This window comes from Vanessa cardui, chromosome 14 (assembly GCF_905220365.1).
Source record: "Vanessa cardui chromosome 14, ilVanCard2.1, whole genome shotgun sequence".
Classification (NCBI taxonomy): domain Eukaryota; kingdom Metazoa; phylum Arthropoda; class Insecta; order Lepidoptera; family Nymphalidae; genus Vanessa; species Vanessa cardui.
This window is the reverse complement of record NC_061136.1, coordinates 2,701,134-2,773,222: the sequence shown is the minus strand read 5'-3', so window position 1 is coordinate 2,773,222 and position 72,089 is coordinate 2,701,134. Positions and strand designations below refer to the sequence as shown.

The following is a 72,089-nucleotide window of genomic DNA, read 5'->3' as shown; positions in this document are numbered from 1 at the left end:
TTCTTGGTCTCTCTGCTTCTTTTATGATTGACCTGTATTTCGCTTTAGAAGGAAGGACACAGGCCAATACTTTGAGAGAAAATTATCACCTTTAAGTCTACCAAATACATCTATTAGACGTAGTAGATGATTTAAACATTAAACACACGTTGAAAATTACAATATCTAGACTTAAGATGTGAAATAAACAAATAAGTGGAACTCACCCGCCACGGCCGTAGATCATCTGGGTCATCCGACGTTCACGCGCACGCAATATTTCCTCTTTCTTCTTCTTGTCTGAAGGGGGTTTCGCCAGCGACACCTCCAAACGAGCGCCGCCCATATCTTTTCCGTATAATTCTTCCATCGCCTGATATTAACGAGTATTATCAATTAACAGTTATTAGTAAATAGTAGTCGCCCGAGGCAACGCTCGCGTATTAGGGTATTGGTGGCCATAGGTCAGGCAAAAAGTAGCCTATGTCCTTTTTGGAGTTCAAGCTTTATACCAATTTTCATCAAATTCGGTTCAGCGTTTTGGTCGTGAAAGACAGATAGACAGACAGATACTTCCACATTTATAATAAATATTAATATAGATTTCTTAGATGACGTTTATCGGTGATCTCATCTATGATCTAAGCTGCGTGTCTCCACAAGAGGAAAATTGGCAATAATTATAATGTCAAGACTCATCGATGACAAGTTTCTCTATAATAATATAAAATGATGTGTGCGAATTTTTTCCATCAAAAATCATTAGAATGTAATGTAAAATTGTTGGACTTTCCAAAAAATTGCGAATTTTAGTGTAAACACAACTTGACCCTTGTAAGGTGTTACGATGACGGATGCAGATGTCGAAATTTGTTGTTACCATCTATCATGACTAATCTATATTGCTAGGTAAACCTTTTTTGAAAAAATGGAGCAACGGGAACTAAGTTTTTCAAATCCAATCAAAGTTATTATCTCAACCTAAAATACATGTATTTTATCATCTATATTTGCAAGATCAATTTAAAACAGCTATTGCGTATAGCTCGGAAGGCAACTAATAATAATGTCCAAACCTTGCTACAAAAATAATACAGTTATATATAAGTACCTTAACAGCACAATCTCGGTCTTCAAAATGGACGAAAGCATAATCCTTTATCTTCTTGACGCGTTCGACGGTCCCGTAACGTTCAAATTCTTCTTTCAGCGCCTCTTCCGTTATTTCTTGGGTCAGGTTTCGGACGTATAACACCTTAACCTGTTCAAACAATTTCATTTAGACATTTCCTTGTTGACGTTTTCTGTTTGGGTATTTATCAAACAAACGACGATCGACTCACTTTACTCATAGTTTGCTCGTCGGGCTCTTCTTGAGGATCAGCCCAATCCACTATAATATCACAGCCCCATACCTGCGAAGGATCATTCGACTATTAGAAAACAAAAACACTGATTTGCAAACGGCACTTCGCGGCAGACTCGTGTCGTACTAGAGGTAAACAGCTCACCTTTATTCTACCAGTTCCCAGTCTGCGCTTAGCTAACGACGCGGCTTTGTGAGACTCGTATTCCAAAAAACAAAATCCTCTATTTTTCTTCTTATCATCGGGCGAACTATATATAATTACTTCTACGAGTCCGGCTGCAATCATACAACTCAAATAAAACGCCACGAAGGGGCCACAGGCGTGAAAATTATAATATAAAGCTCCCTCCAACCCTCGCTTAAATTCAATTTCAACGCTACAAAATATGAAGCAAATCAAACGATATTCCAGGAGAACATATACGGTACTGAAGAAGTCTAGAGAACAACAGCAAGATTCTCCAGTCATTACCAGTGAGCATTCTCGAGGCGGAGGCCAATCGTCAGGTTAACACTTCGTTTGCAATCTACTTCGCGAGAGGCCGCGAGGCGGCGCGAGGCGCGAGGCGCGATCGCGAGGCGAGGCGAGGCGCGAGGCCGCCCGGGCCCACCTCGCGCCTGGCGCCGGCTCGCGGGCCCTCGCCAACTGAATAGCATTTATTATGAATTCGACAAGGACTTACGTGCGTGCCTAGTAAGCTCCTCAAACAAATCGTCCCGATCTCGATTCTTAGGGATATTTCCCACGAATAAACGATGATTGTTAAAGGAAACCGTTACGCCAATCTTTTTCCCCTTTCGAATTTCATAATCATTCAGCTGCAAGAACAATTCGAGGGAGAATAGCCAATGGCCCGGGCCGGAGCGGCCGCGGCCGCCCGGCCCATGACTGGAGAGGGACGCGGGACGGGCGGCGGGCGGCGCGGGACGCGCGGGACAAGCGGGACGCAAGCGGGGCACCCTCAGCGGTCCACACCAAGCCCCACGCACTCAACCCAACAACTATCAACTCTTTAAGTCATTCGATTGAAACTTTACCTGTTAATTTACCAAACTCTTCCAGTATCTCCTCTTTGCCTTTAGACTTGGGAATGTTGCCGACGAAAAGTCGCAGATTCGGAACGCTAATCTTAATTCTCAGAGTCTTCCCCGGTTTTATTTCGTGATTATCGAGCTGTGGGAAAAATAATAAGGGAAAAATTTTGAAAAATGGGTTTCGTTTCGGATTCGTTCTGACCGAACTGCGATCGCGGTCGGTTCCGATATCGGCCGAGCCGGCGCCGGTTCCGGCGCGTGATGCATTTAGCACAGGTCTGCGACCGCGGACGCGACAGGCGTGAGCGATGATGTCGGTTAGAGCCAATTGTGATGAGTTAACTGTACTTTGGATGATAAGCCGAAAGTGTTTTACGGAGCAAAGAGGAGAGCCTGAGATATATTAAATTCTCAGCCGGAGAACTTTTTGAAGCCAATTGAAAGTTAACCCTGTAAGTGGACCGTTTGATGAAGTGAAAATAAAAAAAGCGAGTACAAAGTGTGGTGGTAACAAAAAAAAAATGAAAGCAACTTAAAATTGAACGAGGTGCACAGTAAAGAACGGGATGATATCTCAGGAAAAGCGAGGCTAGATCAGATTACAGGTGTTATGTTTGCACATTTAAACAAATTCAGTGATTACATTTATATGGGAGGTGGCCGTATACATCGTTGGAGAACAATCTCGACGCAAAACTAAGTTACACACTTGAGACGCAATAGCAATGCTCCATATTCGTCGAGAGAGCAATGTATAGGACCACCGCCACGGGAATATTAATGACATGCTCTTTAAATGATAAAAGCTTAATATCTATATATCCCAAGTGTGACTGTGAATACGTATATTCATCAGGCAAAGGATAGCGTCTTGCAAAAGTACCGACGAGTGATTTCACTACAGTAGTTTTGCAAGTGACGCCACAATTTGAAGACTTCGTTCGAGGGGATGGAATCATCATTCGTAAACTAATTACAATTACTGATTAAAAATAGCAAATTCTCAATACTGAAAATTATGTCTATTTACAAGATTTTTGTTTTTTTTTATGTATATATTTTTTTAAATAAAGATTGAATAAAGGCTTTTGAAGTCCGATTTCAATGGACTTAACAATAATATTTATGAGCGAGATAAGGGCACATCAAGTAAAATATTATAGCAATTTTTGTATCACCCGCAATTGATTCAATATTGGGGTCAAAAGATATTATTGATGATTTCATCGAACTATATTTAGACTATACAAATGTTCGAAGTCGCCAAATTGCGGTCAGCTAACGTGCTGTGATTCAGTTATTTTTCAAGGATTATACTTAAACATTCGGCGAGTCACCTGGAAAGTAGATGTCAAATTAGAATTTAGTTTCACTTTGATTCTTCACCAATTAAACAGATGTAGGACATATCATTCAGTTTAGACACAATTTAGTGTTACCAATTAAGTTATAAAATGTTTCATGTTCTGCGATAACACTGTGCAAGATATGCGTATCGGTACAGATGTGCTTCAACATCCATATTGTTACGAAGGTTTGTGGCAACAAATTTATACTCATAAATATAAAGTTACTAAATACATCCCGAGTTTCCCGACTCGCAACATTTCAGGACCATCTAACGATTCCAACGAAATGTCTAATATTATTATTTTAGTTAGGATTAAATTCATTTATAATTTATCAATCGATACAATATGTCTTCAAGGCTAGATAAAACAGTGTACTTATCAAGATGCAACACTGACATCGAAAGCGGAACAAAATGAACGAAAATGCAGGCAAAAAGTAACAAAAAAAATTGATATTTAAAGCCTAGTACAGTTATTACAGCGCGTTGTTGCCACCAACCTTATTTCCTCTTAGCGCTTGAACCTCACGTTGAAGCGCTAAGCGGATGCGAAAGTGGTAATCATTGGACAACTTGGAGGACGAATCTGTTCGCTAACAATGATATTAATCATTCATCTAAAAGTAATTATTACCACTTTCTAGATACAAAAATTACAACACCCATATAAATATATACCCAGTAGTCTGAACTTATTTTTTTGTCTCAAACGAGCGGACGAGTCGCAAAAGAACAAGTTCAGCGCGGGCGGCGGTACCCACCTCGTGCACGGCGCGCTGCGTGGCGTCCCGCGTCGTGAACGTCACGAAGGCGTACCCGCGGTTGGTGCCCGTCATGGGGTCCATCATGAGGCGCAGGTCCCATATGGTGCCGCAGCGCTCGAACAGCGGGATTAGCTCGTCCTCGTACATGTCCTTGGGGATCTTCCCGCAGAACACCTCGCAGCCGGCGCCGGGCGTGCCGCCCTCCCAGCCCGGCGGCGGCCCGCCGTATTTGCGCTGACCTGCGGGCACGCTTTGCTCACTCTCGTCCGTGCGACGGACTTCTCATACGATATACGAGGAGCGCCGACGCTTATTAATAGGAAATTGAGCCAGCCCTTTATACTTTCACCTATTGTAGATTCACATCTCAATCAGAAAAGATGTTTTGATCATATCGCAATATCTATAAATGCTGCTAATGAAGTGATCGGATAAATAATGCTGTCTTCATATATTATATATAACAGATAGAATGAAATCTGTATTTACCTAAGTCATGTTAATGATCTTTTATTTTAAAATGTTACGTTTTTTGCACTCGCAAATAATGTTTCAATTTAAAATGTTTATAATCGTAATGGTAATCAATTAAATCGAGTACTAAAGTCAGAATGCAACATTTTTCAACGCGTGTCACGCAACGGTTAATTACTGTTGATGTGTTGCGCTTATATTATTAATGAAATCAGTTCTCCCGCCTAATTAATTCGCTCAAACAAAATACGCAAACACCGCGTGATTCATGAGCCGTTTCCTTTTCACTCGATAAGACTGATTTTGCCAAACAAATTTCAAAACTATTTTTAAACATTTATACGAAAAAAAAAGGCTAAAACGCATGCTATTCAAATTTAATTGTTGACGACAGAAAGCACTCCTCTTTAGTGTTACATATAGAAAACGTTGCACTCATATATACGCCTTGAAATTCTGCAAGTATCATATGTTGAAGATAATTTAATTAAAAAAATCGGTGTTTTATTATTATATTACACTTAATACTTATTAGAATATTATTAGAATATTAGAAATCTTATATGACATTTCCAGAACCATTAACAAATTTTAATCGAATCAATTTTTAATTTTGCACCAGAGTTTGGCAGTACTACTATATATTGAATTTCCTAATTTTCATAATAAATACTTTGGCTAACGACGATTAAGGTTCAAGTTTTAATATTGCTGTATATTCCAGTAATCGTAAAGGTGGTCAAGACGTCGCAGGCACGCGATCTAGTTTATGCAATCCGGTGCATGCATCTGAACTGGTTTAGAAATCAAGCCGATATTATGTTACGCTTGTATCGGATTTAAATATATATAATATAACTGTCACATCGTCCGTGTGAATGCATCAAAACATTTTCAAACTTGAAAACCAAGAAGCTTTTCCAGTAAAATTCAACTCATCCAATCGTGTAAGCCTTTTTGACATAAAACAATTTGGCAAAAGGTAAAAAAAAATTAAAAATTTAAGCTTAAGAGTAAGTAGCCGAAAAAGACCACAGCGGCGCGCACTTGGAGAGGCCTATGTCTAGCAGTGGTCAAAAACGGGCTGATGATGATGATATTATATATTTTAGACACCAATTTTTCAAGTCAAACTGTATAAGACGTGATTACAATTGATTTTGAGTGCAACATTTCAAACGTAACGTATGAGTGAAACAAAAGTTTCACTTCTGTACCTACTGTATCCCGAGCTACCGACTTCAATTCAACAATGATATAAGCTATTACTCAAGCCGAGTATCGGAGAGTTCGTTAAAAATAAAAGTGGTTCCGCGTGATGCGCGCACATCTATCAAACATACACAGTAATTTATTTCGTCGGTTCTGTGATATTAATACCGCTGTGTAACAATGACAGCTGATTAGAGTCCAATGTTTTTATTGTATACTCAGGCAGACGTCAATATTAATCATTGCTCATAACACAAACGCATCAAACTTTGAAAACTGCACGACCCTTGTGCATTTAGTTCCATTGGCTCACTCGCTGTTTAAACCCTATCAACGATATCAAGTATGCCTTTGTCGGTGCAATATATGTGGTGGTATTACGGTTACAGCATAGCAACTGTTGCTATCGAACATTTGTTGTGTATTTGTAATGTTGGAGTATATATTTATATTTTTAATATGAGACAACAACACATACACACATTACTCTGATCCCAATGTAAGTAGCTGAAGCACTTGTGCTATGGAAATCAGAAGTTATGACGTTACCACAAACGCCTAGACCCAAGACAACATAGAAAACTAATGGTAATCTACATCGACTCGGCCGGGAATCGAACCCGGGACCAGAGTGGCGTACCCATTTGATTTGATTTGTTATCAATCTGCGGTTGCTATGTTATAACCATTATAGCACCAATGGACAGAGGCTTTTCTGTTTTATGACATTTGAATTTATAAGCGTTATCTATGAACGCTTAAGGAGTGATCAGTTAAACAATAGTATGTTTTCAAACACACAACAAACCTATACAAACGCTAAGCATCACCGTTTTAGTGTGACTATTACGATTGTTTTATAATACTTTTAAAATTACTCAACGCTATACGTTAAAACAAGACTATTCATTTTAAATCATAACACCGACACCTCGTTTACGGTTACCTATATTATTTTCATACGAGGTCCCAATTCTCAGAATTGGCCCGATAAGATTGGACCTAATGTGACCATTATTTTTATTTCTTAAAAAAATATTTCTCAAGCTATTCCAATCTTTAATCAACGTGTTTCAAATTAAGTCACAAAAATAATCAGAGCGTTTATATCGCGATATCGATAATCCAATGCTTATGAAAATAATTAATTGGACATCTCGAAGATAGCTTACATAACACGCGTTAAGTAATAATTGCAGAGATAATATTTGCAACATATTATCAAAGTACATTTTACTACTTGCTAATCAAACATTATCCAAATGTATCATAAATATCGTACGTTCATGCAAAACAGATTTAAAGGTAGTTTACATCATTGTCCACAAACCCGCATTGGAACAGGGTCGTGGAATATGTTCCAAACCCTCTCCTTAATGGAAGAGGCCTTATCCCAACAGTGGGAAATTTAATGGCTGTTACTTTACTTTACATCATTGATACTTTATTAGATCTGCAATTTAATTTTGTAATTTTACATCATTCCTTTTAAATGTTTGTTTTAAACTACATATAATAAGAGCCAGTCGTTCCGATAATATCTATGAGCTGCATACATCCTCAACTTCGTCGGGGTGAATCAAGAATTTCATTCACTCCTTGAATACAGCGTCATCAACTAGGTCCATAAAACCTATCCAACCAAACTCAAAAACACACACAAATAAAATCACCTAAGTCGATCTAACCGCTTAGGTAAGTTAACCTACCTGCTAAGCGGTTATATATGTACATATATGTGTTATGTGTATATGATGTGTATGTAGCCTACCTGTCGTCACGTCTAACGTGTAACCGGTCCTCTCCAAGATCTGTTTGATCTTCTCTTCGTCGGGTCCTTTGACCTGGACAGTGGACGACAGCGCGGGCGCGCCCTGCACTCCCGCTCTGCTTTTCTGTCTGGAATATCGATACGTACACGTTATGTACATATTATATACATATATATACTAATACACACAAATAAATAATCTTATTAGAATTCAAATCAATGTTTATTGAGAACTTCCCCCAATTTTCATAAAATTCATTGTATTGTATTTTAAATTTAAAGTATTTATTTTTAGTTATTGCCTATATAAGGCAGATACATATATGATAAATACTTGTCTTGACTTATGTAAATGAAATTTCTTAACAAATCTCAAAGATGATATGACGCAAACTTTGAAAGGAAAATAGAAATGAAAGTCTGAAAATATTAACGCTAAATTATGAAACTAACACTCGCGCCCGAGGCTCGACACTCGGCCCTCGCGTCACACTCGCTAACCCCTTGGGACACGCGTTCACTAATTGGGAAACACTGACTCAGTACTTATGTTTGTCTATGAAGAATGCATACGCAACATACCATGAAATACATCAGAATGACATTCTTCGCCAAATACTTATACATAAAACTGATAAAGATGTTTAAGGCAATTTAAAAAATATTTAGAAAAAACTAAGAATTTGTTCTAATTTTAAAATTTATAATAAATAGATAGATGAGGAAAAGAACCATTTGATGGTAAGTGGACAGCCATAAACACAGGTTAAAATAAATAAACGAAATAAGTGCGCCGTCACTCATGGGACCTGAGATATTATCTCTAGTGCGTGTCATTACACAGGCTCAGTCACCCTACCAAACGGGGGGCTAGACAAAGTGTAGTCGACAATAAGTGATTTCGAACTTCACTTTCATCTAAATTATTCAATTCAACACGTCAATTGTTCATCACATTCATATTTGTCATTTCCATACATTACTGATATATTTGGTGAGTGATTATAACCCGACACGATAAAAGAGCAATATCATTTCCTCATATTAGTTCAGATATCGTGAACAACACAATCTGACACCATTATCGAATTCTAATAAGACTAAGAAACTCATTTGAAAATCGAATTCGAATACGTTCGAAATTTGAAACAAATAAAAAATATATAAAAGTAGGTTAGATATTATATCAAAAATAGCAGTACGTCAGGGAAAATAATTCGCTATCGAATTTATAAAATATGAGTAATGCTTCAATGGAATTTTTTGTTTGCTTTGTCATTCCTTGTGGCTCTTCGTACAAGGTTGCGTTAAAACTTATAGGAGCTTGCAAATATGCGTCACACGCCGCCAAGAGGATAACGACCACATGTAATCTAATCTTGCACTGTATGAATCGTCGCAAAGTATTACAATTCAATATTCATACTGCATTTGAATGCTAATAAAAATACGTTTTATTAAGGAATCGAGTGCGTTGCCTGAGTTAAATACATATACACATATATATGCCTGTCCTAAATGTTACTGGGTTATGAAGTCTCATAATTCCACAAACGACTGTCATATTGCAGATTTTCGAAATTATCAACTCGTCGGAGAGTCATCGACGATGCCGCAGTATGATCACGGGATGCAATGCGGCAAGTAATCTGCAATTCAACTAGATGGCAGCACTCGTTCATAAAAATCATCATTTCAATTCAAACTGCTGCAGTCCGCAACACGGCCGATAAGTGTCAAATCAATTTTTCGAGATGACCCAGATACTGATCGGACAATTTGGCCATCATCCAATATTTTAGGTAGGGCTGACAATTGCAAAAAAAAAAAAAATAAAAAAAACAAATACCGTACTCACCTATAGGTTTTCATGACTCCACATAAATAAGCACTTTTATTAGATACATGTTCGAGATTTGAATCTAAAAATTGTCCAAGAACACTTAAAGCACCGTCGGATGGAAATTCTTTTAAGGCATCTAACGCACGCTCGTCCAACTCTGCGTGCGCTAGCTTTCCAGTCTTATAAATATCGTCGAGCTTGCTTGCTACCTGGAAAATACAATAAACATCGCTTTATTCTACATCAGAGGTTCAACGGCCAAAAGAGTTATTCAGATCTCTAAAGACTTCAAGTCGCAAGTTCGAACCTTCTAAACTCGATAAGTGCGAAATCGACGCCGATAAGAAATGAGACGTGAGTGTGAGAACGTGTCTTCAGATAATAACGATTGAGAGCGTCCTCAATAAAGTTCATAATTAGTCATCAAAGCCTCATTGATAGTGTGTTCAGAGCTTTATCTGACCACGGAACTACCGCGCAAAGTTATATTACAAACTAGATGTATCTTATAAACAACACAAATAGAGCTTAAACGTTACGATTCTGAAGTTCTATTTTCAAAATCATTACCTACTTTTTTTTTTTTATTCAAACTCATCAAATGCAGAGACGCGAGTAAGAGTGAGATGGCGAATATGTAAAGACAACATAAATATAGTCAACGGCGACAGGCTTAAATTTTTTAACATTACAGGAAGCAGGCGTGAGTGAAGGTGAACCACTTGCAAGATTTAATACCAGTTAACCAAACAAGCTTCAGTTATAGGCCAGGAGTGATGGTGTTTCATCACTTTAATTATAGTAATTACAGGGCTAAATGTAGGATCTTTAAAGTCTCCTTCAACAAATACAAGTCTTATTATTAAGGCCATAAGGATGTCAATGGAACAACTGCATTTATTAAATTTGTAATTATGATTCCAGAAAAATATAATAAAACCTTTTTTAAATTGTACATGTAACTATTTAAGTCATTACAACCTAATGTCTTTGCCCTTGCTTGTTATTATAACTTTTGTATACATACATATATGTTAATCTATTCAACTGCTATGGCAACAATGTCCAATTTAAAATCCTTATGAAGAGAGATAATTTCATATCAAGGGTCAATATAGCTAGAGAAAGAGTAAATCCATTTCAAGATTATCCAAGTCAGGTAGGTCAATTTGTAATAATATTTATGATACAAGTCAAAACATTGTTGATAATTTCAGGTGTGGCAGCACATTAAGTCTAAAATATAATCCCATAAATATTTCTAGCTATGCGTCACATTTGATAAAATAATTCCAAAAATTTGCCACCTTCATCCTTCATAAAAAATCATTTTTATTTATAACTACTATTAAATACAAAGAAAAACAATTCCACCAACATATCCTTATCTTTTAATTTAAAAAATTATATATTAAAAATGTTCTTATTTGAATCTTATTGGAATTCAAAAATATGTTTTGATTTATTTAATTTATAAGTTGGCAACATTGTAAAAACTTATATGAATTACTTTCATAAAAGACTCTTACATGAAATATTAACATTAAGATTAAATTGGAATTAAAAATTTGTATGGGAGGCGGCTACTTCATGCAGTTAAAGTTTGCAAATTATTAAATTGCAACAGTTTAAAAGATAAATTTTACTATTTTAAAGTAGAATAATTATAGCTGTTAATATATTTTACTATAAATAATTTAAATGATATTATATATGTCAGGTTTTGGTATGTATTCAAGTTGATGAACAGCGGAGAAAAACTTGTAATGGCAAAATGAACATGAATCATGTGAAAAAGAAATTATAAATGTATCTTAATAAACTGTTTTATAAATGAGTTCAAATATTAAATACTTTATTGCCTTCTCAGATACTTTTAATGTAAATTTAATTTTTTTTTCAGTGCAACTCGCTGCATTATGAAATTTGCAAAAATTGGACCTATGCTTAAAATTACTACTAAAGTATATTAGTCTAAAAGCTTAATTATATAATATAGTCATGTTTAACTATAAAATTGCTCACCTTTGTGTCCAAGCCATATTCTATAAGTTTGTGGTAATCTGGTGTCCGGCCAACATCAGAGTCCTTCCCGGGGACCTCTTCTAGGGATATTTCTCCATTACCCTCCGCCATTCTGCACAATTATTAACTTTTTGAACACGCACTACACTCTTGCACAGCTACGCACCGACTTCAAAACTTTCAAATTAACTTTATAATAACCAGCTTGTTCTAGGTTGAGCTCTCAGAGAGCTTACTACAGAATGCAAATGATGTCATATCGAGAGGGCAACGAATACGAAACAATGCTACACATACATCACCAAATTATTATCTTAATTTGATGACTTATAAACAACTAAATAATTATGGGAGAACAATATTTACCTTATTTTACAATTTTTTGTAATTTTGGAAGAAAATGACAACTCTCTAATTGTCCGAAAAACAAAAAAACAAATGATGTTCAAACATAAGAAACTGTGAAACAATAGGATAGTGCACTCCTCATTCCATCCGGGTAAGGCGTAATTTCAAAAAGCGAATGCGCGGGTCATCGCATTCTTCTAGTGATGTGAAACAAATTTTTGAGCCTAAAATAAAAATTGAAATTATAACATAGAAGTTAACAACTACACTTAACATAAAGGATGCGAAATCCGGCGGTCAATGACCGAAATAACACAGAGTATATTCGAAGAGAACTTTTAAATTGTTAAACACAACACTTTTTAACGAATAATCACTGTAAAAACACTTTTACAATCCTTCGGTATCAAAATACAAACACAAGTAACTTTCCGCGCATAAAACTTTGGCAAATGCGAAACTGCAATAAGTTGAGAGTGCAACTGCATTGCACTCGATAAGAACCGGCCGGCGCGCGCCTGAATTTCCAAGAAGATTCCAATTAGAATAAGCACATTCGATGCCAGAAGATAGAAAACACTATAACACACAATCACTTTGCAATATAATTAACCTGGAACACTGTACACAAATATAATTACCTATTAATTTTGCTAGTTGGTGGCCGAGACAGATATGGCGGCACCGCGCGACGTCAACGTGACCGCCAGTACGGGGTTCTCATAACGACGCGCGCGGGACATGCAACGAGGAGTGCATTCAAACTTTGAAAGACAAGTAATGTGTTCAAAAAGTTGTAAAGATCTCTCTCTGTTTTCAGAATTAATGCGACCGCAGCGAGTAATGGGATATTTTTATTGCACAGAGAGTTTTTGCAATGATTGCGAATAATTTTGAATGTGAAAGAGCGCGGCGCGTCGCGCAAGGCTGCCGGCCGCGAGGTGAGACAGGCTAGCGGCAAGACGGCGGCGAGTGAGAAGCCGAGAGCGAAGGGGGGAGGGTGTTGCAACCGGCGGTGCAGGCGTGCAGCAGCGACGACGCCGCACCGAGCTCGCTTGCATACTTGCATATACACTCACACTTGCAAACCCTCTGACCTTCGTTACTTGTAAGTCGTAATCGATTCACTGTAAGAGTTTTGCCTTTGTTACATATAGTTTCTCCGAGAAACTTTAAGTAAAACATTAAAAGTTGATACCTAACTTTCAACAACTACATTGCCACTTATTAAAAAACACAAAGTTTTTTGATGTGACATCAAACAAACTTTAATTAAAACAATTATCAGTATTGCCGGTTTTATCCAGTAAGATTCTCATAAATGCAAAAATAAATAAATAAATAAATAAATACCTAATTAGAAATAGAAATTAGAAATTGACGACTCATAAAACTTACTTTAAATAAAAAAAATACTAATAGCCTTCTATCCAATATCTATTTTTTTATTGTTCTTTTTAGATATTCTATTGTACAAATCACATAACAAATGACTCAAAAAATCACACGGTTACTAATCGACAACGTCCAATAGTGGAACAAGGTTCATTACTCTTTGATATGGAAACGAAGGGATAAAAGAGTTAATCGCAATAACCCCCTTGCTTTAGTTCGCTTCACCTGCTGATTATTGAAGCCGTATGTATTCGCGACACATACACAAAACTGGCCTTCGTACTTTGCGTGTATGTGTAAGAAACTTGGATCTGTATCCGCCGCATAATGCATATGTGGGTAGATACTTAGATAGAGCGGCTACTGCGGGTGCCTCGCTTTGTGCGGACAGAGTTCCAAAGCGGCCCTTTCACCGCGAATATGAATCTTACACGAGGCCTATGTCGCGTCGAGAATCGCTCAGTACTTAAGACAGACTCGCTTCACAAAGAAGTCGTGCGTAGTATGTATGGTGTAGCGGCACGACAGACACACTTCCTTTCTCACATTTTCTTGATATCAATAGCGTTAAAATACAAGCTGTAAAACGAACTCTCCCCGAGTTTCCGGCGGGTTAAGTCTTCTTGAGAAAGGTTTCGCTCACCTCACACGTCTGTTTTATTCATATCTGATGAATAGTATGGCCCATTGTTCGGTCATACTTCAGCTTGGCACTAAAAAAAAATTAAAATATTAAGAATTTGCAAAACGGCACATCACTATCTTCGAAATTTGACAGATTGACAATTATTATTTTTAATTTTGTTAAAAGACCTATCTTTGGCATAAATAAAGATTAAAAATAATCTAGATCAAATAAAAACTTTTCTACAAACATGTTGTAACAATCATACTATTGATAAAAGTCAAATTATTATATTAAATTTGTAATAATAAAATTTACAGTGCTTATAAGCTTATAGTTCACTAGAACGAGGAATTCTTACTCACCGATTCTCGTAAGGACCTTAGAAATAGCGCGAATCATCCGTCACGGACGTCTATAAATATCCATTTTGCAAATATACATAGCTTCGCAAGACCGCGCTGGCCGCGCGGCGTACTACATTAGCGATAAGGCACTTAGTGCGTATTTTAAATACGTCAACAGTTCGTTGACCCGCGCCGTTTCGCACCGTACGTTGTCGAATTTATTGTGTCTGTAGATTTGTGGGTCGACCTCGACGTCGTCTCACTGCACTACCTGACGTCAAATGGAGGGCCCAGATGATGATGACGTCATCTCACCGAATCCAACTAGCCGGTGCTTCTAGTTCTAGTTAATATAATACGGTATTCACAAAACGCGTACTATGAATTATAATACTTGCCCTAATCTAACCTGTCGTTATGAATAGTAAAGTAGTGTTACTGTAGTGGTTCTAATCGCGAAACACATGTGTGTCGAGGTCATTGCTATTTGTTTTTTTTTTTTTAATTCAAGGGTAAAGATGTTTAGTAGACATGTTTCAAATGATGTTTTAATTAAAACTTAATAATCAAACTTATATAAATGAATCAAGTTTTAAACTATTATGAGTTCTTGAAATACGTATACGTATATTACTCGACAATTTATTTTATATAGATAAAATGAACATCTTCAATTTCTAGCAATAATTGAAGATAATTGTAAAATCAATCACATTAGTGATGTAGTAATAATAAAATGCTATTTGTACATATTTTTCGGGACACAAAACGTGACATAATATGTATATTTGAATACAGAATGACTATTTATTAAGTATATAAATTTAGGTTATATACCTATTAAATATTATAGTGCTCATCTTTATACGCATACATATACTTTATCTAACATAGGCATTCTTTTCATGAGTTATACAAACTTTTTAAAGCGCAATTAAGTCGTGGAGTCATCTCATCCCATTGTCATCGAGGTTCTCGACCTTTGCGCGCCGCATATTCAATTCGCGTTAGATTTTTTTTGCGTCTGCGCGTGTCATAGGCTAAATGCTGACTGAATGGTGAATTGATGATTGGTTTTCTACTCGTGATTTGAAAGACAGTAATGATAATGACAAATATTTCTTATTGTCTATGGTTTTTTTTTTAATTTTCTCGTTCACTTAATTATATTGTTTTCATTACTTCTATTAGAATTGCCAACATTTAAAATATATCAAAGTTGACTGTTCTCGTTTGTACTAATTAAGTGGTCACATAGTGGGATTATTACCTATTTTCTAACTATTGAACATAGATTCTTTATAAACTTTTTATTATAATAGTCGCTGCTAGAATTACATTTTGATGAGAGATAATTAGCTAATACATAGATATTTATAAATACAAAAATTGTAATTATAGGTGTGTCATAACTAGTAGGTTAGAGGAGCTGTGACTTTCTATTTTTAAAGACAATAATTTCCTTGAAAATATGGTAAACATAAAGAATAAAAATACATTTAAATAGTAAACCACTTCGCCTTTTTGCAGATTGGCGTACCGGAACGGCCTCAACTCGGTTTTTTTTTGTAAATAAATAAAGTGTATCACTCGTGTATACATATAAGCCTCAGTTTGAGATAAACTTATACGTTAACATAATAATGAAAAGTTAATGCTAAGTAATTCAAAAGAAATCTTGATGACAAGTAACATGGGCACAAATAGGATTTTAAATAAACAAGTGCCTAAGTATGATGTATTATGTTGTATTTTCTAAACTAAAATAATGGCATAGATATATTTACAGTAGCAAAGACAAATCCACAATTTTTTAATATTGATATTTGCAAATTGGCACTGTTCCCTACTAGTTTCCCTAAGAAGATAATCAATGAATGACTTAATTTGTTGTTTGTTATCGAATATTTTTTTTGATATTAGCATGATCAAAAAAGACGTGTTAATTAAAAGTCGTACTTTCAAGATGTCTAATAATGAGTAAGTTCCTGTAGACGTACCATATGGCGGGAGCATTTGTTCGCCCACGGAAACAGGAAGGTACATTATTTTTATAATGAGTAAATAAAATTTTATTTATGTTGGCCATACAAAGGAAGTTAGCTTAGTACATCAAATCAAATTTGATACTATTATCGATTAGGTATCATTTTGTAGTCTCGTCGTAGTCGATGGATCCTCAAAATACCTCAAAAGAACTTCAAGAAACCTTATATCCAATGATAATATGTGTCCGTCATAGCGTATTGGCTCAAGCTGGTGGAATTATCTCCCAAACCTTCGACTAAAAAGGAACGCTACGTATGAACAGCTCTTAAATGATTCACTGGAGTAAATCATTTAAGAGCTGTTTATACTCATTAAATGCATTTTTTACTATTATTTTATACAACAAACTTTTTTATGTTCGAAAAATGATACCCTTCTTCTAGTATCAGTATATCTCGAAATGTTGGTGCGAACATTCGCTCAAATGCTATTTGAATGTTACCTATCTAGATCAATAAGGGATGTAAACTAAATAGATGGATTTGATTTGCCGTAAGCTATTCTAAAGTGCATTTCTAAGTACTTGAGCAAATAAGTATTTTTATTCAAATATCAATTAATAATTTCTTGTTTATGGGCTATTACGACGCCTAAATTTCAGTGGCGAAAGCTGTGACTATCTTGTATTTAAGGGTGTGTTCCTGTATATTCATTAATATTACAAATTAGAAAGTAACTCTGTCTGTCTGTTGGTCTTTCACGACCAAACCGCTGAACCGAATTTGATGAAATTTGGTAATAAACAAAATTGAATTGCAAGAAAGGACATAGGCTAAGGCTTTCCTAAAACATGACAACCAACACCGTAAAACGTGAATGAAGCCGTGGGCGACTACTAGTATTCAATAAATATTTCAATGACATTGGTAATTTACTTTAGTTTGATTAGGTATCTTTTTAATCTATAAAAAAATTGTGTCACATAATTTTTTTTCTACTAATACTTATAGCTTTACTTTTTGTACAAATAGGAATATTAAATTAGCCATTGTTCAAAATGACCACGTGGTATGATGGCACGTTTGCCAGAAGCATTTTTCATTTGAATTTCGACAATGCAATTCCGTTTCTATGACCTCAATGTCGATCGGTCCTGATATAAGGATAAGGTGATAAAAATTTATTTAGAAGATTTTTGCACTATTACTTCAAATGTTTATTGCACTTGAAACAGTTCCAAGTGTTAAAGATTTGACTTAGTGATATGTTCGAATATTTGGGCCGATTATGATACTGCTAAGGCCTTCAACTTTGTTACCCTGACATGAGACAGGGATGGGCTATGTGTTAAAATAAATGCCCGTGTTTGTTAATAAGATTTTTCTTAATCATCCCGAAAAACCAGATCTAACCATTTTCCGTATTTACAAATTAATCGCTAAATATAAGATACATTTTAATTCACTCTAACGACTTTTAATTAACACGTCGTATTTGATCATGTTAGAATCAATATGTTAATAAAAAAATCGATAACAACGAACTAATTAAGTCATTAATTGATCACCGTGAGGGAAACTAGTAATAATGTCAATTGGCAAATATAAATATTAAAAAATTGTGGATTTGTTTTTAGTACGCCAAATACATCTATGCCATTATTTGTTTCAGAAAACTCCGGAACGAACATCTTATTATATCAAGTACCTATACTTGTTCATTTAAAAGTCCTATCTGTTCCCTTGTTACTCGTCGTTTATTTTTTTATTAAATAGGTTGGCGGACATACATACGGGCCACCTGATGGTAAGTGGTCACCATCACCCATAGACAATAACGCTGTAAAAAATATTAACTATTCCTTACATCGTCAATGTGCCACCAACATTGGGAACTAAGATGTTATGTCCCTTGTGCCGGTAGTTACACTGGCTCACTCACCCTTCAAACTGGAACACAACAATACTGAGTACTGTTGTTTGGCGGTAGAATAACTGATGAGATGTATGTCATTTTCCTTGTTGTCCATGTCCATGTCCTTACGTTATCATATAACTAATCACTTGATATTACATTTCTGCGTTATGTGCCCAAATGTATCAACTATTTATTTAATAGGGAATTAGTGCTCTCTTACAACTGTCGGCTTTTAGTTATACATCAAAGGATTGAAAGTTCGCTCAGTGAAACTGCTACCAATCTTACGTTCACTGTTTTATGATTAAACCAATAAATTGTCATATTAAAGTTATTTGCGAGTCCAGCCTATGTATGTACAAATAAAGCGATATCGTTACACGACAAGTCGAGTTATGTGCCGCCACCGAGCCGGCATAATATGATATAATATATTATAGTATATAGTGAAAGTCGAGAGGTATAATAAATTACTTTCCACGATTAGCGTTCGTCGATATATCTTTTTGCTCGATACCGTTGGTATATTAATGTTTAATCATTCCTTAAATTTACTTTAATTCCTGACCTAAAATATTTTCGTCGGGCAACCCAGGTGGTCGTTTATGATATTCATGTCGTGGGTGTAAGTCGTGATCATAAAGTTAGTTTGGCATTTTTTTATTTGGTAAACGTTGTCTATAAGTTATGACGCCCTAGTATATGTATCCTCAGTTAAACTAGAAACTATGGTATCAGTTTCTCATAAGAAGACTAAAAGGGAAACCTTTTCAGTGTCCATAATTTGCGTTTATCCTTGTTCGTGTATGTAGGTACTGTCTTTACTTAATAATAGACTGCATTGTTTCAAATATATATAAAATTATGTAAGTACTGATAAACTTCTCGTCCAGGTCACTATGACATATGTATTTTATAAGCGTGTATTATGAAGACAATGTACTGGCTGTGTGATTGCCTTACACTGAAAAATGTTCGTTCTTTTTTTAAAGATATGAATGTGAATCATTGACATGTCAAAATATGGACAACTATCTTACCTATGCACGTTAAGGCTAATTAAAAAAAGAGGGAGGAAAGAACGGAATAAAAAAATGAATAGGCTTTAACCAACTACGAAAGTTTCTACTTCGATTGGTAACAGTCTACATTTAGAAGTTTTCATACCGATGCGTTCAGTATTATGTGATTGATGCACCAATAAAAAATAATATATATAAAGATTAGTTAGAAAATTATTTTGTATTATTGTTGTGTAAGGTAAATTACATTAAATATTTCATAGTTTTTGTTTGTAAAATAAAAAAGTACTGATCAGACATTACTTCCAATAGTTTAATATTATTTTACTTTACATATTACACATATTATTATATGATGTAAAATAGCGTACAATTTAAATAATAACACCTTATAATTATAATGTTATCCCACCCATGAAAAAGCAATGTATCTGCGAAATAAGTTCGACATAGATTAAATTTATGTAACTTTTTTATTAAAATAAGTTCAAAAGCTATACTGTTAACTAAGATATATATAGATAACTTCTCTGGCCAACATTTGACAACCTCCCATTCCCCTTCCATCACACGCGCGCCAAGTGGCGAACAGAAATCAATTAACAATATGTAACTATTTTATATTTTTTATACTTATAGCTGAAATACTCCATAGACTAAATAAAGGATTTAACGGTACTTCGATGTATGGACAGAAACCTTAAGAGCTCTTTCACACCTGCGGTTTACCGCGTATACAAATAACACCGAGGTTCATCCTGATTCCTGCACTTGTAAAATTCAATTGAATTACGTCCTCGATTACAAGGAACATTTTAGCCTTTTGGGGGGCAACGTGTAAATTATCAGAAACACTATGTATTGCTATAGAATACATACTCGTGGTAAGCCGCCTCTTATTAAGTGTCAGAGATCGCGTTCCGGGTGGGGCCTGAATCGTTTTACTATTGGAATGCTCTTTAAATGAATATAACCTTTACGATATACTTCGCAATTCAATGAATTTATAACGTCATGAGTTGAGGTCTACAAGTATGGAGTATTTCATGACTTATTCCGAATGGTGTAATGTAATGCTGACGAAATTAATGCGAACCTTAAAACATTATACGTTTAAGTTAAAATATATGTATTAAGATCTTAAATGATTAAACGAATTAAAAAAAAATCTTTTACCATTACATATATGTTAAAGACAATAAATATGATTGCTTAGCGATAAAACATTATTGCGATTTACGAAAGATTATACAAAAACATGAGGAAAATTAAAATTCAGTCTCTGTGTAATAAAAATTGGCTTAGCTGGTCTTATGATTTTATAGTCGATAGTACTCGATACGCAATATAGACGTTGGCGAACAGACAATCTAATTTACATAATCGCCATTTGAGGATACAATTTTTATCGTACAAAAATCTATAAGTTTTCTAACAATATTTATTCTTAAGATTATACACATTTATGTTATAATATATTCAATAAAACTGAAAGCATGAGTACATTTGTCGCATTATCAAATACAATAAAAAAAATAAACGACTTAAAAAGACGTCATTGTTCCCCTATCTAACTGGCCAGTTATAATATTAATGACATAATCATAAAAATTAAACATGAACACGATAACGTTAAATAAAAATTTACAATTCAAAATTGGAATCGGATCGTGGAATCGTGACCCTATTTAACCTCAAAAATCGGGGTCTCGTGAAAAATAAAAAGAACAAGAATTGTCACTGGCCGTAAAAGATTATTCTCGGCTATCGCAATTTCTCCTATTGTCCGGACATCCATTAATTTTTTTCTTCACACAGCAGCAACGGGTTTGCCTGCCCTCGATGCACAAAGGACGAATGAAAAGGTGGTATGGTTATTCATAAGACGGGTCGTCTGTGTCTACAGGCGAAGAAAGGTGAAACCGTAGTTTAAAGGTCGAGAGGTAATTGATGGTGTCACACCATTGAGTGATATTATGACTTTGTCTAGTGATTGGTTTAGTTGAATGAGCAATTTGAATGGTACATTTAGATTAACTCCTCGTTTCGTTGCTAAGCAAATAAGTTCATTGTATAAAAATTAAACGTTGCATTAAATTTAATATTATGTTTTTGTTAGATACAGGCGTTGGTTAAAATATTTTTTGAATAGGTACGTAATTTTTAGCTAGTTTTTCTTAGTAAATGGGTTCTGTCATTATATTTTCTTTATTTGTATGATTCCAAGCAATTGAAAATGTTTTTAATGACCAGGTGGACTATATATATGATTTTTAATGGATTTTTTTTTTGGATAAAAAATGTAAATATTTTTTTTCTATACTAGGTACAGATTTTTATTATAATAATGATAAATTTGTTTATAAGAAACATGTTATTGTAAGAGTTGTTTCAATATTAAGTATTTATATTTTTGTTCACATGTGTTGGTACAGTCATAATGTTTAATCGAAATATAAATTTACTTGATAAGTGAACGACATTCATTAATTGGAATGAAAAGATAATAAAAACAAATTGTATTATTAAATGATCTTAAACTTTAATTTTCGTAACCAATTTTTTAGTTTAGATTTTTTTCAAAGTGCATTCAAAATCATGATTTTAATATGCTGTGGCTTAATATACTGTGAAGACCGTTTATTTTTTTGTGTCATCTGTCATTAGGAATGCTACAACTATCAATCCTCCAGTGATCGATAAGAACGTTGAATATCTTGGAAATTATCGAAAGATCTGAATCCTTATTTGGTCATCATTGATTTAGAGGTTTGCTAACGAGCTTGTACAAAATAACGCTAGCTTTTGTGTCCATGTTTGGACAAAAGCGATTTAGTCGCATCTGTCCAATTTAAATCCTGATATTCCACAAGAACTCGATAGAAAATGATATATAATTAAAACAATATTCTGTTAAGGAATAAGTAATTAATAATACTTTTCTTTACATTTTATGTTTTCGATTACGAATAATTAAATGATTTAATTTTTATATTTAAATTATCTGTGGCCCACAGGTTCATTGGCGTTTAATTTGTATTACCTGCACAATATACATATCTGTTTAATACATATGATGAGTACTTTAGCATACGATTGGTTAACGTTTATGGTAGCTCCGCTCTTTACGGTTACGTGAATTTATATAGTCTGTATAACCTATATAACCTTCCTCAATAAACGGACTATCTGACGCAGATAATGTCTCCAATCGGACTCGTAGTTCCAGCAATTATACTAGATTAAATCTATAATAGTAAACGTATGTAATTTGCATACAATTGCAAATATTAGTTTAAATTTAATTGTAAATCAATAACCAATAATTGTATTAAAATAATTGGGACAATGATAAGTACGGACCTTCAAATCTCTGTCCGATTAAATTAGATCGGTGATAAGATACGATATTATCAGTAACAAAAGGTTGTAAATATACACCTTAAAGACTTATCCAACCCTCTTTAACAATTAACAAAGGGTTGAAATTTGAATGCGGGAACAAATGTCTAACGCCGTGCCAAATTGAAGATGACGAAGCGGAAACTCTGAAACAAAGACGTGGACCAAAATAACACAAAAGATGGGAAGTTGTTAAGAACTATATTAAAAAAAGGTATTTTTTTATTTTATTTTGAATTTTAATTTAATAAACAAATAAAGGAATTAATCTTATCGAATATAAGATTTAAATGACAAAGTAAATAACAAACAAATGATTGTAGAATTAGGAGATGACGTTTGCGAGTTTTACAGAAAAATCATATCAATGTACCGCCAACCGTGCGATGGGATCAGAATTCTAAGAAGAAAATTAAACCCTCCAGCGCATTGTGTAAATGCACTCGACATTCGAACGCAGATAAGGAGATTGTTCGTTACCGTAGTGTCTGCGGCCGATATATGACGCTCGGTCCGACTGGTGCTATGGTGCTCCCATGAAAGCTAGTCTTAGAAATAAAAGCTAATAAGTCCAAACACATTTGAAAGCTCTATTCAGTTAGCGTAGTACCACCCTACCATTAAGAAAATCCAGTTGCGTCGCAAGTCGGCATGGGAATGTTCGGGGGGTCAACGTCATTCGGTCCGTACTTGTCCCGGGTAAGCAGTGCGTATTATTATTTCGATAGATGTTTTTATTTTAGGGTCTCGGATCCGGTCTGAGCGCCCCCTCGCTCGCTCCTCGCGGCCGGCTGTCGGCCGCGGGTCGTTCTCGCATCGCACTCGCTGCATCTTGATCTTACGTAACTTGTCAATGTTGTCGCAATTCTTAAAACATTTTCGCAAACTGTTTTTGCATTTATCTCGATTCGTTTTGTCTATTTCTTTCAATCCTGATTTATACAAAACGATTGGCCCATAGTTGATTGACATTTTTGCTAGCAACTAATCACACAAAATGTTTTTAATGATATATTGATAATCTTATAAGAATTAAAATATTTTTTGAATCAATTATATGCATATACAAGTTTAATATTACTTTTTAATCCATGTGCTATAAATTCATTTGTCAGTTAATAATTTAAACATATTTGTCGACCCCAGAAAATAATATGTTTCTCAAATAAAGAGCGCGTAGCAGAATCCCACCGCCTCGCGACCGGTTCTCTCGATCAATCTCGACCATTGAAATCGCGAAAGCGATGGCCGGTGCGAATTTCACACCAGTCTAGTCTAGACTTCAATAATGTCGCAATAGGCAGCCTAGGTCTCTTTCAATGCCTAGAACGGTGAGAACAAATAACGGGCACGTAACGCATGATTGAATTCACTCTAGTCGTTTTATTGTATAAGCTGGTTGCAATTAGTATTATACTTTTGGTAAAAGCCAGATCTTTCCACCCTATGATTTACTTATCTATAGATAATATTACTTATTTGAATCCTAGGTATTGAATAAGTAGACAATCCTGTTTTGAAATGTTATTTGAACAAATATTTAAACGTCAAATAATTGCAATTGTCACGCATCAAACTCTTGTCTGAAACTTATGCCATGAAAAGTATTATCGAAACAAATAATAAGATGTTTATTATATCCTATTGTTCTTTTACACAACAAACGCTCATAATAAATAAAAAATGTATTTAGAATTGCTGCTTAAGCTAAGCCTACTCACCGGAACAAAAGAGTAATTAAATCTTACGTAAGATTTTCGCAGGGGAGCTAATTTATTCTAAAGAAATGTTCCGGTAAAGACAAAAGGAGGTTTTTAATGAAAACGTTAGAAAAATATTTGTATGTAATACCGTAATTAATAAAGCAACATTTATTTCAACATTTTTATAACATATACTCACAATACAAGTATAAAATGCTTACCTTTATAAAAACTTTCATTTAGCTGAAATATTATCAAATATCATAAGTGTGTCTGATGTAAAAATACATTGGCATAGGTCCGGGTTTCTTTAGCTTATATATGTCATTTATGATATGAATACTGGGATTGATAAATTAAAAAAAATTTTAAGTTTCAAATAATTTTTTAGATATATAAATCCTCTAAATAGCAATTTTCCCGCCAATTAAATGACATACGTACGTCACCCTTGTCATTTGTTATGGGATTTAATAGTGTTGGACATAATATTCTGTGCCTTTTTGGCACAAATAAAAGCCACAAAAAAAAGTGTTGGACATACATACCTCATCTAATTCAAACTTTAAGCACTGTTAAAAATTATAGCAGTAAATAATAGCTTTATTTATTGTTTACAAAATTATGCTCGGAACATATAAGATTATATTTTAAATATGTTCGCTCTCCTTATTAATATACAATAGTGTTCAGTATAACTTTATTTAAATTGTTCAAATAAAAACAAAATCCCCGCAATAATACAAGAAAATGAGTATAACGGATACGAAGACTATGACCGCATAGTTCTGATACTTTATATTATGTATCCCTCGGTTGAAAGTTGAGTCTGCGGTTGTCATGTGGTTAATTAAATACCATTTCAAATACCTACCATTATTAAACATATTCGTTGCCCATTTATTGTGAGATATTCTGACGTATATATAAGTTTTTATTGCTCTCACATTTTTACATACAAATTCTTTTACGTATTATAAAAAGTGAATGCAGCTATTAGTTACGTACCTAATAGCATTTCATAAAGAAACAATTGAATAGTACCTACTAGTTTTTTTATGCAAAAATAGGTCATAATAACAAAGTAATAAATGTGAGTGGATGGAAATTTATACATGTATATAATTTAAACTAGTAGTCGCCAGTGGCCTCGCACGCGTTTTAGCCTATGTCCTTTCTTAGAGTTCGAGTTTGCTTCATACGTTTAGTGGTTTCGTCGTGAAAGAACGACTGATAGACAGAGTTACTTTTACACTTATATTAATGTATATATATAGATTGGTGCTTACGCATGTGTATGAACCTGCTTCCCGACTTCGACCAGTGCACTTCCAACCGCAACGCCATCTACCGGGTCCAATCTAAACTATCTAAACACCCCAAAAATATGATCGAAATCGGTCAAACCGCTTTACATTTACACGTCCATTCATAAATAAAATAACGATTTTTTTCATATATAAGAAAATGTAGTTATTTGTTAACAGAAATTCTGAATTATCTATGTTATTAATAAAAGCGCTATAAACTAATTGTTTTCTACAAAATATTGCGAAAACAAAAGAAGCAGCGACTTTATTGCAAGTATAACTTAGTACAAGCAATGGTTGTCGGAAAAGTTAGTAGGTACAAGTCGTTGAACTAAGAATTATCGCGGACCATGTTGAATTTGCTGTCTCGTTGGTTTAGCAGCTTATTAAGCCGAATGTCTCGTGATCCTAGGTCGTGCCAAAATTTTCCATATGTTTTTTTATTGATTGATTTTCATTGAAAGCCACGTGCCCAGATCCCCATCCTAAGAGGGCCTCGGAAAAGAAACAATTTCTTTCACACGTTTGTACTCACATTGATTGCTATGTATTGTTCAGAAAATTGCTATATTCGCAAGAAATAACTAAGATATTCACCAAAAGGTTAATGACGATAGTTGATATTAAAAGTAGACAGCTATAGACATGCTATTTCTTATAGAAATAGCCATTAAATTGTACAACCAATTAGATTCCTACGTATTTACGAAAATTGCCGTATCGTTTATTTAAAACCGTACATAAAGCATGGGTATATGCAAATATTTGTACATAATAGTAAATATATACCAAAAGGGTCCCAAATTCATGGGTGCCCAAATTCCTCAGCGTAGCTTGAGACAGCTCTGACCCGATGTCTAGAAATACATAATAGTCAAATTATTCAGAAAACACTTAAAGCCGTTTGTATTGCTTCTGAACATTTTCAAATTGTGTTGGATTGACAGTCCCAACTGATTATGAGAGTAATGAAATAGAATGTGTATGTGTGTGCTGTATTTGCATACACACTTCTGCACTATAATATAATACCTCGCAGTTGTATGGTTTTATTTTAGAATCGTTCAGGATGATATCGTCATCATTATCATCATTTACATTACATTTGGCAACAATAACATTTGTCAAGTTGCCTTTCTTTTATTTATTGGACTGGTACATCTGGCCTTTGTATTAATCAGTTGAGGCAAGTAATGATTAATTTGTAAGTAAAATGTACATAATATGTATCCATAACATTATTGTTAATTTAATTATAGATACGACAATTACCGTTTGTAGATTAGATAAGATCTTAATTGGAATTCCGGGTTACAAATTCCAACTAAGTATTAGCTTTCTCTGATGAAGAAAAAGAGCACATCGAACTGATCATTCGCATTGGAGAATTTCGAAACGCATTTTATTAGAAGCAATGATTAATGAAGTGACACGAATTTAGTTCCAAAAAATTAATTAAGTTAGATGACCTAATGATATGGCTCGTTAATTAAATAGAATTGATTTAATATCATTTTAATCTTATCAGAAACACATTTTAATCTAGATCTTCGTATAGATACTAAACTATTTAAAAAAAAATCGATTGATAATAAAAGTAAAACAAACATGAAAATGTCTTGAAATTAAAAATAAAATGTAATGTATGAAGCTGCTTAAGAACACCTGAATCTCCTTCCACCCTCTTGATATCTAGAACGACGTTTATTTAAAAAATAAGTATTCTAGAGTAGCGGAAAGTTTTCTTAAAGAGATCTTCAGACTTTTGAAATGTATGTTACTCTTAAGTCCTGCTTGTGAACAGTGGATTATTTACTTTAAAAATATATTTCTCATTTTTTAATTCAACGTCTTTAATCTTTCTCAATCTTGACACAATTTAACTAATTCAGTCGGTTTTATATGTTGATATGTTATATGTTATACCTACGTTACGTACTGTGGAAATATTCGTTTTTACACGTTGCCAGATTTTAAAATAACTTACAATAAAAACAAATCCCCTTAGATAGATTTCTTAATTGAATCAAGGAATGTTTTTTTCATTCCCTCCAGTAAACGAAACCTTTATAGAACTTGTGTGTTGTCTGTTTGTTAAATTAAATTTTCTCTTTTACTGCTTACTTGCTATTATTTTATTATTTATCGGTTATCAGAATGATTGGTGTAATTATGTTATAGTCCTGAACGATGGATCTGATCGTGGCTACGATGGGAAATCTTAAGGGAGACCGGGGAAATTATAACTAAACAGGTTACATCAAAGAGCACAAATGTACGCACAAACAGAGGTGCATTCTCTCAGTCTGGTAATGGGACAGCAAATCAGACTCATCCAGAAGTTCATTTGATTTTTCGTCCATTACGAGAATGTACCTCTTGAATGATTGATTTTATACGATGAACTAATTTTGAATTTGGAAAGAGTTTTTTTTTAATACTTATAGCATGTAATTTAAGTCCAAGGTATATGGTTACTCAATCCAAATTTATTCGTATGATTATTTGTGCTGGTGTAAGTTTGAAATCAAAAATTTTAAAAACCTGACTCCAAAAATATCACTTAACCCTCTTACCTTAGTTATAACCCCTTCTTATATTACAATAACCTGACTTGTTACTGTATCAAGTCAGGTTATTGTAATATTATTTAAATTAAAGCATACTAATTATTGCAAAAAAATGCAAAGATCACTTCAACATATTAAAATAGCTGATGTTCTTTAAGTCTGATTTTTACAGATTTTCTTTAATCATAGTACTATTTAAGAAAACTATGCATCGTGGGAAATGCATCCCGGGAAATTATGCAATTGGACCAGCCTTTTGGCATATCGGAGCATTAAAGTCGTTATCTATGGAGCATGCCCTGATATAAAATTCGTCAGTGCTGGTGTCCCACAAGCCTGCGTTCTATCACCCACTCTGTTTTTTCTGCATATCAATGTCTTGTTGTCTGTAAAATTCACTGCTATGCAGACGAGAGCACCGTAGATACCTCATACACCGGCCGAGGTAATATTTTTCCAGAAAACGTCAAAGAAAACCTGAACAAATTGTGTTTGAAATCGTGTCTTCATTAAACAAAGTCCCGACTGGGGCTGACTAAACTTAGTCCCCTTCAACCCCAAAAAGACGCAAATTTGCGCGTTAACCGCTTAAAATCCCGGCTACAGAATTTCGTCTTCGGACATCCGATAATCCACAACAGCGCGATTTTTAAGACTTTTACTACCTCGCACAACCATTCTGTGAACCAGCTTTCGCCGGCGGTTTTTTCCAACCGATATGACTTCAGAATACTGCTAAGCATACTCCTTTCTTAAAGGCTGGCAACGCAACTGCAAGACCCGCAGTGTTGAAGGTGTCTATGGGCGGTGGCTGCTTTTCATCAGGTGAGCATCCTGCTCGTTTGCCCCCTATAAAGTAAAAAAGTCGTTTCCATCAGGGCCTCCTGCTCGTTTGTCCCCTATAAAATAAAAAAGTCGTCGGTTGTCTTTAATATAAATTTCTATAAATAATGTAAAATTTTGATGTATTTATGCTCATTTTAAAATAAACATGGAAAAATTTCTTTCTGGTGCTCGAACAACAACATATCTACGTAAAATCATAAGTATCTACATAATACCCCCGAGACGAATAACTCATCCAATTTTAATAGGCGAGCAGTGGTTGTTTTTTCTGTAGATTTGTCACGACTGCCAAAATATAATTATGTCGTTAGTGGAGCTATTACGTAAGAACAAATTCAAACAAAGCTGGAACGTCCATTGAAACAATTTACATTGAGTTGTACGTTACGTGTGATTTTAAGTCGCTTGCTTTATACTCGTAGGTTGATTTGTCCACTTAATACTCCTAAACTACGCCGAGCATATGATTTTGCGGTTTTCACTTTCAATTAAAGATTTTTTTCCTTTATCTACAATAAGGATTTACATAAAACCTATTGAAGCACAAACTTAAAATGAAAAGTTCTCTGTTTTTCTCCGATAGTAAAAGTTAACATTTTCTGATTTTCTCTACTTTAATACTCATACACTAAACATATAAGCTTCTTAATACGCTCTGCTTATTGATGAAAACCGAGTTATAATCCGTTGCGTTGTTTAAAAACTCTTGTGTAAGTTGTTGTAAAAATCAGTTGAAACAATTGTACCTCTTGCCAAGATACCGTTACTAAGAATCGCACAAAAAGATTTTTTTGTGCGATTTGTGTTCATCGAAACTATAAAAGTATTTAAACCCACTCCTGATGCCGTTAATGAACTGTCGTCCATGGATTCTAAGATATAACATCCGCCATTTTTGTAATAACTCTAATTTACTTACCCTTCAAATTGGAACCACAAAAATGCACGAGCATACGACAGGAAAATAACTGATGGACAATCAACTCAGGCCTGCAAATAGGTATTCGTACGTAGGTCTATTTTGAGAAGTATTTCTTAGGGTAATATTAAATTGCGTAAATAGTAAAAAATGAGAAGTAGAACAATGCATAATATGACGTAAGGCAATCTAGCTATGCGTACCAATTACTCGGTACGCATACGCACTGACGCACAAAACGCGCCACCAGATGGCAGGCGCGTGCGTGCGCGTATAGGTACAGGAACTCGTTTTTAAGGCTTCTATTGAACTAAGTACATATAATGTGTGTCTCGGATAATTGCATATATCATTTATATATAACTGGAGCGCGTCCGCTGCACCTTTTTTATGAAATTTCGTAAAGTACTTTTTAGAAAATATACCTACAGACTTCGCAAGGGCTACTCATATGAACTTACCTCGGCCATTTCCTCCCTTTATTTAAAAAAATCCAAAAACTCTATGCTGCTGTAACGTTTACGTTTATAAATAAACTTTTGTTCTACAGTTCAGCTTTCTAAAATAAATAGTTTTGGCTATGCGTTAATTGACAGTGAACATTGAAGAGAAATGGTACAAGTGTAAGATGTACATATTTAGGAAACCTAATAATGTAGTGTTCGATTTATAAAATATTTAAAAAAATGTAACACGAAATTTATTTCTTTCTTAAATAAATTACTAATATAAGCCCAGCTTGCTACTGCTACTGGGTATGATATAACATAGTGATATTTCTCGTTACCAGCTGTATTCCAAGCTATTTGTAATTTTATATGTATTTATCTCGATTCATAAGTGTTTGTTAAAGCTAGTGGTCCCATACCGGAGCTCTAAAACGTGGATATATTTTTTGACTGTTTATATATACAACAATGTAAATTACGAACAATTTATTCAAATATATAATACCAAATTATCGTTTTTTAATAAATCACAAATTCCCTTAATGAAGCCAAATATTCGTATTGGGGACAGTATGTGATGTTTTTCATTCATTACTTGTATACTTATTATGATTTGAAATTACATCAATTAAAAAAAAATGTTCCTTTATTTTTTCCCTTTAGACTCTTTTTTTCCTATTTAAATCATTAATGACCGTTTGTATTAAAATCTTTTTAAACGGACCTAAATTCTTTAACCGTAGACCGTTTTATCTTGGCGTGAAAAGTTTTATTAAAAAGTTAGCGCGAACCTTTTTACGCGGGTTCAAGTAACGAGGTGCAAAAAAGAAACTAATGAACGAAAGCTGCGCTACTCCGGCATTGCAGTGTTTCAATGCAGTCGCCTGGGCCATGTACTTACATATACGTATACAACGGATTACGCGATTTTATGTCCATGTACGCAAAGTGCGAGAGAGATAGACAAATAGACTGCTGATAACTAGAAGGATATTTGTTACATTACTCACTCAATCGGAATTTGTATTTAAATTAATTTCCATGCATGTTGAACTAAAATGTATATGACAAGAATTCGTCATAAATGATGTTATCAATCATTAATAAGCTACTTAAACATTAACAATATAAAAACTTAAAATATTGTTTTATGACATGTATAACATACTTAAAAAAAAAAACAAATTTTAATACATATTTTGAAGAGGTACCAAAGTAATCATTAAATACGAATTTTCTTTACAATATATAACGTATTGATGTTATATTTTTGCAAAATTTTATTCACTTGATGTTAATATTACGAATCATTCAGCCCGTATAACACGTCTATGCCTATGTACACAGTTATATAAATTCCTCTCCACACGTAGTCATCTGTAGTTTTTATTCTCAGCACAATAAAGGTGAAATTTTAACTAAGGTACATAGTTCGCACGGCCGACAGTTCAGAGGTAGTGAATAGGCCGCGCTATGCATGCCTCTAAAGCCTGTGTAGTTTTAAAAAACTATTTTTAGATTTTAACCATGGCTGAGACAAAAATGAAAAGTGCACTTTTCGCATCTTAGGTTACTTTGTGACGGCGCGCCGTTGCGTATTCCGTGACACTTTATATCCAGACGTTATTTTTACTTGTCTTATTACTGTATCATCTATTATTTATTATAAAATTGACGTATCTCTTTGTAATATCAAAATAGCCCATTTTTACTCAATGCATACGTACACACGGTACATATACCAAAATAACATTTTTGTCTGTTTGTTTGTACGGCTAATCTCTGGAATGGCTTGACTGATTTTGACGGGACTTTCACTGGCAGATAACTGATATAATAGGGAGTAACTTAGGCTACAATATTTTTTTACGCGGGCATAGCTAGTTTAAACATAAATATATTTTAATTAGCATAATTCGAGCGAATCTAGTTTTTTATTTCATTCGCTTTATAAAGTTCATTGTTACTTTTACCCAAAGGGGAATACAATGATATGCATGTCTGAAATCAATTGAATAGACACCTCTGTGCTCTGAAAAGCCGGATATAGCATCCGGTACAACAAAGGTACATTGCTCCGAGACTGGCCGATACAGTTTTCAATAACTTATTGTCGGCTCATTATTTAAATATCTCATATTGTAAAAATTATCAAGATCTGTCACACGTGGCCTGTACTGGGAGAGAATGTAAAGATAGGGTTACCATTTATATTAAAGCCTAGCCTTAAAACCGACCGCCTTCTTAAAGAAGAAAGAAATAATGAGACAATAAATTGTGTCTATGATTATGTACCCGTTAGTGTCAACATATAAGAATAACGTTCAAAAATAAATTATAAGGAGATCATGACAAATCATTTTACAGTTGAATACTAAATGAAATCAATGTATTTTATTTTGTTTTAATCATGCTAATTCTAAAAGAGCACAAAACACAAATAACTATTGCCAGAAGTTGACTTGTAAGATTATTAGACCATAACGATTAAAAGCCAATAAAAAGGCGCAGACTGTTTGCAAGAACTTCATCTGAAACGTATAGGCGTTTATCTATATACCATATATGAAATTTCATACATAATTATGGTGACCCTATTCAAAAATGCATTATACGATCACAGCCGGAGCGGGCGGTTAGTTATTAATAAAATCCTGTTATTATAAAGGCCTGGTATATCGAGGGCCGGCCTAGGCTAGACAGCTTTTACCGAACTGCCCAGGTGTACCATGTAAGTGCATTCCCACATGCATTTAACCTCCGTGCCGAAGGATTGCTTGTTATAACGGAAGTGTTCAATTATACATTTTGTTTATGCATTTGTATGAAATGATTGTTACATGAATTTATTATTTGTGTATAAGTATTTTTTAAAACATAATTTCTTCTCATTTATTTTTTTATTTAAAGAGTGTTAAACAAGGAGGTTTTATTTAAAACTTTTTAAATACTGAATATGAAGTATTGCATCCCAAAAAAGTAATATAAGACACAGAATAGGTACTTAATTACACGACATTTTACGCGATTTAAATTTAAGTTAGTTAAGTAACTAATACCATCGTACTGTGGATGGAAACTACCGTATTTATTTTACGATTGAACCTAAAATTAGTAACCATTACTTTCGTGCTCGTTTTTATAAATTATTAAATGTACCTAATTAGCTAATAAGTTAAAAAACATAAATATTGATTTTAAAAGTATTGTCTATATGTTCTTATTTACTTATTAAATGGTAATTTATTGTTTTGAATCTTGAAGTTTCAAAATTATTATAGAATTATCGTATCGTATCACATAAAAAATTTATAATAACTTGTAAATGTTTATCAATATAATATGAATTATTACAATAAAAAGTTTTGAAATAGGAAAAATATGAAAAGATTTATTTAAAACTAAATGATAGAAAATTATCATAATTATAAGGTAAGTTAGTTATAACTTGCCCACAGAATAAGCACGCAATATAAAGGAACATAAAAACAGTCAGCAAAATCCTTATACGGGCCACCCACATAGGTATTTAATAAATGACTCTGCTTTGCGGCTCTTATGTCGAAGGCTTAAGCTTATTCCATTGGTGAGTGTCAGGAATATGTGACATAATGTGTTATAATGAAGGTTTTCTTAGGTTGTTTTCGTAAGAGCGGTCATACAAAATAAATCTGAGCATATGAAAACTCAATAGTTCTTAATCTGATTGGAACCCGCAATAAGACGGTACGTTTTTTACCCACTCAGCTATCCCGACAACCCATTATTTCATAATAAATAACATGCAAGACATCACCAATCTAGGGTAGATTAATATATTTATTTTATTTTAGTCCGGATCTTTCCTACTAATTAGGTACAATTTTGTGGCCTAGTATGAAAATACACTAAAACCTTTCACAGAAAAATAATTATATATGACATTTAATTTGTCTAAAATTTTGGAAAATAATTATATTTATATTATATGCATAATACCAACTATATTCCAATGCAGTTATACAAATTAACGTTATGTTATGCACCAATGGTTGAAGTTGAAAAGTTAATCTATGGTTAAATAAAAAAAATCTAACTAATGATTACTTTCAGAGGTTTTTGTTTTTATTTATTTTTCTCCGAAAACTGATATATTTCTATCATCATAATTATGTTTTTTTTTTGGTAAATTGTACTAACAAAAAGAAAATTTATCTTATTCATAAATTTAAATTCGTTGAAATTTATAACCTCTCTGTGCTAAAAGAATAATCCTGTATAATATTTAAAAGATTATATAGAACTAACTCAAAAATTGAATGTATTATTATCATTAAAACAAATGTTATTTCAGAAACTATTATTTTAGAACTGTGACATTGATCTTTTGTTATCTGTGGTCAAAAACTTTTCAGTCATTGAGAAATGGGGGTGCTGTCAAGTAATTTAAAACCCAGTTTTCTGGGTTTATTAAAATTTTTGAACAACATGAATTGGTTTATTGTGTTTTTCAGTTTAATTAATATTTCAGTTTGTATTTACGAAGATCAAATCGGAAAATTCGACTGGTAATTATAAGTTTAAGGTTATGCCAGTTGTACGACTTCGCAGGGTCGGAGTTCAATGAATAATTAAAGAGTTTTGTTTTCAGGCGTCAAACTTATGTGGGCAGAATAAAATTTGCTCAGTTTGACACTGTTTCCACCGCTAAAAAAATAATTGTCGCCACAGAGGAGAACGTACTGGCTGCCCTAAATTTGAAGACGGGTAAACTATGTTTTATTGATAGTTTCCGGTTAAATACATTAAATAGTTTTATATCCTACTGGTAAACTTACTCATATATCACTATACGTATATAAAACTAATTACATTACATTGATGACTTGTATTTTTCGATTGCATGATGATCAATTCTCTGTTTAATGACTCAAAAACAATATCGATTTATTTGTAAACTTTCGTAGTTATCATGAGAAATATACAAGGTATGTTATTTTATCCACCAGCCCACTAAGAATGTCTAAATTTATCTTGTTTAGGTCAAGTAGTTTGGCGTCATGTATTTGAAACTGCATCAACTGGTAATATCCAGTTATTGCATGTCGGAGAGAAGGTCACAACAGTCACTGGATCAAATCCTTATCTGGTCAGGGGTTGGGATTCTAACACAGGTACATTCTCCAAAATAAGCTAAATTGAAAAAGAAAATTTCGTATATATATATACACATATATTTATATATTTTTATAAATGAATAAAAAGAGAGAAGTCTTTCATTGTACAAGTAAGGAAATTAGTTCTAGTGCTTGGTATAACGAAAATTACAGTATCATCTATCTTAAATTCAGATTGGAAACTTTTTTGTATAATAAATTTAAAAAAAATGTTTTGAAATTTTCAGGGGTTCTCATCTGGGAGTGGTCCCTGACAGTTCAGAATGATTTAACGGAATATTCACAATGGTGGGTGCAAAACAACATGCTTGTTCATGTGTTGCCAGTATTCGGTTCTCACATTGAAGTCACCATGTATAACCTGCTTACTGGTAACAATCGTGGTGCTTCATCCATGCTCCCTGCTGTCTGGACCAATGAGAGGTGCGGTTTCAAAAAATTTTATATTTAATTTATGAGAACAGTAAAACCTTGAATTTGGCATATTGATAATCTTAGTATGATATACGGATAATAATGATTTTCATACCCTACAATTTAACCTTAGATTTGAAGTATATTATTTAAAAGATCTAACCCATAGTGTAATTTTGAGAGCTTAATTTGATACAATAGTTTAGTAACAATTTAAATGGAAAAAATATATCACAAATATTTGTTTGTGATATGAACATAGTGGCAGAGAGAAATAGGTTTTATTTGTTTTATAGTATACATAGGTATTATAGTTTTAACCATAAGTTAATCATTAAATTGCCAGAGAAAAGATTGATAGTCAGATTTTATCAAATATAGCCAAAATTTTTGAATGTAATGCCAATTGCAAGAAAATATATTTCTTCCCTCTTCCTCAAAATGTCTACAAAGAAGTCCAAGAAAGTATAAAAAGCAGTGCTATTATGAATATACTATTCTATCAAATCAAGTATTATGAACCAATGTAATAGCTTAACACAAATATTTGATAGCAACAGTTGCTATGCTGTCAGCATTATATAATAAACAGTTCTATAATTCTTACAAAAGAAATCTATTTACTAAGTTGGAACAGCAATTAAAGGATGACTTACGCAAATGTTTAAAATATAATATCCAAGAATTTTCTGTCTTTTAGTTTATAATTAAAATTCCTTTATACTTTTCAATTAGGAATAGTATTTCGAGACATTGGAGTATATAGGTGGAGCATTCTTTAACTAAACAATGTAATATATTTTTAATATCAAATTCATTTTACAATTTCTTTCCAGATGTATTTTCACAGCACCCTACTACACATGTATATCTGGGCCGTTGGAGAGCCAACTCCTTCTATCCATTGATGTCACATCTAACGCTGTTAAGATTATAAGCAAGCCCCTTGCAGACTATGTTGATATCCAACAAACTGTCAGTGTGAATTTGAGGCCTCTTGGCGGCAACAGTATTACTCCGAGTTTTGTTATAGGCAATGATAGAATTGTATTTATAAGAGATAATAATTTTGAAAAGTCAAAAGTTCAGTTGGGTGACAAGTCTGCTAGTGCAACTGTCGTTGATGGTGCTAATGGACATATTTTAGTACAAACTTGGATGGATGATGTAACAGTAAGTCTTTTGTTTCTTATAGATTTATATTTTGTTAATAAAAATAAGACATTGGCTTTGTTTATTGTGTATATGCTTCATAGTAGTGTTACATTATTAATGTTGCTATACAATAGATATAAAAGTGAGTTAATTTTTTTCTTTTATTTATTAGAAAAAAGGTTTCATTTTCTATACATTTATGTTAATATATAGATATAAATCATACTTTCTTATTTTTACTCATTCCACAATTAATATGTCACAATAAAATCATGTACATTATAATCTTGCAGGGTTTTACTCTCAAAGCTCACAGTGTATCCACTGGCAAGGAAGTGACGGATATCTACTGTTCAGACAAAACATTAAACATACCAAAACCTGAACTATTAGCTGTAATGTGCACTCGCACTACGAGAGAACAAAATGCCTGCCGTCTGCTCGTCAATGCGGCAGATGATGCGGTACATCTCATGCAGCAAGGAGGTGGGCTAACAGAATTTCATCACTGAGATTGCTGATTGTTAATCTTCCATTGAAAGAAGAAAAGAAAGAGTTTGAAATTAACAAAAAATATATTTATCGGAGCCTTAGTTGCTTCTTCTTATATCAATTATCTGCCAGCGAAAGTCCCATCAAAATCGGTTCAGCAGTTCCAGAGATTAGCCGGAACAAACAGGCAGACCGACAAAAATTGTAAAGAATGTTATTTTGGTATATGTACCGTATTAAGAATGCATGTTGTGGCCGTCTTAAAGAGTCGCACATTTTATATAAGTTTCAATGTGTTTTTATTATTACATGTGTAAATGTTGTGACTGCTGATGGTCCTTAATAAAAATGAAAAAATAAACATAAACATACATATGCATTGGGCAAAAGGGCTATTTTAATATCACAAACGGACACTCCAATGTCATTATATGTATAGACATGAATGAGCCAGTGCTCAAGGCATAGCATAGCAGTCCGCGCCGTGTGACGTGTGCGTGTGTGTCGCAGGGCGGGCGCTGTGGTCGCGCGAGGAGGCGCTGTCGCGCGCGCGCGCCGTTGAGTTCGTGGAGCTGCCCGTGTCCGACACCGACGCCGCGCTCGAGAGCGAGTTCGGCCAGAAGGAAGGTCCGCCTACTGAATTTACCGCTATACATTTTATAGAACGACACAACTAAGATGTAGCATCGGAAAAATTCGTAAAACCGATCATGCGAATTAAGTATGTTTTTCCTAAGTTATCAATATTTATTTCTTTTGTGAATATGATCCTTACGCCACTGTGATAACTTGTAATAGCATATGACCAAATTTATTCGTCAATTTGACACGTCGATTTACATGCACTTGCTTTCTCGGGTTGAACTGACGCGATAATCTATAGCGACGAATAGCGAGATAGAGAGCTATTTGTATTGATTGTGTAAATCAGCAGTAATAGGTTTTATTGAATTTGCCGATGCTACATCTAAGTTGTGTCGTACTATACGTTGCTCCCAATTTAGAATTTCGAATATTTACAACTCATTTCTTCTCGCAGGTTTTCTTAGATTTTTTTAAAACAATTAGTATTTGAAATGAATATAATTGCCTAGACCAAAACTCAGAGCCATATCGTCATAATCTGGCCCATTTTATTTATCATATAATATTCCAAATTTTGGTACTGACTCTGATGTACACAATTTGTCAATCAATATTATCTGTAGGTATAAAAAAGATGCCGTATCTAGTGTAAACTAATCTAAATCTTTGGTTATCTCTACGTATAGTACATTCTAATGGCAGGAGGAACGATAAGTAAACCTCGTATTACATGATTCATTCGATATTCGATTCAATAAGAATGAATCTATCTATCAACTACTTGGTGGTAGGGCTTTGTGCAAGCCCGCCTGGGTAGGTACCACCCACTCAACAGATATTCTACCGCTAAACAACAGTACTCAGTATTGTTGTGTTCCGGTTTGAAGGGTGAGTGAGCCAGTGTAACTACAGGCACAAGGTACATAGCATCTTAGTTGCCACGGTTGGTGATGCATTGACGATGTAAATAGTTAATATTTCTTACAGCGTCATTTTCTATGGGTGATGGTGACCACTTACTATCAGATGGTCCATATGCTCGTCCACCAACCTATTCCATAAAAAAAATCAGTCTCTATCTCAATAAATATATCGTTATTTATATACATGACTACTCAATGCAACTTATATCCATTTTAAACATTATATTAGATTTCGACCAATGATTAACGAGTGAATTCAAGGTCAAATCCTCCTGCAATTCTAATTGGTTGTATATTGTGTACTAAAGAATCGACAGCAAATATTTAATTAAAAAGTTATTCATACAATATTCTCTTGTTTTTAGCTGCCAAGGTGTATAGTAAGTATAGTGTTGATTGCAGTCTATCTAATGAAATTCTAGAACCAATGGGACGGTTCCCTTTTGTATCTAACTTGCCTTTTTCTTGGTTTGCCGTTCAATTAATTTTAAAATGCTTTACTATTCAATGCCTTGGATTTCTTATAAGTAGATAGGTCGTAATAATATTTGTTTTCGTTTTTTCCTGGAGTGATAATATTTTACATTCTTATTTTAAATTCTTAAATTTGAGATTCGATTAAAGTATAGTACGACACAACTTAGATGTCGCATCGGCAAAATTCGTAAAACCGATCACATCCGAATTGAGTACGCTATACAAAATTATCAATATTTATTTCTCATGCGAATGTGATCATTGCACAAACGTAATAACTTGTAATATTATATGACCTAATATATTCGTCAATTTGACACGTATATTTACATGCACTTGCTTTCTCTGACGCGCGAATCTATAGCGACGAATAGCGTCGAATGGCGCGATAGTTTTAATTTCATTCCATTGCATTTTCCGATGCTACATCTAATTTGTGCCCTACTATACGTTTTAAACGTCTATTTAAACATCAAAGCCTTCGAAAATCAAGGTTACCAATATTGTTGTATATAATCTGCTTTATTATTTTGTTTCAATACTATCAATTACATATATGTAATGTAAAGGAATGTCGATATCCAGGTTCAGTGTGGTCAGCCTTTGCCCGTCGCCTCCTCACTCAGTATCAGCAGCTGCAGAACTTGGTACGCAGCCTGCAGGGCGAGAGCGCCGTGCAGAACTCGTCGTCGTCCCTCGTCAGAGACTACTTCAACCTCCACAGGATTATAGTCATCGTAACCGATGCTGGAAAGGTGATGTGAACATTTTAGAAGGGTATTCATATATAGAGCGATTTTAAGAAACGTGTACAAAAGAAAATTAATTTCGTTGCTTTATGTGAATATGTGCTTTGTTGTTGTTGATTTTTTTGTATTTCGAGTAGTTTCAAGAGATTCGTACAATTATATTTTTTTAAATTATCAGTAATGAATATGGGTTACAATTGGAAAGTCACAGCCCAAGGAAGCGTGCCAATCACTAGATAAAGACTGCTTAATATTATACAACAACAACAGCACTGCTGGGCTAAAGGCCTCCTCTCCCTTTGAGGAGAAGGTTTGGAACATATTCCACCACGCTGTTCCAATGCGGGTTGGTGGAATACACATGTCGCAGAATTTCCATGAAATCACACACACGTCGCATGCAGGTTTCCTCACGATGTTTTCCTTCACCGCTGAGCACGAGATGAATTATAAAGACAAATTAAGCACATGAATCAGCGGTGCTTGCCTGGGTTCGAATGCACGCGTTCTAACCACTGGGCGATCTCGACATAGCATCTAATAAGACTTACTAATAGTCTGTGACGATGGTGTGGGCAGATATTCGGTATCGACAACCTGTCGGGCGCCATCCTGTGGCGGCGCTACGAGGCGGCGCTGAGCGCGCGCGCCGCCAGCGTGTTCACGCGCCGCTCCGCGCGCACGCCGCCGCACCACGCGCACCTCAGCGTCGTCGCCGCGCACCGGGTGAGCGCACGCGCACGCACGCACACGCACGCACGCACACACGCACACGCACTCTCACACACAGGCGCACGTATTCTTACACACGGACACACGTACACATACATATTCGCTAAAAGATATATTTATTTGTTACTTTCCAAATCTGCAATGTCAGTTAAGTCAATTTAGTGTTAACTAACTAAATGTAGTTAGATGTGCTATTGACAAAAAATGAACGCTGATATAGCTTTTTAATATGTCTACTGTAAAGGTATTTTTTTAGAAGAACTTATTTGAATAGTCATATTTGATTAAAAAATTGTATATATATTTTTTACAGGAAACAGGAAACGGCTTCATTCTTAGTTTAAACCCTATCACGGGCGAATTAATCGACGAAGGAAAGTTGATACTGGATGTACGTCTACTGCAGTGCATGATGCTGCACGTACCTGACTCGGAGAAGTTGCACGCACTCGTGCTTTTAGACGAAAAAGAGAATGTGATGGTAAGTGTAAACAATTGATTAAAAAATATCGATCAGACGAAGAACTGAGGTTTTCTAGAGTACCGGTGCGGGAAATATCTTTATAGAACCACCTAGTAAGTTTTGTAAGGTTAAAACCAAGCGGTATTATAAGCTAGCCAATAGATTGAGGAGGCAGCCTAACCTTCATGTAACACAACGAAACTCATTCAACATATTTTTCACTCGTTTGCAGGTCCTTCCATCGTCTGCAGCGCCGCTAGTGGAGGATGTGTACATGTATGTTGCCGAAAAGGACACGGCAAAAGTGCAGGGGTATTCTTTAAGATATGATGGAAAAGTGAGTACGACAATTTCTCAATTTTACTTAGACAATATTTTACATAGACTATAGTCTGTTCGCGTTAAGAATGCAGTGAGTTGTCATTGTTCACCGGCACCTTTGACCAATCAAATCTTTTCAAATTACAAAGTCAAGTTCACATTGAACAGGTAAAGACATAAGTTCGAACGTGATGGTTGGATTTAATTAATTATTAACTGATATTTTTATAATTTAAATTAATTTTTTATTATTATTAACTGATATTAAAAAAATGAATACCACACCACTTTGTAAAAATAAAAGTGCGAGAAATGCTGCCACCACGTCTTACAAGAAGAAATTGCCATGTGGGATTTAGATAATGTTATGGAACTCACTACAGAAAATTATTTTATTATAAACACTAACGACGATAGAAGTAGTGTAAGTAATAGTGATTAGAATATTAATGACTTAATTTCGTTTTTTTACGTTAATGTGTACTTTTTAAATTAATTACACTTAGTCTTTAAAACAAATATAATTTGTTGGAATTTTAACACAAATATACATACACCTTTACCCTTCTTTTAAAGAGATTTGATTGGTCAAACAATGACAACTCACTGCATTCTTAACGCGAACAGACTATAGGTGTTAGTGTGTGTGTGAGCGCGCTTGTGTAACGGTACTGCGGCAGGCGGTGCGCGCGCGGCGCACGTGGGCGGCGCGGCTGGGCGGCGCGGGCGCGGCGCGCGTGGCGGCGCTGGCGGCGCGGCCGCGGCTGGAGCACGTGCGCGCGCCGGGCCGCGCGCTGCCCGACCGCAGCGTGCTCTACAAGTACTCCAACCCCAACCTCGTGCTCTTCGTCGTCGAGCGCCTCGACCCCCTCTATAAAGGTTGCCTATATGTGACATTTTGCAGTAAAACGTATAATTTAATTGTATGTCGAGTTTAATTAAAAATGATTAGTAGATAAAATTGAAGTCTTCTGAAGTGGTCTTTTTCCACCAACCCGCATTGGAACAGCGTGGTGGAATACGTTTCAAACCCTCTCCTTGATGGAAGAGGAGGCCTTATCTCAGCAGTGGGAAATTTACAGGCTGTTACTTTACTTTACTTTTACTTTACTGAAGTGGTTGCTTAGAATATAGATTATTATTGTTTTTGCCTTTGCCTTGATTATCATGACTTACTAAAAGTAAAGCAAAAATGACAACATTTTAAATATAATTATCGAAAAAAGAATTACAAAATAACAAATATAGTCGACGGCTTCGGATTGTGAATTAACGTGCGACCCGACCCTTGTCGCAGAGGAGGTGGTGGCGGTGGCGCTGGACGTGGTGTCGGGCACGCTGGCGGGCGCGGCGGCGCACCGGCGGGCGCGCGCGCTGCCGCTCGCCGCGCACGCCGACAACTGCTTCGTGTACCTCTACCGCAGCGAGAAGCACCGCCGACTGGAGCTAGGTGCGGACCCAGCACTGTATAATTGTTACACTGTTTGTCGCTAGATGGCGCTGTGCGTCATTTAGATCGCATTATGGTTTGGTTCGTATGGCTAGTAGATATTAACTTTGATTTATTTTATAATTATTAATTTATACTTTTCTCCGATAGATGGCGTTGAGTGTATACTGAATCACGCTATTGTTATTGTAAATAATTAATACGAATGTTAATTTTATTTGTTTTTATTAGTTTATACTTTTTGCCAATAGATGGCGCTTTAGGGAAGATAAATCGCGCTATCGTTTGGCTTTGCTACTTTTATAAGTAAAGATTTATGTTTTTTGAATTCTAGTACTCCGTTTGTAATAGTACTCAATTGGTAACCGTACTCGAATTGTATTCGTAGTCGGTCCTGTACTTGTGGTGTGAAATATACATTCGGGTACCACGATCCATATCACTGGTTGTTTTATTTCGACGCCAGAGGGAGTGAGTGTTCTCCCAGAGACTAGCGGAGCGTACAAGCACGTACTTTACATATACAAATAAACATAACAGAAATACACACACGACCTCCATTACTCACTTATGATATTAAATTGCAGCCACGATGGAATTGTACGAGGGTAAGGAGCGATGGCTGGAGCCGGGCGTCCCGTTCAGCTCGCTCGAGTCCAATCAGGTTCCGATAGTGGAACACCAAGCCTTCATCCTCCCCGCCACGCCCACCGCCGCCGCTTTCACGATCACCGAGCGCTCGCTCACCGACCGACACGTGCTCCGTGAGTGACCTTGATAATCCCACTAGTGCAGATTTACACGAGCAATATAACCCATTCTACATTTGATTTGTAGCTTGGTGTAGGTTCTTTCGAACGAGTACAGATTTACACATTATATACATTCTACATTTGATTTGTAGCTTGGTGTAATTTCTTGAGTCAGTTCCCTCATTGAACTTGGTGGTAGGGCTTTGTGCAAGCCCGTCTGGGTAGGTACCACCCACTCATCAGTTATTCTACCGCCAAACAACAGTACTCAGTATTGCTGTGTTCCGGTCTGAAGGGTGAGTGAGCCAGTGTAACTACAGGCACAAGGGACATAACATCTTAGTTCCCAAGGTTGGTGGCACATTGACGATGTAAGGAATAGTTAATAATTCTTACAGCGTTAATGTCCATGGGCGATGGTGACCACTTACCATCAGGTGGCCCATATGCTCGTCCGCCAACCTATACCATAAAAAAAAGAAAAAAAAAAAAAAAATTAAACCGTGTGTCCTCAGTGGGCCTGTCGTCGGGTGCGGTGGTGGAGCTCCCGTGGGGGTACCTGGAGTCGCGTCGCGACGAGTCGCTGCCGGCGGCCGCGCCCGAGCTGCCGCTGCCGGCCGACGCCACGCTCAACTACAACCGCACGCTGCGTCGCGTCAGCGGACTGCACGCCGCGCCCGCGGGGCTCGAGTCCACCAGCCTTGTGCTCGTCACCGGCCTGGGTGAGTGTCCCGTCAACCCAGCTGTGTTTTGAAGAGTTGAGATCAATCTGGCATGTTTGATGCGTGTTATTATTGAATATTGAAGAACAGAGATGGCCCAGTGGTTAGAACGCTTGCATCTTAACCGATGATTGCGGGTTCAAACCCAGGCAAGCACCGCTGATTCATGTGCTTAATTTGTCTTTATAATTCATCTCGTGCTCAGCGGTGAAGGAAAACATCATGAGGAAACCTGCATGTGACAAATTTCATAGAAATTCTGCCACATGTGTATTCCACCAACCCGCATTGGAACAGCGTGGTGGAATATGTTCCAAACCTTCTCCTCAAAGGGAGAGGAGGCCTTTAGCCCAGCAGTGGGAATTTACAGGCTGTTACTTTACTTTTTTTTATTATTGAATATGAAAACTTCCAGACTTGTTCTACACTCGAGTGGCGCCGTCGAAGACCTTCGATCTCCTCAAGGACGACTTCGACTACTACCTGATCACGATAGTGCTGTCCGCACTCATCGTGGCCACGTACAGCACCAAGTACTTCGCGTCCCGTAAGATGCTCAAGCAGGCATGGAAGTGATGATTGTGTTTCTATTGCTAATGCAAACGAGTTTGAACTATATACCTCGGTGATAAGGTGGAAACCTTGGTGTTGTGGTGTGGTACAGTGGCTCAGATGATGGGGTGTGTACGACGGTGTAAGTATTATATTTAATGATATACAGACTATGTAAGCAATAAATTAAAAGACAAATATCATAAATGTGAAGGGAAGGAAGGGAATGTAAGTGTAATATTTTATACAATATATTATTTTTTTTGTATCGACCATATAATGGTGAATGTTTGTTTTATCTTAACAAAATTTTTCACATGTGTGTGGAATGAATTATATAGTTGTCATAAATATGATACAAGCCTCAGTGGGATAACATAACTGCTTATAGTAGTTACATATTGTAATAAATAATGATAAGCATTTTTTATAAATAATTAAATTTTCCTCATTCTTCCATAAAATACAGTGTAAATAATTATGTAAAATAAACATTGTTATAGTAGACCAATTTCAGCTAAATTTTCCTTCTTTCCTTCTAAGCTATCTCCTATGACTTACATTATATGCACTGCCGGAAATTAAATCTTACTATAGCTAAGGACAATTCTTTCAAAAATAACTAAGTAATTGTTGAAGTTATGTAAACTTTATCCTAAGCTATATAGTTCAAACTCGTGTTTTAATATGGACTTATAGGAAATTTATATGAATATATAAATATAAAATAGATTTGTGATTGTGCATAGTGTGTTGTAAGCGGACAGATAATGTTCTACATTGTTTATACAGGTGTAGTTATCAGGAATAATATTTTATAGGTTTCTTCATACAAGTACCTAATTTTCTCATACTGTGAAATATATATATTTATTACTACATTACTCATTATTAATGACTTTCAACACTTTTCTTGTCATTCAGGTTAACTTGATAGCTCAATTTTATTTCCCTAAAAATATAATTAATATTAATTAAAAAAAAATACAAATATATATTTTAATTCCAATCATATTGAAAGCATTTAAAAACTAGTTGAATTACTGCAATTTAATTTAATTAAAATTTGTAAACAAAGTATGAGCTATCAATGTGGAATATTTATTTTATTGCTAAGTATATTTCTTATGAAATAAGTTCTTATATAAAATGAAACAGATAATAAACGGATGTAATTAAGGTTAAATATGATTAGCTAGTGCAATTTAGGAATATTATTTATTACAATGGTGGTTTGTATATTCTATTTATATTGAAAATAACCATTCCAAGTGAGGAACATCAAATATTAATTTATACTTAAATAAAAACATTTGAAATAAAATATTTACCAATAATTTGTAAATGTATTGAAAGTTATTTTTACTATAAAATAATGACCCATTTGTATTAGTTTGAGGTTTAAAGGTTTTTTAAAATATTCATGATTCTTTGAACAGATTAATTATTCTATTCACTAAAAACTCTACAAAAACTGAGCATTCGTTGGATTTTGATTTCTACCTTTGATTTCTAAACGTAAAAGTGAAAAATATCCAAATAACACAAAAATTTCATTTTTCTAAAGACACTATGTTACTTGTCCCAATAGCACGAGAATAAAAGATAAATAAACAACTTTGTCCTAGAATTGCTGCGATATCATTTTTGGAGATCTTATATAATCTATCGCCTATTGTCATTGGAGAAGGAATAAACATAAACAGACCATAGATTTATGTTTTTCATTTGATTTGCTTTGCTGAAGGTAATTTCTCAACTCCAATGTGCACTATTCTTTGTACTCTATTCAGAGTTCTTGACTAATATATTATTTAAAATACAGCACTTTGCCACTTACCTACTTATATCAGTTATAATTTTACTCCCAAAGTTCGTATAACAACTCCACTAACATTCAATACACCATTTTTTCACTAAAATTAAATGGTTATCGTATTATACTGTATGCTTTCGACCAATGATATTGCAACAATTCAATATCTAATGAACAATTCATTTGTCTTTAGTCCTGTTGTGGATGTAAAAGGATATAGGTTATTATTATGGATACAATAAACAGCATTTTAAAGTCAACAATGGTAATTAAACTTTAGAAGTAAATTTTTGTATTATGAATTTACAAACAATAGTTGTTTGTAGTGCTTTATAAACTATAGCTATTATAATCAATCACATAATAAATAACCTAAGGTTTATTGATCATTGATTGTTATGCAATTGTTTAGTTATAGTCATTGTGTTATCTGTCACCAATTTTTTGTTAAAATCTGACCACTGTAGATACTTGAAAATGATACACCAAGTGCTTTACATAATAGCATGAATGTTGAGTTACCTGGAATGTCTGTTTATATAAAAAAATATATTTACCAATCGGTTTGAAATAAGAATATTTATTTCAAGGGCAAATTAGATTCATTGGATAATAATCATTGGAAATAAAACCGTTACAGTCAAAATGCCTTACTGGTCAAAAATATTTTTAAAGCTAATAAATATGGTTATTTAACATTACTATTAACTGATGCATGGAGGACGATTAATTTTACTAAGGTAATCTAGAAAATGACTATTACATGAAAATGTTATGTTAAGAATTTTCTCAGTCAAATGTAGTTTTGATCAGTTTAGTTTTGATTGTAACATAGTGAAGGGCTCAATGATGTAACAATGATCTGTTAATTCATCACATTTTGACTAGATTGGAAATAAATACATGATAATGCCATTACGTTAAGTGATGAAAGGATTATGAAGTAAATTGTTCCTAATTGAAAAATATAATTATTACATATTAGTTGTGGCCGATTATGAAATTCTTATAATCCCTGTGATAGGAAGTACTACTCTTAGGAGACATACAGATGAAAAATAACAATCTAAAATTAATAATATAAATCGATAAAGTTAGTCGAATGTTATTAATCGTAATTACTGTTATTATAATCGAATACCTCTTTTAGGAATTAATCAATGTTTTGATAATGTCCATTATTCGTAATCGATTAATCGTCCAACTCTAATATGTTTTATTTTGAACGAGTAACTCAATACAAGAGTCGATTAATTTGTTTACACTAACTTACTTTATAAAATCGACGCTGTATGTGTTGTCTCAATGCTTTTGTTCCTTGCATCATGTTCGCGAGAATAGGTTTCAGAGTCCTGTGTTTTAATTTCAAATTTTACAAAGTGTCATTTTTAAATGTAAGTTAAGATTTCAAGTATTATTGACGTTTTGGTTTAACTTTCTTACGTTATTATAAAAAATAATATAGTTTTTCGTGCATTTTGATTAAAGCCAAGTTACCATATAAAATGGAAAAAATAAAAAGTTAATTTTGACATAACTTTTTTATTGTTGGGTTATACAATACTCAAACACTATACTAACTTTTAAAACACTTAAAGATATCTACATTGATAGATTGATTTTTATGTTGTATAACTTGTTAGTATGAATTATAAATCATCTCTGAGTTTAATTTTGGCAATAAAATACGTAAAAAAATACAACAAAAAAGTATAACTAAAATAATTAAATCAAGAAAGCTTTATAAATACTGAAATTGAAGAATTCAAAAATTAATCTACTAGTGTTATTGAATAAACAGCTTCAAATGGCATACTCAAATAGAGCAAATGATATGTTATTTGTTTATACACTGAATATCAATGAAACTAATGTAATCAGTAAATAAATAGAAGTCATTACATAGGATAGGTTTTGGGATAAATGGGTAATTTTGTTTTGATTGAAGACCTTGTTTTTATATTGAATAAAAGTTGAAATACATACTGCCAATATCGTCTTTTATTTACACACCTTTCAAAAATATATATCTTATCATAATATATACATATATATTAATACAAAGATGACTATATTAATAGAATCTGGCTTTAGGCTTTTTATAGACCGTGAGTAATCCTTAAACGAGATCAACAGATCGCCTCACACAATATCAATATAGTTTTAATATTATTTCACATTCAAATCTTTACATGAACCTAACCATTTAACATTTAGTAGATCATAATAATAACGATGATATTATTTTAATTTAGCTTAAATTTTACTCGAAATTACAGTAACCTAATACTATTCTAGTTTTGCGCAATGTTTTAAACATTAATTATGCGTTTTGGCATGTACTTCGAAAGAATGTAATTTGTTAATGAGATCGTCCTTAAAAAAATCTACATAATAACAGCCAGGAAGCGACGACCATTGAATGGAAAGTGTCTAGAAGCACATCAATCGCATGTAAATTAATAGCACGACACTTATAATCAAGAACAAACTACAGTTTATGATATTAAAATTATTTATGCACATAGAATATGAGTTTGACATTGGTGTCGTAGTTGGTGTTGGGCGTCTCGTAGGGCGTGCCGGCGACGGGCTCGAGGCGCACGTACTTGGTGCGCGGCGGCTGCAGCGCGCTGTCGTTGGCGCACAGCTTGCGCAGGTGGTTCCAGGCGGCGCCGTAGTTGTAGTTCAGAATGTCCTTGAAAAACTTCACGGCCAGCATCTATTGACGCAAAGTTAATATGTTAATTTATTTGGGTTAAGTTAAAATATAACTGGTCAAGTTGTAAGTACATTGTAAAATTGTTTATGGTGAAGTAATAAATGGCATAATTTTTCGTGGTAGCGCGCAGGCGAGTGTTGCCGCCGGAAGAGACATAGCGGGTATTACGGTTTTTTTGGAGTGTTCCACCGCTCTAAGTTTGTGTGTGTTCACATACTCTTTAAGCGGTTCACATACTCTTTGAGCGGTTCACATAACACACTTCAAATGGCAGAAATGTGAAAAAGCATTTTTGTAAGTGAGATAAACAAAAAAAGAGTATTTCTTGGTATTATACAACTATATAGTATACGTAAAGTTTAAGGTTCTCGAAAAAGTCAACCGCAAGTTACCTGCAAGGGCTTCGGTTGATTCTTCGACAAATATATTTGAGCGCAAGACATGGCGTCATCTAGATTCTCCCCGTCCAGCATCAGATCAATCACAAAGTTCGACATGGAGGTGAGGATGGCCACCTGCAGGTAGTACGCCTGCGAGATGCGGTAGGCGGAGCCGGTGTCCTTGAGGTGGCTGTCGTTGGCGGCGCGGCGCAGGTAGCGGTAGAGGTGCGGCAGCGCGTCGCGCACGGCGCGCGCGCGCAGGAAGTCGCGCGCCAGCGCCGACAGCGCCAGCAGCACCGGCAGCGCCGCGCGCAGCTCGGGCGCCGCGCCGCCGCGCACGCGCGCCGCCAGCGCCGGCCACAGCGCGTGCGCCAGCGGCAGCAGCGCGTGCGGCCGCGCGCGCAGCGCCGCCAGCCCGCCCGCCAGCACGCGCAGCGCCTGCAGCGCCGTGCCGCGCGCCGAGCCCACGAAGTGCACGCACCGCTTGAGGATCGTCACCGTCACCTGGATGTGCGGCGGGTCCACCTCGCTGCCGTCTGGAATATTAAATAATTTCTCGGTGGTAGGGTTTTGTGCGAGCCCGTCTGGGTAGGTACCACCCACTCATCAGTTATTCTACCGCCAAACAACAGTACTCAGTATTGTTGTGTTCCGGTCTGAAGGGTGAGTGAGCCAGTGTAACTACAGGCACAAGGGACATAACATCTTAGTTCCCAAGGTTGGTGGCACATTGACGATGTAAGGAATAGTTAATAATTCTTACAGCGTTAATGTCTATGAGCGATGGTGACCACTTACCATCAGGTGGCCCATATGCTCGTCCGCCAACGTCTATTGATCCGAGCCAATAGTAAGTAGTCAAGACTGTAAAATAATTGCCGTACATTCGACGGTGTCGTCGTAGTCCAAAACCTCCTCCTCCCTTCTCTTCAAGTCCTCCTTGTACATCTCCTCGACGCTCCGGCCGGCCTGCGCCTCGAACTCCTCCGTATTCATCAATCTCTCCACTTCCTCGGTATTGTTTGCGAAGTCTATGGTCTCCTTTATGACGTCAATTTCCATATCGCCCCCTTGAACCGTCTGAGGTGTCGTCTCGTCAGGAAACCATTTTCGAATGCATTTTATGAATGTTTCGAAAACTTGTAGATATGAGGACAGATAGCTCTCATAGTATTTATCACAGCTCTGTACGAGAACCTACAATTAAATAATTAAAATAAATATTAAGTGGCCCATTGAATACAAGTTATAAGATAAAAGTGTGAATATAACGTACGTCCTCAACGATTCCATACAGACAGTCCAGTATGCTTTCGTCGCTGTACTCCATCACGACCGTGAGTATTTGCAGCGCCGACTCGGTATTCCACGCCTGTACAAACAATCATTCTATTATATTACATTATATAAGTCTCTGTTGACTTTGAGATCACCACTCATACATACTCATACCACTCAAACCACAATAGAAATAAAGAAAAATAAACAAGTGAAAAGTGGTAACACTTGTTTGGTTGTAAGGGGGAGGGCGTGAAATTTTGACAATAGTTTACCCTTTTGAGCCGGGAAGTGATTTGACTCGTGAAATAATCCGCATTTTCAGCAATCAGATCCGCAACCTTGTCGTGGTCGAAGGCGAAAGCGACGCTGTTGATGGCCATCAAACCAGCTTCGTGTAGGTATTGATACTGGCTGCCTGAAATATTACAAATATCATATAACAGAGAATACAAGGACATGTATATGGCCAAATGGCGACATTTTTTTAATGCTTTTTCCCTTACAACATCTCCAGCCTCAACTCCAATAAAAGTGACATTTACCTGAATGTAAAAAAATACATATCGATCTAATTACTTATATAGATGCATTAGCAGACTGAAAATTTCTAGGGAAATGAATGTCTTGTACACTGCATAAGTGCAAATTATTTATTCAGTTTTAATGTTGGTACAACTGAAGAATATAAATAAATAAATAAATATGAGACAACATCACATACATTACTCTGATCCCAATGTAAGTTGCTGAAGCACTTGTGTTATGGAAATCAGAAGTAACGACGGTACCACAAACACCCAGACCCAAGACAACATAGAAAACTAATGGTAATCTACATCGATTCGGCCGGGAATCGAACCCGGGACCTCAGAGTGGCGTACCCATGAAAACCGGTGTACACACCACTCGACCACGGAGGTCGTCGATATTTGCTTAGATATGGATATATTCTCATAACATAAAAGCACCTACCAAATGTACCATCAGCATTTACAGATATAGCATCAAATATATCTGAGGTATCTATAAAACTGAGGTTTTAAGGAATTTTGTTGAAGAATAACATAAAGTTACTTAAATGAAGTATATTTTATGACATACCCACTCGTTCCAGTATCAGACACAATGTCTTCAGCAAATATGGTTGATAGTCCCGTTTGAGTCGCCTTGCCATGAGTCCCAGGCCCTCAGTCACGAGACAGCAGAAGGCCATGTTCCGTTGCGCCTCCGCGAGAGAAGCACACGTGTTAGGATCCACGTGCTTGATTCGCGGTTGAGAGAGGCTTATATCTGTGTAGCGAATTTCTGTTGCTCCTTCGTAGAGACCTATAAGTTATTTATAGAGGTGATATTGCTGTACAGAGCAAAAATACTAAGAATATTAAAGCAACACCATTTGTGTACACTAAAAATAATAACGAATCAAGAATTGTACCCTGCGGCACACCTATATTCAGTACAGACTTATTATATTTTTTTTAGTATAGGCGTATTATTATGTATTCCCGATGTAAGTTTGTATGTCACCACAAATGTTATAAAGCAGCCAGTAAAGCAATATGATAATGATTGTATCGTTTCCTCCCGGGGACAAAATAAATGATGGTCTGAACATGCAGTTCAGTACTGCAATGCAGGTCTGCTTGTAAGTCACATAATTTGCGGTATGGTTACGACTATAAGATTATTATATTATTCTAAGGTATGTATTTTATATAAAGCAGTTAACTATTCATAATTATGACCGATGATAATGGCTTATTCATTTTTTTAAAATATTGTTTAGGTGGGTGGTCTAATCTAATAGTATAGTATAGTACAACACAAATTAGATGTAGCATCGAAAATTGAAATGGAATGAAAATAAAACCGATTACTGCCGATTTACACAACCAATAGAAATACCTCCCTATCGCGCCATTCGACGCTATTCGTCGCTATAGATTCACGCGTCAGAGAAAGCAAGTGCAGGTGCGTCAAATTGACGAATATATTAGGTCATATGATATTACAGGTTATTACGTTTGTGTAAAGACCATATTCACATGAAAAATAAAAATTGAAAATTTGGGATAGCGTACTAAATTCGGATGTGATCGGTTTTACGAATTTTGCCGATGCTACATCTATCTTGTGTCGTACTATAACTAGTAACACTATAAATATGAGTATATTTGTGTGTTACGTTTTCAAGTATAAACACAGTTAGTGCAGAGAAGGACATAGGCTATCTAACACCCCCTCTCTATTGGCAGTAGTATTGGCAAGTCACGCACCCGGCACGCTGTCCTTGGTCCAGGCGCGCGGGTTGTACACGTCGGCGTCGAGCGTGTCGTCGGGCTCGAGCGGCTCGTCTGCGCTGCCCACCTCCAGCGGCTGGTACCACACGTCCTCCTCCGTGTACGCCGCTATGATGCGTTTCGCCAAGTTGGGAGACGAGTTTGGGGCTGAGGAAATAACAATCAGTAAGCCAGTTTGTTTTTAAAGCTGTGAAACTCCTTTTTCGTTATGAGAATATGGTTTGAGGTTTTTTATGTGATACTTCCATTGATCTTAAGATAGTTCGGATGGATAGAAAAATTTCTTCTTTACGCGTCGAATGCTCCATAACTTTGAAAACTTTGTCAATTGATTATTTTTTATTGAAATTTATAGCTAACACATTTTCAAAATGCTTACCTGAACCGACGAAATTTATGACATAGACGAGCTCGCATGTTCGTCTCTCGTGGAAAAGTTCCAAGAGTCTGTCGAGGAATAGCTCGGCACATTCTGCCTCGCCTAGCTTCTGGCAAACCTCCTGAAGCTTCAATTCACACTCCCGTGTATCCAAATGTCGCAAGCGACGCCACGGACCATCCAAGGGAACAGGAGCGGATATATCTATAACAAAATATTATTTATTTTAATCCTTTGCTTTAACCACATTTACAGAAATATTTTCATAATAGAGAACTTAATTCAATTGAATCATTATATCATGACCACCAAATACATATCTTACAGGTCGTACGAGCAGGTCGCGTCGCGAGTGGTGCGAGGCGGTGCCGGGTACGGGTACGGGTACGGGTACGGGTACGGGTACGTACCGCGCGTGGAGTGTCGCACGAGCAGGTCGTGTCGCGAGTGGTGCGAGGCGGTGCCGGGTACGGGTACGGGTACGGGTACGGGTACGTACCGCGCGTGGAGTGTCGCACGAGCAGGTCGTGTCGCGAGTGGTGCGAGGCGGTGCCGGGTACGGGTACGGGTACGGGTACGGGTACGTACCGCGCGTGGAGTGTCGCACGAGCAGGTCGTGTCGCGAGTGGTGCGAGGCGGTGCCGGGTACGGGTACGGGTACGGGTACGGGTACGGGTACGGGTACGGGTACGGGTACGGGTACGTACCGCGCGTGGAGTGTCGCACGAGCAGGTCGTGTCGCGAGTGGTGCGAGGCGGTGCCGGGTACGGGTACGGGTACGGGTACGGGTACGTACCGCGCGTGGAGTGTCGCACGAGCAGGTCGTGTCGCGAGTGGTGCGAGGCGGTGCCGGGTACGGGTACGGGTACGGGTACGGGTACGGGTACGGGTACGGGTACGGGTACGGGTACGGGTACGTACCGCGCGTGGAGTGTCGCACGAGCAGGTCGTGTCGCGAGTGGTGCGAGGCGGTGCCGGGTACGGGTACGGGTACGGGTACGGGTACGGGTACGGGTACGGGTACGGGTACGGGTACGGGTACGTACCGCGCGTGGAGTGTCGCACGAGCAGGTCGTGTCGCGAGTGGTGCGAGGCGGTGCCGGGTACGGGTACGGGTACGGGTACGGGTACGGGTACGGGTACGGGTACGGGTACGGGTACGGGTACGGGTACGGGTACGTACCGCGCGTGGAGTGTCGCACGAGCAGGTCGTGTCGCGAGTGGTGCGAGGCGGTGCCGGGTACGGGTACGGGTACGGGTACGGGTACGGGTACGGGTACGGGTACGGGTACGGGTACGGGTACGGGTACGGGTACGTACCGCGCGTGGAGTGTCGCACGAGCAGGTCGTGTCGCGAGTGGTGCGAGGCGGTGCCGGGTACGGGTACGGGTACGGGTACGGGTACGTACCGCGCGTGGAGTGTCGCACGAGCAGGTCGTGTCGCGCGGGGTGCGAGGCGGCGCCGGGTACGGGTACGGGTACGGGTACGGGTACGGGTACGGGTACGGGTACGGGTACGGGTACGGGTACGGGTACGGGTACGTACCGCGCGTGGAGTGTCGCACGAGCAGGTCGTGTCGCGAGTGGTGCGAGGCGGTGCCGGGTACGGGTACGGGTACGTACCGCGCGTGGAGTGTCGCACGAGCAGGTCGTGTCGCGAGTGGTGCGAGGCGGCACACAGCAGCGCGTCACACAGCCGGTCGTAGCCGTCGCTGGCGCAGAGCGCGCCCGTCAGTCGCTGCGGTCGGCCGCCGCAAAGAACCCGCAGATAGCCCTCCAGTAGATACAGCGCAGACAGCTTCCTGTTCGAATCTAAGACGAGATAATTTGATGTTAGCACAAGATAATGAAGATTAGGATTCAAACCGTAGCAGACGTAAGTTCGAACGAAGTTAATTGTAATCTGTCATAATAAATTAATAGTACAAAAATGTCGTGAATATTTTTTTCACTTCTCACCATCAAGATGGGTTTAGGTAAAGTAGCTCTAATCTACTTTATGAGAAAAATAAATCTTTACGAACGTACCTATGTTATTCAATATCCTCGGCAAACAGTTGAGCGTCGTGAAAAAGTTCTCGCACATACTATCGATAGCCTCCATCTTGTTCGTTTCAGACTGGGAGCTGAAGAACGAGTTGATGGCGTTAGAGGCGTATTCCGACACTTCCTTGTACGGGTCGTTTGACAACGATATTAAAACGTCGAGCGCCATCGTTAAGGAGAGCTGCATTGTTCTAAAACAGAACAAATACATTTTAGTACGGATAGAAAAACAATTACAATTTTTTATTTATTCTATTTGTACAGTCAGATTAAGAAAACCTTTGTCACTTTTCAAATTCATTGCTTTATCAAGTCTTACGCTCTTAGTACCTTTTGAATCCAAACATCTAATAATTTCGACGCAATATGTCATTCTCGATCGGTAAAACAGATTATCGCTCATACTGAGCACATGAAAATAGACCTTAAGGTGACGAACCTTTTCTTACCCCGACTGTACATCTTAATATTTTGCTCTCTTTAGTTGTGTTTAAGTTGCAAATCGTAATTATTTATATAATAAATTCAATAAGGTATGTTCGCGGTTGAGAGTCTCGAGAGTCGAGATAGCTTAGTGGTTAGAACGCGTGCATCTTAACCGATGATTGAGCGTTCAAACCCAGGGAAGCACCGCTGTTTCATGTGCTTAATTTGTCTTTATAATTCATCTCGTGCTCAGCGGTAAAGGAAAACGTCATGAAGAAACCTGCATGTGACAAATTTCATAGAAATTCTGCCACATGTGTATTCCACCAACCCGCATTGGAACAGCGTAGTGGAATATGTTCCAAACCTTTAAATTTACAGGTTGTTGTTGTATGTTCGCGGTTTATTCTAGAATATAACGTACTAAATGGATTACATACATTGCAATTATTCAAAGCATCTCAGAATGTATATATCACTTACGAGCTACACTCAGAAACGATCCTGTAGCAGAGAACTGCGAGTTCCTTCCTGACTTTGTAGTGCTCGTGAGTGACGAGCGGCACCAGACTCTTCACCACCATCGTCAACTTATCACCTGCCATCGCGTACCACTCGGGTGTACGCTTTGGTATGTCTTTGGGTGCCAGTCCTGTAACAAATTAACAATAAACTAATCTCAAGTTCTATCTATCTATATTTAGATTATAGATAGATAGAACAGATAGAGCAGGATTATAGATATATTACAAGAATAAAATTATTGATCTTATCACAAAGACACTACGGGATTGTGAGGGTTATAAAAGTATATGTAATAGATTTAATGTTTGAAGATTTATTTGTTCCCGAATTAATCATTTTTGGTTTTCTATTATTAATCTAGTATTGGTTACGTTCTCAGCTGCATATTGAAACAAAAAATCCGAATTAATTTAATCACCGTTTCAATTAGTCATTTCGAAAAATGATCCCATTATTAAATATGTACTACCAAATATTTTATAAAAAATAAAAATTTTCAAAGCCGATTAACTATACCACTCTTATTATTTCATTTCTGACAAATTTTTAAAATTAAAATCGCCAAAAGACTTGAACGAATTTTTGTCAAACACTGTTATCCAAAGCTTAATGCTTTAAAAATAAGTAATTCCAATTCCAGAAATTTTTGTTTCCAAACGTTTCATACGAGTACTCTTCTTATTACCTGAGTTTTTAAACGTCGCTGAAGCTCTTTCTCCATTATCATCTCTATTTTGATTGCCATCTCTGGAGTTATTACCGTTATTGTAACGTTTATTCTTTGCCCTAGAGCCCTTGCCCCTATCCCGTTTATTAGGTACATTTGGCGATGTCGATTCCAGGTCTCTGCCGGATCTGATAAATTCAGCCAATGAATGGTAATCCCTTGATGCGATTATCGCACTTAACGTAACATCTCGTAAAATATCTGCAAAGGATTTATAACCTTTTTTCATTGGTCGATTCAAAAAAATCTACTTTTCTTAAGCCACCCCTGTCTGTGATTCATTACTTCTCACTTCTATCATAAAATTGTTTTTAGTTTCTGTGACAAAGGGTTTGTTTTTGACTTTTTTGTTCACTGACAGAGGCGTAACTTACTTAGTACTTAGTCTTCACTTCAATTTCAATTCTACATATTTCATTGATACTTAAATACAAGCGTCTGAACTTTCATTGTTTCGAATTATTTATGCACATATATCTCATGCAGCGATATAACAACAATGATAAATAAAACATCTCAATAAATACATAAATGAATTTAGAGGCGTAGAGAAAAATGAGGGACTAAAATTATAATCTGTATTAAATTTTTTAGTTTCCATAGATTACTAATTTTCTTTTACTTCATCTATCTATGTATATTTTACTGTATTTTTTTAATCTGTATTAGTAGTTAATATATCATATTGTATTATTCTTCGTTTCATTTGTTTTCCCATTAAGATTTCCAGTTCTGTTATATTTCGTCTGTGCCATATATTCTTTGGTTGTTTTCAAGGCAATACATTTCTGACTGTCCAAATATTCCATATTCGTGTATAAACATTTTCATCCGAGCTTATTCTTTTCTTACTAAATTTTTATAGTTATTTATCAAAGTATTAGTCCAATGTGTTGTGCCCAATGTTGGACAAATCAAATGATTGCCCAAAATTTGAACAACATTAAATAGTATTCCAATTTGCTTCTTTACTTATACCGAAGAAATATTTAAAGAGAGTATTTCGTATACTTTTAGGTGTAAGTCTATTGCCTCCTGCTTTTTTCTTCTTTTTATAGAAAGCTTTCTATCCCATTCTGGCATCATGCTGTTACAATAAGGGTATATATACAACTTTTAGATTGAGGGACAAGCATATACAAAAATATATCTTTTCCGGGTAGCAAAGTTAAATTTCTCTCCTTTCCTCTATTTTTTTATATATGCATGTATTATATCTATACATTTTCCTCTCGAATCACCCTGTTTATTGATAAAAACCGCATTAAAATCTGTTGCGTAGTTTAAAAATTCTAAGCGACCAGGCATTTTAACCACAAAATTCTGGCGAGTTTCTTTGACCAAATTCTTCCAGGTTTGAGTATTTGCATTTTTGAGTTCATGGCTGTCTTTATTTTAATTTGGACCGCGTTCTACAACTATTTGAATGCTTTAAATTTTTTTTACATAAAAAATCATTTTCAAATTATCGATTTATAAATATTAGAAGTGTCGTCAATATAATAGGCTATTTGACTGGTTTTTAAAATCCATTTTATATGATTTAGTAGAAGTTAAGGAACCCAGTAAAAGTTGTGTTTTTTTGTTTCTAGTACATATTTACCGAAAAGTATCATATTAAAAATTCCATATTTAAATAGCGCGCAAAAACGCTACTAGGACAATATGGCGCTGCAATGGGGTCGGTGACGTCACTTTCCTGTATTTTAATCTGCGGTACACATAGTAGAAAAGCAAAGTTTACAAGAAAATGACTTCATCATAAGCCCGACCAATCAGGAGCATTTTGTGTCACGTGACAAACGTTTGAAAAAATGCATATTTATGGATTTTTGAATAAATTATATATTATTTTCAACTTTCGTTAGTAAATAACAATTTTTAAATTCATAATATACCTACACTGATTAAAATAATTCACAATTTATTTATCGCATTGTCAAATACCCTATTAATAGATGATTATGACCTCAATACTTTTAAATTAGTTTGAAAAACGTGTGTTATTGTAAATCGTCCTTTGGTTTGTTTTGGCGATTTGGGTGGTTTTTATTACCTACCTTTAATTTTACTAAGTAGCTCCTCAGCTAACTAATTTATCGGCCTGTGTACACTATACTAGCTAGCCTAATTCTATTATGCGGGTATAGTTGTTATAATTCTTCTAATCTGTCCACTAAGCTTTATTCATATGTTTCGTAATTAATTTTTTTTTTAAATAATTAAATGTTTTAATAAGAAACAGATTCATATTGATTAACAGTCATTATTTTTTTTAATATGTATTTAAATAATGGTCTTATTAAATTTAAAAGCAAATTAAATGCAACATATAAAAGCTGAATACATTTAGTGTGTTTACGCAAATATTTTCTATAGACTATTCCAAACGAAAAAGTTATAATAATGACAAATAAACCTTTTTGTTAACATTGTGTCATTTGCTAACCTATCTGCTATATTGAGTATACTATGAGTTATAATTGTATACAACTTTATTTTATAAAAAAACCACTTCGATTTTACTGACACTGTTTTGATAACAGTTTCATTAAATAACAATATTATTAATCATTCAAACTCTCGACCAATGATATCACGTCATTGCATGTCAATTGATTATCTGTCTTTATTCACCATTTGGTTGGAATAGACTATACTCAAATATCAAAATATGTTTTGTTAACGGTACAAGCTAAGTACAGATAGAAAAACAACATATACTAACTACGATAAAATGCTTAAAAATGAATTACCCTTACTGCTTACATCTTTGTCTGTCATGGCCCTATCTGACAACATACTGACAAAGTCGTCGGCCGTTATGACTTCCTTCTTGGGCAAGTGTTTGTTGTGCATTGTTAGGCAGAGCACACGATGCGTTGCGTTTAGGGCCGCCTGGAAACAAAGGATACACAATCTATAATAAATATAATATAGCACTAGTTGTTTTGTTGATTAACAATTGGATATAAATAATATTAATTCAATTAAACACGAGGAAAATATATAAATACAAAAAAGTTTACTTTAACAAATGGTGTATGAATCGAAAAGTCGAGATGGCGCAGTGGTTAGAACGAGTGCATCTTAACCGATGATTGCGGGTTCAAACCCAGTCAAGCACCGCTGATTCATGTGCTTAATTTGTCTTTATAATTCATTTCATGCTCAGAGGTGAACGAAAACATCGTGAGGAAACCTGCATGTGACAAATTTCATAGAAATTCTTCCACATGTGTATTTCACCAACCCGCATTGGAACAGCGTGGTGGAATATGTTCCAAACCTTCTCGTCAAAGGGAGAGGAGGCCTTTAGCCCAGCAGTGAGAATTTACAGGCTGTTGTTGTTGTTGTTGTTGTATGAATAAGCTGCTTAAATTCGTAAATTATCTTAACCTAAGTAATTTTATTACATTAACAGTATGAGGAACACATAAATGGACATATACATAAATTCTGCTCTCCCCTGAAAGAAGGGAAGACACGAGCGGGGACTGGCACTTTTTTTTACTTTTTAACGAAAACGAAGGTACATTTGGAAAAACACATCTAGCAATATTAAAACAACCATGAAATGGTATCACTGTGGATTCTAAAAGAGTAGCAAGATATTAGTTGCTATCACTTTTTCTTTGTTCTGTTTTCATCCTTTTTTTCTTTTAGTTTTGGTAATACTAGCAAACTGGAATACATCAAGAACTATCGAAAAAAGTACATTTAGGCTTTGGATAAATATTAACCATGATATTTAAATTAAGCTATCAATACTGATTTAAATGGCAAACAGAATGAAGCAATTACCACAACAATAGCATGTCCGGGATTATCGGTACAAGTGGCCACATCCTGCAGAGCCGCCATCACTCCAGGCAAGATACATGACATCATATTAACAACAGCTGTCTCTAGCACCGGATCCGTTATATGACAATCTTTATCTGTGAGCTGTGGATGTGAAGCTGTGTGTGCACAAAGACAGTTTATAGCAGCCAATCTAAAATCAATTAAATTTGTATTATTTTAATATAAATACATGCGCTTCTTTATTTATATGCACTATAATAAAAAAATAACATGGTTACAGGTTACAATACCTTAAAACTCGAAGTTTTTCAAGTTTGGCCAAGTGAACGGATACAAATATGGCCTGGGCCAACATTGGTACCTGTGTTTGTACCAACTTGACCCTTGTAGGGTGATCCACGTTTAGCATTAGCATTGTTAAACACTGAATTACACTGAGTTTCAATTCCTCTGGTACATCGGCAACTACAACAAAAGAAAAAAAAATTGTATATTTAACAATTTTTTGTATAAAAACCATAAATATTAGAGAATTGAGAGGATGAGAGGATCACTATTAACATGATTTTGTTGGTGTATTTTAGTTAGATGAACTAGCAAATGGGCCAACTCGTTGCTTAGTAATTTTTCAAATAAGAACACAAAAAACTAAGTATTTTTAATTGTTAACAGTAGAATCTACGATGAGGGTGCTAAATGCTCCCAATTGGTATGTTTAAGTTTATTTACAAATATATTTGCAGTCCGATACTACTACTATAGCTCCTGCTAGTACTTTATAAATAAGAAAATTTATTGAAGTAAAATTCTGGGTAAGTACCCCCAATACCCAGTTTATCTAATGTACCAGCAAAACAAACATATTACGTGGGTAGGCTCAATTTTGTTTAGTTAAATGTTACTATCATACAAACACACACAAACAGGATCAACATTAACTGTGCGAAGAAAACTTTCACAATAATTATTTTTATATTCTTTATATAATAAAGTCAAATTCAGGATTACGGTCTTAATTGACATTAAATAACTATCATAATAATTAAAGATGAAACATTAATTAAAGTACAAAACAATCTTACTCATTCCCGGCTTGGGTTTTTCAAATACAAGACCAAGGAGTCCCATTTCAATTTTCATACACATTTCAAAACTAAATATTCGAACTCTCTGTAGCACAACCTTCATTCCATCTATTAAAAGTCTTTGTAATTCATACTTTCCTCTGTAAATGAACAATGTTTTATTACTCATTACAAGACCTACTTGTAGGGACGGAATAGAGATCAAAGAAGCAAAAATCTTTTGCTGTAATAGCAATCATATTATTATTGTTTTCAAATACATAGAAAAAAATCAATAATATACATACACGATCTCTTTAGACTGTATGTGAGTTATGAAAGGGAACAACATGTACTGTTGTAATTCCTGCAATAAATCCTTTTTCAATTCGCAAACCATTGCCGCGAATGTTGATACATGTTCTGGCGAGGGATTCACCATAATTAAGTCACATAGTGGTTTCATTCGGCTAAAAGCCTCTTTCATGTGGCCGTTCATCTTGCCGTTTAGGTTAAGACGCGTGAGTTAAACGTGTAACGCACTATGGAAATGTTTTAATTCATTTTTTAGATACTTAAATTTAAATCAGGAAAACAATAACCATTTTGAGAATTACTTGTTCATGTCGATTGTCAAAATGACAACTATTTATAAAATTAATATATGTCAAACTTATAATTTAAAACCTAATCAATATTCAAAATTGACGGTTTCAAATCTTGGTATTCTGCATACGCCTCATTCTCTACTTGAATGGTAAAACTCAAAATTAATAATTAATAATTTTTTGTACTTACTTTTTATAACATACACAGTAACTAAACAAATATAATATATAATAATAATATTAAAATCAGTTCTCAAACATAGTTTACATTTGTTTTCATTTAATTTAAATCATTTCAAATAATTACATATATATCTTGTCTGGTAATATATATTTTAATGCACTATTTATACTGTACGTGTAAGTTTATCTACAATCGTTTTAAACAAGATGATTTGAAATTTAGCTCTACATGATTATTTAACCAAACGATTAACATCAAACTTTAAAAGAGAATGAGGAGCTAAATAAATTCTACTTGAGTTAAATATTTTTTATATAAAGTAAATCTGGCATCAAAATGTATTCATTGTAATTTTTTGTATACAGATAGTTACTTATAGGTAGTATATGTAATGTCCGTTACGAGATTTGTGATAAACATATGTAATAGCGCCCCCATATTTTTCTAAAAGTTGTTTATTGACATCGCCTTTGGAAAATTTTTGATGAATTCATAAACTGCGAGCATAGGATGTTTTTAATCTTTCTACATTTAAATTAATAGATTATTAATTACATATTTTGAAAAAAGAATTACATGTACCAAAGAGTAAGGTATGCTTGAATTGTACCGTTTGTACGTCAAAGTCAGCTGCTCTCGGAATATAGATCTATCGACGTCAGTCAATGTCAAATGATATAGTGAATAATGCTATTTTAAAAAAAATAAGTATTTATATGTACGTCCAATGTTATTATAAATCGCCGTAAATATATATACGGAAAAAATGTTTACACTAGGGGGTCAACGGATCTTACATAAGTGCCTCAAGATTTTGAGGTTAACGATAGTAGATTTTAGCAGTTTACCCGATATTAAGACATTAAATCTTGTAAGAACGGTCGAAAAGACGATAGAAAATAACACGAGTATTTTTATTGAAAGCCCTATTCATGTGAAGGTGCAACCTATCGACGTGAATGATATAAAGGCACACAATAAACTGACTATGACATTGTACAGTCAAGGAAAGGATACGAACGATTTTCAAGTAAAACAGACTTCGAAGCGACTTGAACTTCTAAACAAGAACACTTCGCCAGATCGCAATGATGTATGTTTAATACAAGTTCCATATAAATTAAAGGTACAAGTAACAGCTACTGAAAACGCGTCGGTACATTTAGCGAAACTAGAAGCTGAGGAATTCGTGGTTAAAACTCAAAAAGGTTCTGTAAATGTTGCTGATTTGAAAGCAGACAATATCAAAGTAGAAAGTGCATCTGGAGATGTACTAACAGATGGGAGATTACAGGCCAGCAACATTGAGTTGAAGACGGGAATAAATGGAGCTATCAAATGTCACAGTATAATGGCAAATAACTTCAATGTATCATCACACGCAGGACATATCTCTGTCAAGTCCTGTTACAGTGACAAATCACATTTCACAACATTAATGGGTAATATTAAACTTGATAACTTACACAGATCTGTTAAAATAGATGTCATACAGAAAGGCAACCTCTACATAACTGGATTTTCGGGTAATCTAGAAGCTTCCTTGAAAAGTGGAGAAGTATTCATGCATGCAGCACAGCTAACAGAAAAAAGTAGTATATTTATACATGAGAAAGGCAAAGTTGAGTTATTGGTACATGATATACTAAAAAACTTACCAGCAACTAATCTCATAGCAGAAAAAATCAGAGTCGATGATAAAATATTGAAACTTGGCAGGTTTATGGATGATTCTCATCCAAAGAGGTTCAGATATGAAAAGGAACCTCAAAATGAATTACATATAGTATGTAAAAATGGATCAATTGAATTGAAAGACACAAACTTACCATTCTTTTTGTAATTCTATTATATTATATTATTCTAGGAACCTCCTAGTCATTGTGTATGAAATAAAATGAACAATATTTATTTTAATATGGTGTTAGTTACATTTTAATTGCATTTCACTGAATATAGATACAACTTTTGACAATTTTATTAATTAAGTATGATAGATATATTTATATTTTTCTTCCAAGCATTAATGACTATTTAAATAATGAAATATTCAGAAGCATTTAATATATTTAAAATAAGTCTTCAATATATATTTATTTTAAAATGTTTGCCATAGAAAATGTCATTTCATCTTTCTTGCTTGGTGATTTATTATATCTTAATTATTAATTAATTGAAATTGTGAGCCATCTAATGGCAACACTTTATGGCTTTACTACCCCAATAGTAGTCGTCATTATAAACAATTGGACAATCATACACTATATGTAGCAAGCTAGCTAGCTATATTAAGCAAGTTTTCTGCTTGAGAATCAATACTATGATATTGTATAAATCTACTGGAATTGTATTGTTAATATTTAAATTTGTTTTATAATATATTATGCCAAATTATAGATAATAGATTTATTGTTATTGTAGATTAAAACATTTGTATGAATATTTAATAAAAATAATGTTATTAAAAAATAAGCATTTAAAAGTTGCATTAATAGAGTAGATAAAAGTAATTAATAGTTATTTAATGAAAAGAAAAATAGAAAGTTATGAATACATGCCTATTTATATTTTAGTTTTCTGAATTAAAATACAGCAAAAAAATCGTAATGTATTTATTTTCGTCATTTTGCTTCCTTCTTTGCATTGTGATATTTGGTTCCTAATTAGTTTCGTATGGTAAGTATACTTACATTAGTAAATGAGCTGTTAATTCTTATTTGTGTGAACTTTGGACATGAAGATTTGAATTTTTTTTAGATACAAATAAAAATAACTCAACTTCATGTGCTATGTCGAAAAATAAAACATATTTTTATTGAATAAAGCATGAAATTTTATTAAAAATCCATAGAAAAATACTATGTATAAATCCGTTATTGTCGATTTAAATACTACAAACACATTATGATTAAAACTTTACTACATGTTTATGTTTATTTTAAAGACTATAAAATTTAATGAACGACTTTATAAAGTTTACATGTTTATAACATATTAATACTATAATAATAATAATTACTAATAAATCATTGTGGTGATTGACGACTATTAAAGCTGTGTTGATCATTTTATAGATTAGAAAACTGTTTTTTTTTTTTTTATATTACTTTTACTGTTGGATACTTGAATTCGTGTAAATATACTAATAAAATATGAACCTCATATTTTTTTAGATTTATGCATCGTGATTAAATATCTAAGAATTAGTAGTGAACTAGTAATTATTGGCAATTATTTTTTTTGTTTTTTAGTTTTATAAATTCTTGTCGTTGCCGCATAGATTGTTACGGACTTGTATTATTATTGTTTATTTAAACGACACAATTTATGTAATAATAAAAATATCTGTCTATGTATTTAATATTTATATTGTCGTTATTAGTAATATCAATGATAGTTGAATGTTAAAAAATAAATAAAAATAATGTTAAATACCTGCAACTTTAAAATTATTATACTTTTCTTTAAACACATAATAACCAATTCGTTTTGTAAATAAATACTTTACAAATAAATATAAAATATATATAAATAGGACGCATAATAATATAAATATAATTTTATGTATGCCTAATTTACCCTAAATTAGGTGTTTATAACATTAGATGCGCTTCCCAAGATATACTTATTTTTGTATCTACAATTTTGGATCCAGATTCTAAGCTTCTACGTTATATAAATAAAAATGAAATAATACAATTTGTTAAAGTAGACTCATAACCCTTATGAATGTTCTACTAAGAAGAACCGGAAAGAGACTCAGTAATTACTCTTTTCCACCACTTTTAGTATAGAGTCTGTAAATAAAGTGTAATTACTTTGATATCCTGCCAACAAAACATCAAATACTAAGTCTACGCTTTATATCTTTAATATAATCTTGTAATGAGTAGTACGCCTTATTTAGCATTATTTGATATGAGCTTTAAATTTTCACTAAGGCGCGCCACCCACGTTAAATATTTTTATCGACGTTCATTAGAGCATCAATATGATATATGACAGACAACGCAATGTTGGAAAAATATGCTAAAAAGGGTAATTTTTTTCTTTTTAGTAAAATAATTTATCAATAATATAAACTCATTTTTAGTTTTTTGTCGTGTATATCTACTCTTAGTTTTCTTATACACTAAGACAATTTGTAAGAACGAGATTCTCTTTGACCATGTGAGTTTCCTTATTGCGGTCATGAAATGCACTTCGTTATTCTACTCATCATAATATGCATGAAGCAATCGTTCATGGATTTTCATATGAAAATGATTTGTGAAAACGTGGTTGGTTTGAATTTTATTTTTGAGTTAATACTACCCAAGTATGTACTGACAACTCGTACCATAACACACATCAATATTGTTCTGTTGCAGTTTGAAGCGCGATGGAGCCAACGATAGGTATTAGGTAGCCGCGCTGGTTACTGACGCTAGGGGTACTCGAGGCCCGGAGCGGAGAATTAAAAAAAAAAGTATTAGCACTTTAGAAAATGTTTGTCTTCCACAATATGAATAATATAAAAAAAGTCCTTATGTAACAAATGGTTATTTGTTGATGTTTTCAAAAAGTGCTGAAACTATTGCAATAAAACTTATATGGTTACACTTCTGGAGCATGATATATCAAACAAAAACATAACAAAAGATATGTTTAGTGAACCTGTACTTGTCTTCATAAAAGCTACGAAGAGGAGAATAAATCCATATAGTAATGTTGAAAGAACTATTTCCTAACTCCTAGTAATTGAGGACTTACACCTACCATCATCAGCTCAGCAGTATGACATTATGATTGTCAGAAGCAAATACCAATATAACTTCAGAAAATATGTAAAACACGGTACATATCCCTATAAAATTTGAGGGTTCCCTTCGATTTCTCCAGGATCCCATCATCAGATTCTGATATCCTCATCATGGTACTATTCCAGGAGTATCTTCTTCTAACTAAAAAAAATCATCAAAATCAGTTTATAAATACCGAAGTAATCGGCTAACAAACATAAAAAAATATACGGGTCGAATTGAGAACACTCCTTTTTTTGTAGTCGCTTAAAAATACATCACTGTCATATCTGTTTTGGTGGAGATTCCTGTCTTTGACATCACGCTATATAGCTTTACACTACAAACCTAAGGGAGTAGCCAAGTAGTAGTTACTATAAAGTAATTACCTACATACCGAAGATAAATTTAAAATCCTTAAGTTTAAGTTTTCACATCCCTAAAATATTTTCCACGATTAGACGCCTAATTAACTAATTATTTGTTTAATTTGTTCTCATAAGTCACACTATAAATACAAAATAAAATGTTTGCACTCTACAGTTTACGCTCAATTCTTAGACCGTTTGGTAGGCGAGAAGTGAATTTGATTTACATTTAGAAGTTATAAAATTAAAAATTTACTTCTAAAGTGTGTTAAAGTAAAGTGAATAATTTAATAAACTGCCAAATAATAAGGGAACCATAAGATTTAAATATTCACGTAGATTATGCTAGTTATTTATTTTTTAACTAGGTAACAGTTAATTGGGTACAAAGATGATTCGAACAGAGAACGCAGGCGATCAAGATAAGGGCAGTTTATATACGCAGGATTGCTGCGCGCGCGCCAGTCTGCCGATGCCAGTCGCCATGCCGGCCTGTGCGCCTGAGTACCGCCTCATGCGGTCCGCTACCGAACTTGTACTCTCTCCGCGCGTCAAGAGATGTTCGCATCCACCGCCGACATTTACGACATTGCGGCGTTCTTTCTCTTCAACGTTCTCTCTTATCCCAGAAGAGCGAGCCGTTCCACCTGAACACCCACCGTCTCTGCCGCGACTGATTCAAATTTTGACATGGATTCCCAGCCAATTTCTACGACCTGTCTTCGCCCTCTTCAGGTTCATCGCTCATCCAGCCTGGAAACAGATATTAGTTGTGTTACCCACGTTATGGATAGCAGCATCGCTTTTTATATTTTGGAAGTGTGTTCAATGCCCTATCGGATTTTTGAAAATGGTCGCAAGTGCAATCTCCAGGAATGTCGACAATAAGCGGACCGTTCTCATTAGCGGAGGGAGTTCTGTTCAAGCTCTTCATCTAGCCCGAAACTTTCACTCTGCCGGAGCCAAAGTGATTGCTTTTGAAGTAGAGGGACAATTTACCTTATTGAAGTATTCTGCAGCAGTTCACAAATTCTATACTGTTCCGCGGCCTAATCCAGCAGATCCTTTGGCGTATGCTAGAGCCTTGAAGGAAATAGTGGAAAGAGAATCAGTTGTGTTCTACATCCCTGTCAGCTCAACGACCCCAGCGTACTATGACGCGCTAGCTAAACCTCATTTAGAAGTGATAGGTTGCCAATGCTTCGTACCGAGTGCGCGGGATGTGATTACTTTGGATGATCCGTTGGAATTGATACGAGTGTGCCGTGCCGCAAGCTTGCCTACACCTCAGTTCTGGGTTGTAACTAGTGAAGAGGATGTAAGGGCGTGGTACGACAACGGTACGGCAAAAGAAGGCCGTCATTTTATTGCTAGTGCTGGTGCACGAGGTGCAAGGGATCGATTACGGTTCGTTATGCCAGAAGACAAGGCACATTTTAGATTTCCACGGGAAATAAGTGTTGAAAAGCCTTGGGTTATTGTGAGGGAACCAAAAGGGGAAAGGTTTGTAACTTGTACCACTTTAAAAGAGTCACGTGCTGTTAATAATGTAACGTGTCGCGTAGATCCTTCAAAGAAGGGCCTCGTACCGCAAAAGGATGACGAAACGGACGCTTGGGTTCAAAGATTTGTTACTTGCCTTTCACCATCAAAACCTATGACAGGACATATATCGTTCAGATTAGTACGTGAAGAAAATACAACGAATGGTAATGAAAGCAGAATGGTCGCGATTGGAGCACGCGTTGGGGTGTCTTTGCCGTACTTGTGCCAAGGAACTAGGAGATGTGGTCATAACGCGACCATGGGCAAGTTGCTGAATACTGTGCTAGACACACGTGAGGCATTGTTCGCATTTTGGGATCCGTTACCTTATTGCGCATACTACCAATCTCGATCGCCTGATGAGCGTAGGCCACCATCGCCAGAGCCCTGCAAGACTCCACCAAATGTACCTCTTTGAAAGCCTCCTGCGTGGCTGATATGCCTCATATAGTCGCTAAGGTGATTATTTATTAAGACGCTCGAGTACCTGAAGAGTGCGTGAGTGCAAGGTTCTGATTCTGTCCTCGGAGTCACGCTCTCTGTATCAGTTGTCCTCTCGCTCGGACGACCAATAAAAGGTCGTGGAGTCAGAGGACGATATTTTTTCGTAACTACTAAGTAGATATTATATATGACTACGACGAAGTTTTATGATACTATATAGACTTCTTATTAATTGCATGGATTAATATTGTATGTCTATTCTTTTGTATAAGGAAAGAATATATGAAAATGGTATAATAAATAATTTATTAGACTGTTTTGTTTTGTATTTTTATAAAAATTGTCTGTATGTATATTTTTTATGACTATTTAAATGTTACTCAAAAGTGTAATGTATGTTGTAAGATGCGTTGTTTTTATGGAAGATGTTTGTATAATTAACAATTAGTATGTAAGGTTTTTCTTGTGAGATCAAAATGATATGCACCTAGGTTTAAGTCAAAATCGTATCATGAAATGTTTTTTTATACCAAATAATAACAATAATTATATCGTACTGTTATAAGACATAAAAATGTATCCCATTATTTATTCTTGTTTTATTCAATAAAATTGCAGGAATATTACTTTCTCTTTTATTAATAGAACCATTTTCGAACGACACAATATCCTTAACTAAATTAGTAAAGTAGTAGTAAGTAAAGTTATTAATTGCTTTAAAAAATTCAATCAATTAGGGCGCATAAGCAAAGTAGACTAATAAGTCTACAATAATAATTAATTAGATAGCGTCCGATAGCATAATACCTACTGAATTAGTGCGATAATTGTGGAATCAAATATGAAATTTATAGTAGGAAAGTTATAATAATATGCTATAAAAATATATTTCTAGAGTAAGACAAACAATTTTGACAATTGAATGAATCTTAAAGTTTTATATAACGTGTCATATTTAAGCTCAATCTTGCAAATTGAATTAAAATAGCTACCTTTTATTCTATAAATTTCAAGTGTAACTTGTTTATTAAGTTCCAAAGATAATGCATTTTATAGGAAGCTTGACCTTATTTAATGT

The 72,089-nt window shown here is 35.2% G+C and overlaps 5 protein-coding genes across 18 annotated transcripts in view; 3 read left to right on the top strand and 2 right to left on the bottom strand.

Annotated features, from left to right (window-relative positions):
- LOC124535144 (heterogeneous nuclear ribonucleoprotein R-like) overlaps positions 1–14,797 on the bottom strand; it is a 21,723-nt gene extending 6,926 nt beyond the window's left edge. For 2 of the 11 annotated variants that reach the window (XM_047111234.1, XM_047111231.1), the window contains exons 1-11: positions 12,813–13,145; positions 12,190–12,395; positions 11,824–11,935; positions 9,814–10,007; positions 7,956–8,083; positions 4,496–4,737; positions 2,387–2,522; positions 1,491–1,624; positions 1,323–1,412; positions 1,091–1,240; positions 207–352 (exon numbers count right to left, since the gene is read on the bottom strand). In XM_047111234.1, coding sequence (XP_046967190.1) covers positions 207–352; positions 1,091–1,240; positions 1,323–1,412; positions 1,491–1,624; positions 2,387–2,522; positions 4,496–4,737; positions 7,956–8,083; positions 9,814–10,007; positions 11,824–11,934 — 1,331 coding nt within the window. In that variant the 5' untranslated portion in view covers position 11,935; positions 12,190–12,395; positions 12,813–13,145. Of the gene's footprint in view, positions 1–206; positions 353–1,090; positions 1,241–1,322; positions 1,413–1,490; positions 1,625–2,031; positions 2,168–2,386; positions 2,523–4,495; positions 4,738–7,955; positions 8,084–9,813; positions 10,008–11,823; positions 11,936–12,189; positions 12,396–12,812; positions 13,148–14,209; positions 14,280–14,556 lie in introns of those variants that run through there. The other 9 variants (XM_047111236.1, XM_047111237.1, XM_047111229.1 and 6 more) reach the window with 8 other exon arrangements.
- A 20,235-nt stretch (positions 14,798–35,032) lies between these two features.
- LOC124535314 (ER membrane protein complex subunit 1) lies at positions 35,033–49,416 on the top strand. 2 transcript variants are annotated; one of them, XM_047111499.1, is made up of 17 exons: positions 35,033–35,212; positions 35,296–35,411; positions 35,687–35,818; positions 36,049–36,244; positions 37,072–37,408; positions 37,684–37,876; positions 38,393–38,509; positions 39,756–39,770; positions 40,453–40,622; positions 41,196–41,342; positions 41,662–41,829; positions 42,044–42,148; positions 42,813–43,011; positions 43,430–43,582; positions 44,170–44,346; positions 44,850–45,056; positions 45,472–49,416. In XM_047111499.1, the coding sequence occupies exons 1-17, from the start codon at positions 35,070–35,072 to the stop codon at positions 45,630–45,632; spliced, it is 2,736 nt and encodes a 911-aa protein (XP_046967455.1). In that variant the 5' UTR covers positions 35,033–35,069; the 3' UTR covers positions 45,633–49,416. The 2 variants fall into 2 exon arrangements, with proteins under 2 accessions (XP_046967455.1, XP_046967456.1); XM_047111500.1 differs by lacking the exon at positions 39,756–39,770.
- Positions 49,406–63,748, bottom strand: LOC124535313 (TELO2-interacting protein 1 homolog). Of its 3 annotated transcripts, none has more exons than XM_047111496.1 (16): positions 63,390–63,748; positions 63,100–63,242; positions 62,308–62,482; positions 62,015–62,207; positions 60,967–61,108; positions 57,442–57,610; positions 56,515–56,723; positions 56,110–56,298; positions 54,487–54,690; positions 54,084–54,254; positions 52,909–53,133; positions 52,080–52,222; positions 51,803–51,898; positions 51,411–51,723; positions 50,539–51,062; positions 49,406–50,146 (listed from the first exon to the last, which is right to left on the bottom strand). In XM_047111496.1, exons 1-16 carry the CDS (start codon positions 63,578–63,580, stop codon positions 49,937–49,939), a joined length of 3,297 nt encoding a protein of 1,098 aa, XP_046967452.1. In that variant the 5' UTR covers positions 63,581–63,748; the 3' UTR covers positions 49,406–49,936. The 3 variants fall into 3 exon arrangements, with proteins under 3 accessions (XP_046967452.1, XP_046967453.1, XP_046967454.1); XM_047111497.1 differs by having other exon boundaries at positions 60,973–61,108; XM_047111498.1 differs by lacking the exons at positions 60,967–61,108; positions 62,015–62,207; positions 62,308–62,482; positions 63,100–63,242; positions 63,390–63,748 and adding an exon at positions 58,169–58,454.
- Positions 63,749–64,502: 754 nt separating this feature from the next.
- On the top strand, positions 64,503–66,925 carry LOC124535274. Its single transcript, XM_047111420.1, has one exon. It carries the CDS (start codon positions 64,640–64,642, stop codon positions 65,714–65,716), a length of 1,077 nt encoding a protein of 358 aa, XP_046967376.1. The 5' UTR covers positions 64,503–64,639; the 3' UTR covers positions 65,717–66,925.
- A 2,319-nt stretch (positions 66,926–69,244) lies between these two features.
- On the top strand, positions 69,245–71,637 carry LOC124535302. The gene has a single exon (XM_047111479.1). It carries the CDS (start codon positions 69,414–69,416, stop codon positions 70,983–70,985), a length of 1,572 nt encoding a protein of 523 aa, XP_046967435.1. The 5' UTR covers positions 69,245–69,413; the 3' UTR covers positions 70,986–71,637.
- Positions 71,638–72,089: the final 452 nt, after the last annotated feature.

Coding starts and splice junctions, on each gene's coding strand:
- LOC124535313 (XM_047111496.1), bottom strand. CDS start 63,580: ATGAACGGCCACATGAAAGAGGCTTTTAGCCGAATGAAACCACTATGT. Junction 63,243..63,389: donor ATACAGTCTAAAGAGATCGT/GTATGTATATTA, acceptor GTTCATTTACAG/AGGAAAGTATGAATTACAAA. Junction 56,299..56,514: donor GAGGATATTGAATAACATAG/GTACGTTCGTAA, acceptor ATCTCGTCTTAG/ATTCGAACAGGAAGCTGTCT.
- LOC124535314 (XM_047111499.1), top strand. CDS start 35,070: ATGGGGGTGCTGTCAAGTAATTTAAAACCCAGTTTTCTGGGTTTATTA. Junction 41,343..41,661: donor GCGTCGTCGCCGCGCACCGG/GTGAGCGCACGC, acceptor TATTTTTTACAG/GAAACAGGAAACGGCTTCAT. Junction 45,057..45,471: donor TGTGCTCGTCACCGGCCTGG/GTGAGTGTCCCG, acceptor GAAAACTTCCAG/ACTTGTTCTACACTCGAGTG.
- LOC124535302 (XM_047111479.1), top strand. CDS start 69,414: ATGATTCGAACAGAGAACGCAGGCGATCAAGATAAGGGCAGTTTATAT.
- LOC124535274 (XM_047111420.1), top strand. CDS start 64,640: ATGTTTACACTAGGGGGTCAACGGATCTTACATAAGTGCCTCAAGATT.